Source organism: Protopterus annectens, chromosome 10.part0 (assembly GCF_019279795.1).
Source record: "Protopterus annectens isolate FY-2018-M chromosome 10.part0, PAN1.0, whole genome shotgun sequence".
NCBI lineage: Eukaryota > Metazoa > Chordata > Ceratodontiformes > Protopteridae > Protopterus > Protopterus annectens.
Window position 1 is genome coordinate 301,922,469 of NC_056744.1, and position 72,089 is coordinate 301,994,557.

A 72,089-nucleotide genomic window follows, 5' to 3' on the forward strand; every position below is an offset into this window, starting at 1 on the left:
TTTTTAGACAAGCCCAGTTTACTGCATTTAGTGAGTTTGAAAAGGTTATTGGGTTGAAGTTTTTTTGATTGCGGATAGTAATGATGTTGTGGGTCCGTTGAAGGAAAGTTGGAAGTCGGTGGGTAAAGGTGGGTAAATGATCACCTAATGGGTCGGGAAGGGTGCCACTTTTGGTAAAATAGTGAGGATGGGAGACTAGGATCCAGTCCAGTATACTCCCATTAGAGGGGTTTTTGGCTGGATGAGTAGGCAAGTTGATCAGTTGTGAGAAATGGTAGAGGTTGATATTAGTGTTGTTTGAAGGAGCTTGGATAAGGGTCCAGTTAATGTTTACGTCTCCTAGGATTATGGTTTCATTGCTAATGTTACTGGATAGCCAAGAAAGGATAAGTTCAAGTGTAGAGATATTGTCACCTGGAGGGATATAGAGAGAGGCTATACATATTTGTTTATGGTTATTGATTTGTAATATAGTAAGGAGAAGTTCAGCGTTGTTGAAGTGTGGGATAGGTTTGTTGTAGGGAGAAACTACTAGGGAGGAGGAATATATAAGGGCTACTCCTCCGCCTTTTTTGAGAGGTCTGTCTTTTCTTATGATGGAGTAGTTTGGGGGAACTACTTCAGAGTCCTTAATATGTGGTTTCAACCAGGTTTCAGAAATAGTCAAGATATCCGGTTTGTTGTGTGTAAGCCAAGCATGAAGGTTGGGGACTTTGTTAACGATACTTTGTGAGTTGAAGGAGGTGAATAGTAAGGATTTAGTTGTGTTGGTTATAGTGGCAGGGCCTGGGTTGGGATGGATGTCACCTAATAAGAGAGTACTGATCAGGTGTTGTATGTAATAGTTTAGGTTAATAGACAGCAGGGTTTTGAGATTGGGGTTTATTGTGAATTGTGGGGATTTGCTAGTGCCTATAGGAATTGAGATAGTGTGATGGGGGATAAGTTTGAATCGAAAAAGAAGTAGGTTGTCTGAGTGATAAAGATAGGAGGAAATGGGTGAGTATGATTGTAGTGGAGGTGAATTGTGGTGGTTGGTTATATGAAAGGAATGGGAGCTGAAGCAAATAGTAGGCTGGGAGAGATGGTGTAAGTAAGATAAGGAGAGGAGAAGTATTAGTGAAAGGAAGATGGAGGAGTATTTAGAGAGCATGTTGTGAAAAGTTACAGTAGCACAGTGATAGAATATGATGTTAGTGTGAGGGAGATAGTATTATATAGAGAGAGTGTATGATATATAAGAAGTGAAGGAGAGTAGTATTAGATATAGAGGGTGTGGTCTGGAAGAGGGAGTGGAGTAGGATTGGTTAATTAGATGTAAATGGGGAGGAGAAAGAAAGTTAGTTTTGGCGGGAAAGAGGGAAAGTGTGTTTAGGGACTGAGTACTGATTGGAGTAGAATGGAAGTGGGAGTGGATTGTTGGAGGGATAAATGTAGAGATGCAGGGGGCGGGTGAGATTTGGGGGCAGGGTAGGGGAGCGGAGTGAGCCCGCAGGGCGAACGGAGCGGGTTCAGCCCAAGAGCAGAAGAGGAGCGGGAGACTATCAGAGAAGCAATATGAGTGAAGTGTAAGTAGTAGAAGGTAAGGTGGAGTGTGTCTGAACAAAGTGTAAGGAGTGGGCTAGAGGTATGGAAGAGGGAGTAGTTGGGGTCAGATTCTGTTCTGGCACAAGGAGAGTTGTGAGTTAGGCCCTAAGCTCAGAAGAATGGAGAAGGGGTGTTCACTGGTGGACTATGCAGGAGTACAGAGGGTCACCAGTGTAATACTAGGGCTAATGGAATGGAAGGAGAAGGGAGCAATAGTAGCAAGAGCAGTGAGAGGTATGGAAGATAGAGGAGTATAGTAGAGTGGGTTTGGCTGCTGGCAATCCTGACAGGGAGTATACTGCTACTGCTAGGAGAGCAAGAGTACAATAGTACTAGCTTAGCAGATGTACGTACTTTATGTTCGTATAGAGTCTCTTGGGTATACTTTGACTTCGAAGGGAGCTGAAGCAGCAGAGAGTATTTCCTTGGCAATAGGGAGTAAGGCCCTAGTTAGGTCCAAATATCCACCCAGGCAAGAACACAGGGGGAAAAGATTCAGGGCAAAAAGCTAGAGGAGAGAAGAGATGGAGAACAAAACACAGTTAGTAACATTTAAAATGCACTTTATCTACTATAACTGTATCTACTACTATAGCTATGTAAGGAGGAGGCTACTAAGTATATGTTACACTAGTGTGTATATACAGTCTACATAGAGGGCTAGTGAGTTTGTACAATCCACATAGGAGGCAGTAGAAACATTTAAGTGAGGCTAGTGGCGCTAGATAAGGCATGAGCATATATTACATATTTTAGTAGAGCTAGTAATGTAAGTAGAGCAAGGTCTAAATAAACAATATCTCACAGCAGCGTTCTACAAAGCACATGTAGGGAAGCACATTGCTTTGTATAAATGCATTGCCAGTAGAATTAAAAGTGTCACATGCAGTATCACACAGTAAGAAAGCACTATCTGGATTCTCTGTATCCTAATGTAAAGAATTAGAGAATTATCTATATAGCTATTAACAACTTGGTAAATACATCCAATAGCTTAATCCATACAGCCTTCAAACAATTATGTAAAGCAGGCACAATGGTAGCGCTTAATCTGGGAAAGCAGTTGTTAGCGAAAAACATTTACAGACAGTCGCTAACATCTAAACAGCTAACATACAGCAAATGCATCAGAGTGGTGAAAACATCCCATAGTAATAAGTAGATAGCCTTCAGGCAACTAATAAGGCAGTCGCAAGTGTAAAACAACATGCACAAGTCTGTCGCTTATTCAACATTTAACATAACAGCCTTTGAATGAAGAAAAAACCACTAGTAAAGTTGCCTATAGAAAGCCTGTCGCTTATTCAATAATTAACATAACAGCCTTTGAATGAGGAAAAAATACTAGTAAAGCTGTCTATATAAAGCCTAAATCAGGTTAATAGTAACAAGTAAACAGCCTTCAGGCAACTAACAAGGCAATCGCAAGTGAAAATAACTTGCACAAGTCTGTCGCTTATTTAACATTTAACATTACAGCCTTTGAATAAAGGTAAAGCCACTAGTAAAGTCATCTATACAAAACCTAAATCAGGGAGCAGAGATAGCGTTTGACCTGGGAAGTCTGTCGCTTATTTAACATTTAACATAACAGCATTTGAATAAAGGTAAAACCACCAATAAAGTTATCTATACAAAATCAAATTCAGGAGCAGAGAAAGCGTTTGACCTGGGAAGGCAGTCGCTTATTTGAATAAAACATTTAAGACAAAAAGCAAGGCATCAGAGATTCAGCGAGGAAGGCAATCGCTAATTTAAACATTGGTAGCTACATCCAAGCAGTCAACATTGTGCAATACAGCAAACAAACAGCAGCATAATCGGGAGATATGCGTGAACCCAGCATATAAACCGATAAGAGAAAACAGGCTAAAAGCGAGTTTAACACAACAGAACAAGCAGGTTCTTACAGTTCAGAGCACCTTTACAAAAAGCAGGAGCCCTCTTAAAACAAGTTCCAACTTACAGAGCGACACGCTCACAGCCGAGGATGCACAGCAGCCAGGAACGGGCGAAATTAAAAATGGCCCACAGATGAGGAGGGACCTTTATCACCTTCTGGGAAACGGATGGGGGGGGGAGCAGGAATAGGATACAGGCGGGAACAGAGAGGACGACTTACATCACTACAATATGGGGGGGGGACAGACCAAAGAGTGGAGAAAGAGCAAAGGAGAGAGGTTAGGAAGTGCAGAGGAGAAGGAAAGGGCAGGAATGTACAGTGGATGAAAGATAGAGAGAGGGAGGGAGATAGAGAGAAGAGAGGTATGTATAAGGGGATCAAGTGGTGGAGGTGTAGTAGAAAAGCAGGATGTATAGGTGGGAATGAAATAGTAGGGAAAATGGAGAGTGAAAGGGGAAGAAAGGAAGTAGAGTGCAGAGTAGTACAAGGTAGCTGAGCCCAAGAGCAGAAGAGGAGCGGGAGACTATCAGAGAAGCAATATGAGTGAAGTGTAAGTAGTAGAAGGTAAGGTGGAGTGTGTCTGGACAAAGTGTAAGGAGTGGGCTAGAGGTATGGAAGAGGGAGTAGTTGGGGTCAGATTCTGTTCTGGCACAAGGAGAGTTGTGAGTTAGGCCCTAAGCTCAGAAGAATGGAGAAGGGGTGTTCACTGGTGGACTATGCAGGAGTACAGAGGGTCACCAGTGTAATACTAGGGCTAATGGAATGGAAGGAGAAGGGAGCAATAGTAGCAAAGAGCAGTGAGAGGTATGGAAGATAGAGGAGTATAGTAGAGTGGGTTTGGCTGCTGGCAATCCTGACAGGGAGTATACTGCTACTGCTAGGAGAGCAAGAGTACAATAGTACTAGCTTAGCAGATGTACGTACTTTATGTTCGTATAGAGTCTCTTGGGTATACTTTGACTTCGAAGGGAGCTGAAGCAGCAGAGAGTATTTCCTTGGCAATAGGGAGTAAGGCCCTAGTTAGGTCCAAATATCCACCCAGGCAAGAACACAGGGGGAAAAGATTCAGGGCAAAAAGCTAGAGGAGAGAAGAGATGGAGAACAAAACACAGTTAGTAACATTTAAAATGCACTTTATCTACTATAACTGTATCTACTACTATAGCTATGTAAGGAGGAGGCTACTAAGTATATGTTACACTAGTGTGTATATACAGTCTACATAGAGGGCTAGTGAGTTTGTACAATCCACATAGGAGGCAGTAGAAACATTTAAGTGAGGCTAGTGGCGCTAGATAAGGCATGAGCATATATTACATATTTTAGTAGAGCTAGTAATGTAAGTAGAGCAAGGTCTAAATAAACAATATCTCACAGCAGCGTTCTACAAAGCACATGTAGGGAAGCACATTGCTTTGTATAAATGCATTGCCAGTAGAATTAAAAGTGTCACATGCAGTATCACACAGTAAGAAAGCACTATCTGGATTCTCTGTATCCTAATGTAAAGAATTAGAGAATTATCTATATAGCTATCAACAACTTGGTAAATACATCCAATAGCTTAATCCATACAGCCTTCAAACAATTATGTAAAGCAGGCACAATGGTAGCGCTTAATCTGGGAAAGCAGTTGTTAGCGAAAAACATTTACAGACAGTCGCTAACATCTAAACAGCTAACATACAGCAAATGCATCAGAGTGGTGAAAACATCCCATAGTAATAAGTAGATAGCCTTCAGGCAACTAATAAGGCAGTCGCAATTGTAAAACAACATGCACAAGTCTGTCGCTTATTCAACATTTAACATAACAGCCTTTGAATGAAGAAAAAACACTAGTAAAGTTGCCTATAGAAAGCCTGTCGCTTATTCAATAATTAACATAACAGCCTTTGAATGAGGAAAAAATACTAGTAAAGCTGTCTATATAAAGCCTAAATCAGGTTAATAGTAACAAGTAAACAGCCTTCAGGCAACTAACAAGGCAATCGCAAGTGAAAATAACTTGCACAAGTCTGTCGCTTATTTAACATTTAACATTACAGCCTTTGAATAAAGGTAAAGCCACTAGTAAAGTCATCTATACAAAACCTAAATCAGGGAGCAGAGATAGCGTTTGATCTGGGAAGTCTGTCGCTTATTTAACATTTAACATAACAGCATTTGAATAAAGGTAAAACCACCAATAAAGTTATCTATACAAAATCAAATTCAGGGAGCAGAGAAAGCGTTTGACCTGGGAAGGCAGTCGCTTATTTGAATAAAACATTTAAGACAAAAAGCAAGGCATCAGAGATTCAGCGAGGAAGGCAATCGCTAATTTAAACATTGGTAGCTACATCCAAGCAGTCAACATTGTGCAATACAGCAAACAAACAGCAGCATAATCGGGAGATATGCGTGAACCCAGCATATAAACCGATAAGAGAAAACAGGCTAAAAGCGAGTTTAACACAACAGAACAAGCAGGTTCTTACAGTTCAGAGCACCTTTACAAAAAGCAGGAGCCCTCTTAAAACAAGTTCCAACTTACAGAGCGACACGCTCACAGCCGAGGATGCACAGCAGCCAGGAACGGGCGAAATTAAAAATGGCGCCCAGAGATGAGGAGGGACCTTTATCACCTTCTGGGAAACGGATGGGGGGGGGAGCAGGAATAGGATACAGGCGGGAACAGAGAGGACGACTTACATCACTACAATATGGGGGGGGGACAGACCAAAGAGTGGAGAAAGAGCAAAGGAGAGAGGTTAGGAAGTGCAGAGGAGAAGGAAAGGGCAGGAATGTACAGTGGATGAAAGATAGAGAGAGGGAGGGAGATAGAGAGAAGAGAGGTATGTATAAGGGGATCAAGTGGTGGAGGTGTAGTAGAAAAGCAGGATGTATAGGTGGGAATGAAATAGTAGGGAAAATGGAGAGTGAAAGGGGAAGAAAGGAAGTAGAGTGCAGAGTAGTACAAGGTAGCTGAGCCCAAGAGCAGAAGAGGAGCGGGAGACTATCAGAGAAGTAATATGAGTGAAGTGTAAGTAGTAGAAGGTAAGGTGGAGTGTGTCTGGACAAAGTGTAAGGAGTGGGCTAGAGGTATGGAAGAGGGAGTAGTTGGGGTCAGATTCTGTTCTGGCACAAGGTGAGTTGTGAGTTAGGCCCTAAGCTCAGAAGAATGGAGAAGGGGTGTTCACTGGTGGACTATGCAGGAGTACAGAGGGTCACCAGTGTAATACTAGGGCTAATGGAATGGAAGGAGAAGGGAGCAATAGTAGCAAAGAGCAGTGAGAGGTATGGAAGATAGAGGAGTATAGTAGAGTGGGTTTGGCTGCTGGCAATCCTGACAGGGAGTATACTGCTACTGCTAGGAGAGCAAGAGTACAATAGTACTAGCTTAGCAGATGTACGTACTTTATGTTCGTATAGAGTCTCTTGGGTATACTTTGACTTCGAAGGGAGCTGAAGCAGCAGAGAGTATTTCCTTGGCAATATGGAGTAAGGCCTTAGTTAGGTCCAAATATCCACCCAGGCAAGAACACAGGGGGAAAAGATTCAGGGCAAAAAGCTAGAGGAGAGAAGAGATGGAGAACAAAACACAGTTAGTAACATTTAAAATGCACTTTATCTACTATAACTGTATCTACTACTATAGCTATGTAAGGAGGAGGCTACTAAGTATATGTTACACTAGTGTGTATATACAGTCTACATAGAGGGCTAGTGAGTTTGTGCAATCCACATAGGAGGCAGTAGAAACATTTAAGTGAGGCTAGTGGCGCTAGATAAGGCATGAGCATATATTACATATTTTAGTAGAGCTAGTAATGTAAGTAGAGCAAGGTCTAAATAAACAATATCTCACAGCAGCGTTCTACAAAGCACATGTAGGGAAGCACATTGCTTTGTATAAATGCATTGCCAGTAGAATTAAAAGTGTCACATGCAGTATCACACAGTAAGAAAGCACTATCTGGATTCTCTGTATCCTAATGTAAAGAATTAGAGAATTATCTATATAGCTATCAACAACTTGGTAAATACATCCAATAGCTTAATCCATACAGCCTTCAAACAATTATGTAAAGCAGGCACAATGGCAGCGCTTAATCTGGGAAAGCAGTTGTTAGCGAAAAACATTTACAGACAGTCGCTAACATCTAAACAGCTAACATACAGCAAATGCATCAGAGTGGTGAAAACATCCCATAGTAATAAGTAGATAGCCTTCAGGCAACTAATAAGGCAGTCGCAAGTGTAAAACAACATGCACAAGTCTGTCGCTTATTCAACATTTAACATAACAGCCTTTGAATGAAGAAAAAACACTAGTAAAGTTGCCTATAGAAAGCCTGTCGCTTATTCAATAATTAACATAACAGCCTTTGAATGAAGAAAAAAACTCTAGTAAAGCTGTCTATATAAAGCCTAAATCAGGTTAATAGTAACAAGTAAACAGCCTTCAGGCAACTAACAAGGCAATCGCAAGTGAAAATAACTTGCACAAGTCTGTCGCTTATTTAACATTTAACATTACAGCCTTTGAATAAAGGTAAAGCCACTAGTAAAGTCATCTATACAAAACCTAAATCAGGGAGCAGAGATAGCGTTTGACCTGGGAAGTCTGTCGCTTATTTAACATTTAACATAACAGCATTTGAATAAAGGTAAAACCACCAATAAAGTTATCTATACAAAATCAAATTCAGGAGCAGAGAAAGCGTTTGACCTGGGAAGGCAGTCGCTTATTTGAATAAAACATTTAAGACAAAAGCAAGGCATCAGAGATTCAGCGAGGAAGGCAATCGCTAATTTAAACATTGGTAGCTACATCCAAGCAGTCAACATTGTGCAATACAGCAAACAAACAGCAGCATAATCGGAGATATGCGTGAACCCAGCATATAAACCGATAAGAGAAAACAGGCTAAAAGCGAGTTTAACACAACAGAACAAGCAGGTTCTTACAGTTCAGAGCACCTTTACAAAAGCAGGAGCCCTCTTAAAACAAGTTCCAACTTACAGAGCGACACGCCACAGCCGAGGATGCACAGCAGCCAGGAACGGCGAAATTAAAATGGCCCAGAGATGAGGAGGGACCTTTATCACCTTCTGGGAAACGGATGGGGGGGGGAGCAGGAATAGGATACAGGCGGGAACAGAGAGGACGACTTACATCACTACAATATGGGGGGGGGACAGACCAAAGAGTGGAGAAAGAGCAAAGGAGAGAGGTTAGGAAGTGCGGAGGAGAAGGAAAGGGCAGGAATGTACAGTGGATGAAAGATAGAGAGAGGAGGGAGATAGAGAGAAGAGAGGTATGTATAAGGGGATCAAGTGGTGGAGGTGTAGTAGAAAAGCAGGATGTATAGGTGGGAATGAAATAGTAGGGAAATGGAGAGTGAAAGGGGAAGAAAGGAAGTAGAGTGCAGAGTAGTACAAGGTAGCTGAGCCCAAGAGCAGAAGAGGAGCGGGAGACTATCAGAGAAGCAATATGAGTGAAGTGTAAGTAGTAGAAGGTAAGGTGGAGTGTGTCTGGACAAAGTGTAAGGAGTGGGCTAGAGGTATGGAGGAGGGAGTAGTTGGGGTCAGATTCTGTTCTGGCACAAGGAGAGTTGTGAGTTAGGCCCTAAGCTCAGAAGAATGGAGAAGGGGTGTTCACTGGTGGACTATGCAGGAGTACAGAGGGTCACCAGTGTAATACTAGGGCTAATGGAATGGAAGGAGAAGGGAGCAATAGTAGCAAAGAGCAGTGAGAGGTATGGAAGATAGAGGAGTATAGTAGAGTGGGTTTGGCTGCTGGCAATCCTGACAGGGAGTATACTGCTACTGCTAGGAGAGCAAGAGTACAATAGTACTAGCTTAGCAGATGTACGTACTTTATGTTCGTATAGAGTCTCTTGGGTATACTTTGACTTCGAAGGGAGCTGAAGCAGCAGAGAGTATTTCCTTGGCAATAGGGAGTAAGGCCCTAGTTAGGTCCAAATATCCACCCAGGCAAGAACACAGGGGGAAAAGATTCAGGGCAAAAAGTTTATGTTCGTATAGAGTCTCTTGGGTATACTTTGACTTCGAAGGGAGCTGAAGCAGCAGAGAGTATTTCCTTGGCAATAGGGAGTAAGGGCCTAGTTAGGTCCAAATATCCACCCAGGCAAGAACACAGGGGGAAAAGATTCAGGGCAAAAAGAGAGCGACACGCTCACAGCCGAGGATGCACAGCAGCATGTAGTGCTCAATGTAACTCAGATAAACTATGGACGGACAACGAGAGTTAGCAATTTAAACAGCAAAGCCACTTGTGATTGACTATTCAGCACATGTTAAAATTCCTTTACTACTATATATTGATTCCTTGCATACCCAATGTATTTGCTAACTGGTATACCTCTATGTGGGACTGGGGAAGAAGAATATAATATGGAATTATGTTTATTCACTTATTTTGTTTTTTTTTTATTTATTAAATGAGTAAGAAAACTGGTTCAAGAACCATTTTCAAGTGTGATCTGGGCCAATTGGCTGTACAAAACTAAATACAGAATAGTATAATTTATAACACATGAGAGGCAAATTAGTACAATTTCAGAGTAAGCTGAGAAAACATAGGTCTCATATAGTATAGAAATGGAAAGTATACACATGTAGCAGTATACCAAAAATGCTCTTTAAGAAACTAAGTATGAAATAAAACAAAATGAAGCATACATAGAAATAGAGACCAGTGCAGGATGAAATAAATGAGATGGAAAAGTGTCGTAGTAAAGGAATTGGTTTGCCCCTTAATACAAACAAGATGCGGAATCAGAGAACTAAGGGGTAGTAGGGTAGCAGTGAGGAGGGAAGGGGGTGATTGCACAACAGGAGGGATAATTACAAGACTGTGTATGAGGATACAGCAGTTATTATTAGAGAGGGAAAGCTGGTCTACAGGACCACCATCATCATCATCATCATCATCAATACCCCCTTTTCTTATTTTCTACAAGGGGCCAGGGTGTTCAACTGTCACCATGTCTCTCTGTTCTGTGCCACACTCCTGTTTTCTTTGACTGTCACAGATCTTCTGTCACATAATCCAACCACCTCTTTGCTGGACATCCTTGCTTCCTCTTGCCTTCTTCCTGTCTGTCCCAAATCTTCCTCACCAGATTGTCTTCTGCATTTCTGCACATGTGCTCTCACCACCGTAATCTGTTCTCTTTGACCTTTTCTGCAATTGGAACTACTTTGGCTTCTGCTCTTATATCCTCATTTCTTCATCTGTCCTACAGTGTGCATCCCACCACCCTTCTCAGGCACTTCATTTCCATCCCCTCTAGCTTCCTCTGCTGCTCTGCCTTTACTGTCCACGTTTTTGTGCCATACAGTAGCAATGGTCACACCAGTTTTGAACACCTTACTTTTCAGGTTCTTTGGCAATCTTCTGTCATATAGTACACCTGACACTCTGTGCCAGTTGACTGCAGCTCCTCTGATTCTAGCTTTGACCTCCTTATTTAGACTTCCTTTCATCTTAGCCACCCTCCCACATACTTGAAGCTGTTAACCTGCTCCACTATTTTCTCTTCTATCTCAATTCTGGGCTTCTTCTGAACTGCACCATTTACTGTCATTGCAACTGTCTTATCTATACTCAGTTTCTTCCCCTTGGGGCTACACATTTACCTTCCATTCCCCTATCCTTTGCTGAAGTTCTTGCTTAGAGCCTGCCTGTAATGCCACATCGTCTGCATACAGCGATCTTTGTTGATCTGTCTCCTCTGAGGCTCCGACCTGTTTGCTAATGTAGTCCATCACCAGTATAAATGTCAGTGGGCTCAGAGATGAACACTGGGAACCCATCAATAAGACCAAACACTATTCATAGTTGAGTCATTGGGTCCTTGTACATAACTTGCACTAATTCTACCAATGTTTCTGGGACTTTGAACCACCGCAGGATGGCCCAAAGCAGCTTCCTTAGTACATTCTCATATGCTTTCAACAAGCATAGGAATGCCCAGTTTGACTCTTTCCTCATCTCTAGCTTCTTCTCAACTATTTGTCTCATTGCAATCACTGGGTCGGTTGTGCTGCATCCTGATCTGAAGCTCAACTGCTCATCTCTCATCTTACTTTCCATTAATCTGTGTATTTCTTTATCAATCACCTGCTCTAGAACTTTCATGTAATGTGACAGGACTTTGATACGTCTGTACTGCCCACAGTTGAGAATGCCCCCTTTGTTCTTGAACACTGGCACTAGTATGCCTATTTCCAAGTCATGTGGGATGCACCATTCTCTCCACACTGCTATGAGTACCCTCAATAGCCATTTCTCTCCATCTACTGAGTCACTTTCCAGAAGCTGGTAGAGTGCCTCTAATGCCTTGTTTTTTGCTGTTGTAACTTCTTTCTTAGCTTCTTTGTTAGCCAACCAGTATTACTTTCTAGCCTGGCCTGACTTTTCTATCTCCCACTTTTTTCTGCACTCCTTCTTTCTTTTCATAACTTCCCGGAATTCTGCCTAGAGGAATCTGCAGCAAAACCCACACAGTATTGGGCCAACATTAAGTTTGGTGAAGACTGTTTTAGATATGATGATCGTAGGAGTGACTCTGTGAAATTTGTTTGGTGTCTTTTTGATGGGTTTATAAAATTCTTCAAGTGAGGTAATAGATCTAATCTGCTGAATACAAACTGTATGGAAGTTGATATAGTGCACCTCTAAAACAAACATTTGGAAGGCACACTAAGGCATTAAATCACTGCCTGTAGACAGCTCTGCAATTAGGCACAAATTGCCATAATACATGCTGTCATTATCCGTACCTGACAATAGGCTGGGTGTACAGTTGTCATTGTTCAGGGAATCTTGATCACGTTCCAAATTATTCAAACTTATTTCTGCCAACATATGTAGAGCAGAGCTCTACTATAGAGAAACGTACTGGGAACTAAGAAACACATTTTTTCAATTCCAGCAACTCCAAATGCATATCACAAGCACAGTGGTGCCACTCCGACTCCATAGTGCTGATTCAGAGCTGTATCCCTACACACTTACCTCATTTCTATACTCAGTTATCTGTCATATAATTTGGACGCAGCCCTTGAATTGAAGAATGTGCAGAAACTTCTCTTAGGTCTTGGAAGTAGGTTAATGTTACTCAGTGCATGGCAGAATTTTCTCAGCAGCTGATGTGCACATTGATGCTTTGCAGATCCATGCTGTAGATACAAAACAAGTTCACCTCGCTTATTAATGGTGACGTTCTGTGCCTTGTCAGTAAGTCTGGTCATTTTAATGAACACTTCAAGCCAAGTCAGTAGCTCATGTCACAGCTGTCTTTGTTTATGTGTTTTTTGTCCTCAGATTCTGTCTTCACGTTGAAGGAGTAGCTTTGCAACTGACAGCTTCTTCATAAAACAAAAAGCTTCTAAACCTCTTTCAAGTCACAAGTTTAAAAAAGAATACATTTCTGATAAATGAGAGAAGTTGAATGAGCATAATGCAGTCAGAAAGAACATTGTGTACTGCACAGAACAGCAGCTTGATTCTGTCATGTTAACTTGAAGTTACCCATGTGTCACCAGTAATATTCTAAAGGCAGCACATTCAGATGGAGAAGCCTTATTACAGAAGACAGCACTTATTATATCTCATTAGGAGGATATGAACTCATTACAATTCATTGCAATTCTACAGATTTTATTATTTTTCTATAATTTTATGCTAGAAATCAAGATTATCTTTTTGAAAAAAATCTGATGTGCTCCATCCTATAGTGTTCAAGTCCAGTTTTGTATAAAGTGTCTTTTGTATTTACCGCCACAGAATGGATGCAGTTGTTATAATGTCTATACAGACTTAAATCCTGTCAGCAATTTCAAAAAATTTTTTTGTTGCAAGTGAGTTCTTGGTAATAAGTGTCATATTATATTGCATTACTTTAAATTTGCTTAGTGGCAAAAGTCAATCTAGTCTGCATTTTAAGTGTCTAAATAGTCCATCTTCCCAGCATCCCTATCTTCCTCTTTTCTACTTGTCTCATGCCCTTTTGAATTCCTATGTGGATTCCCTCTTCATCACCCATTCAGACCATCTGCGCCATTGTTCCACAAGCCCATCTGTGAAAAAGTGCTTTCAGAGGCTCATGGAATCACCATAACCTGTAATCTGCTGCTTGTAGCCCCTCCATTTGCTTCTGATTTTTCCTGTTCAGAATGCCCCCTCACATTTCTCTCTGATATTGTCTATGTACCAATATCATGGTGTGTTGAAATAATTCATGTCTATAAACTGATGATTTTGCATAGTGTCAAGGATTTGATTCCAGATGTATGTCAAAATATTATTTCATGTCATTTTATATTCATATCGTGTTTAATTCTGAACTTTTGTATTTATCTCCAGTTAAAGCATTTCCTGACTCTAACAGGACTGGGAAAATATACCATTGCAGTTTAATAATGCTACAATAAAGCATTTGTAAACGCATTCCATCCACAACAGGGAAACTTCTTAAACCACCCTTATCCTTCTTATGCCAGTCTTGTTTCTAATCACTTGGCCCTCTTAGTCACTATAGTATTCTACAGAGCATGACAGATTAATAATGTCTAGATTCTCCCTTGCTTCAATAAATTGTCACTGTCCCTTCAATTGTGTGATTTCAACTTGGTAAAATAGGAGTTCCTTTGCAGTGTGCTGAGATTGTACAGCTTTATAGACTGATTTATTGGCATAGCTTCAAGGGTTCTAATCTAGAGCTATGTCAAATTGTTATCAACTGCTTTTATAATACTATTTTATGTGTAGCTGTTGTCTATATTTTGTAATGTGGCATCATTATCCTGCTTCTGTCATATTCTACTTGCCCCCTGCCTCCACCCCGCTCTATTTCTCTACCCCCCCTGCTCTGTTATCAGTCTGAACTCTCACCATTTGCGTTATGCCTGGCACCAAGCAGCAATACTGATGGTAAATGGCAAAACATGTCTAATGCAAATCTTGACAGTGTTTTTTTCCTTAGACCACATCAGCACAGTTAGCTTTGCACAAATATGCTTAAGACTGCTATAGTAAAACAGACTAAAAATAATAAAGGTTGATACGGTTACTCTTCCATATCTATTAGGCTGCTGGATGTCATGCCCAGTCTAAGGGATGTTACAGCTGGTATAATCGTAATGATGTCTGCTTGCCTGCATACTCCCTTTCTTCTACCTCTTGTCAGTGTCTTTTATAATGTGTAATTTACACTTACTAAAGTATGATTTCCAACATGGTGAGCTGAGCTAACCCTCCACTCTGTAAACTAGTATTTTATACTGTCAAAGGTTCGAATCCAAAAGTATGTCATACAATTATATAATGTTCATCTATATTAATAGTGTCTGTGTAACAAATATTATTAACGCATCACTATTGTCTTTATCTTCATCATGGTTCCACTCTCCTACCCCTTCTTTATCAAGGCTGGAAACACTTTATTCTACACAGCAATACCTGAAATGTTCACAAATTCTCAAAGGATGTCCACATTTCTCCATCTTATTTTTTGGCTTTGTATATACAAAGCCTGACAGAATCATCATAATGACAACCCAAAGAATAACACAACACAAAGATGTGCAGAGCTGTCCTGCAAAGAAATCTCTTTGTGTACCTCTGTCCCTATCCAAATCTTTCCCTTTTTCTGATCCTTGTGTGTCATCGTCTTTCTTGTCAGCATTTGCATGATGTGAGCAGCACCTGAAACTTATATGAAATGGCGCTGCACAGCTGATGGGAAAATCATTTGAGCTTTTGTCTTCAATCACATTACATTGATGCCCTTCGCCCTCCTGTGCTTAGACTCACTGCGCTATGTAAAGGCAAGCATATTTTGATTAGGCTATGAGATGTAACATAAACTTATGGAATTTTACAATTGTCATGACTACAATGAAGACTAAAGCATACATCCTCCTTTGCATCAGTCTGCTGTTAGATTTTGACGTTATGAAGCAGGAGTTCAGTTGTGTTTTGTTGAGATAATGCTCAAGTCTATCGATTGCTTTTTGTATAGTGTGAATGTTTGAACCCATAAGTATGTGAAAGTGTTATTGAATGTATTTTATATGACTCATTGGGGTGTAATTGCTGGCTACATATTGTATTAACACAACGTTATTTTGCTGTTCATTAATTTGCTTACTCCTTCTTGGAAACAGTTTTTTGCACAGATCTTGACAGAATAATTATGATGCTAAACCTAAGAGTAACACAACACAAACATGTAGAAATGGCCCATAAGCAAAACTATTCCTACGTCTCTATCCCTGTTTCCTAGTCTGTCTTCCCCATTAATTGTCCCTAGCTTTTACTCAGAGCTTGGGATCATACAGCAGTGCTGCCTGATGTTAATTAGCATTTCAAGCCTTATGGCAAAAGCCGAAGATTTTAATTTTGACTGCACTAACACTATCCATATTGCACTAATGTGCTTAACCCCACTGCGCTATAGAAATAAAGACTGATAATACCATTGTTAAACACTTACTATAACATATTTATTAGGTTGCTGGGTGTAATATACATCTTATGGGATGTCACAATTGGCATCACTGTGATGAAGCTTGATACCTACATTTTCCAGTGCTTCAATCAGCTGTCACCGTCCCTTCAAATGCATGATTTTAACTTAAGAAAGTATGACTTTCTATATGGTGAGCCGAGGTAATCCTTCTGTCTGTACACTTAATTCAAATCCTCAGGCATGTCATACAATTAGATAATGTTTTCACTTCTTTGTTTAAGTGTGTACTGCATACTTTGTTAACCTACCACTGTCCTCCTTATGTCCTCATCATGTTTCCACTGTCCTGCCCCTTCTTGATCAGTAATGGAAGCACTTTATTGTACACAGCAATACTGCTGAAATGCACAGATTTTCCAAGGATGTTCACATTTATGCATCTTAATGTCTGTTGTGTTCATCACTAAATTTGTGAATGTCTGACAAATCATTGAGCTTTGGAATCATTAAGTAATACCATACATTTTATTTCCAAATTCATAGAGATTAGAAAATGCATGCAAGCACGAATCCTATTATCCTATCCAAACTTCCAGTTATATAAGGGTAGTATTTACAATTTGTCGCTAATTTCTGGCTTTTGTCATCGAGTGTGCTGGATTTTGTCACCGGATAGATATTTTTTTACTTTGTATGTACAGAGCCTTACATAAGAATTATGTCATACAAACATATTCAATTGCATTACAACAATTGCAACATGCCTCAAATAAATGGACATTCACCACATAAGAGGACTGTGTCATTATACACCTGTATCATACATCTAATGCGTAAAGTACTGCGACTTTCATGACAAATGTGTCAGTATAACACATGAAACATTAATGTAACACACATCTATTCTGAATTTCATAAGAGTCTTAATTGTTTGCATGTCTGCACTCCTTATTTGCACAGAGGTTACCACAGGGGAACATAGACTACTGCTAATTTTAGTTCTACGTTCAACACTTCATGATGTGATTGTGGATGTGGTAATACTTTGACATCAGCTGTGCAGATTAACTTGCCAGCGTTACTCTTCAGAGAGAGACGAAAAAAGTTATGTGAGTGGATTGTACATTTTCTGTATGTGCTGACAGAGTGTTGTAACCAACAAATATGGATTTCATTGTGATGTAGCCTGAGCACATCATTGAGCAAAATTATGTCTGCACTCCAACACCTACTCTTGGCAATGATGTACGGTGTTGTGAGACCTTTTCTTCAATACTTTATCAGTGGCATTCAGCAGTGCACTGTCATATTTTTGACCTGTGTGGTTGTATTTACACTGTACATCATTGTGAGACAATAAAAGGGAAAATCACATAGCAAATGATTACTGTTTGCATACAGTCAATCCAAGATGAACACTCACAAATGCTTGGTTGTCAGTCTGCTGTTTCACAAGCACAATTGTCATCAAAACAGCACACTCTGAAACAGGTACATTCCACTCATAATAACGGAATGTACATGAATGATAGGATAGCCAAATTATCTGAGCAGTATGTAATTACTAGGGATCAGCACATTGTTGTTGCTTCTGCATGCCAACAGAGGCCTTTTCACCAAAATCTGTGAAGCACGCTAGCTTCTCTGCAAAACACTGATGATGTAATGCTTACAAAAAATCCTTTTTCATGGATCTAAATTCAGCTTCTCATGTGGCTCTTTCAAGTGGTACTGAGTTTTCTAGGTTTTGTAAATAAGTAGATAGGTGGTTCAAATCCAACAGTGGTGAACTTGTGAGTATGTATGACTCTAGTGTCAGGTATGTATAGCTTCAGCAACTGATGTATTGTATCCACTTCCACTCAAGATGCAAATTTAAAGTGGAGGAGGACTCCCCTTCCATCTTATCCCACTTTTAACACAGACATCTTTTCTAGAACACACTGATGAGGTCATCCTGACAAACGTGCACTGTTTTGCTGTAGAAGTTATACTTCTTCTGTGGCACATGCAGTTGATACAGTGTTCTTTAGATTGTGTAACCAGATAAATAGGTAGTTTTTAATCAAATGGTGGCAAACTTTTGTTTGTGGCTGTAGTGTTAAGTAAATATAGGTTCAACAACTGATATCATTTTGTCCACCTACCACTCAAAAGAAGCATCCACATTGGGAGAGGGCTACACCCCCACTTTTAACACAAACATCTTCTCTGGAACACACTGATGAGGTCATCCTGACAAAAGTGAAGTCTCTCACTGTAGAAGTCAGACTTCCTCTGCTGCATGTGCTGTTGACGCTTTACTACAAAATGTTAAAATTCACAATTTCTTGAATCACTTAAGCGACTCATTAGGTTAATTTTGCAATGTTGTATTGACAAAAAGCCAAAAAATGCTTAAGCAATATTCAACATTTGAACATGTTCAAAACCTCTGACATAAATCAAAACTGTAGTCCACGATGTACTGTACTGCTGAACTAAAACAATATGGTAATTACATTTTTCTTAAATGACAGTTTAAAACTACTTTACATGCTTGTGTTTACATTTTTGCAGGGGGGCAAGCCCCCTGAATCTCCCATGTGTGGGAGCAGTGCCCCCACACCCATGCATATTAAATATACCAACTCCAGATCACATTACAGTAAAGACAAGGGCAAACTTCCTGATATGCACTGTACCACATTTTCCAACCAAAATGTTGACCTCTAAAATACGATTACAGAACACCAAATCCAAACTTTCAGTTTACTTTATTCAGAGTATCTTGGATTGCAATTTGTTCCACTCAATCACATGCTTCTGCATATGTAGAATCTGAGTGTCATTCCAGATTTTGACAGTAAATTGCTGTTCACACTGTGATCTCTCAATTGTGTAACTAGATAGGTAGCTGGTTCAAATCTAACAGCTATGAACTTGTGAGTGTGGCTGTAGTGTCAGGTAAGTTTAGCTTCATTAATATCTAGGCTTATCCAGTTCCACTCGAGAAATATTTGAGGACTCGCTCTCCTCTCCTCTTTATTCCACTTTTAACACAAACATCTTCTCTGGATCACTCTAATGAGTCCATTATGAGAAAAGTGCACTCCTTAGACTTCTGTGGAATATGTAGTTGATACTGTGCTCTTTAGATTTTGTAACTAGGTAGATAGGTGGTTTGAATCCAACATTGCTTAAATATTGTGACTGTGTACTATTATGTACAATTGGCTCTGTTGCAACACCTATCTACCCTTTCATTTTCACTGGCATTTGGGCTACCCTTTAAATTTGTGCCATACCCAAGCAAAACCCAGTTTTGGAAACACACTGATAAGATAATGCTTTCAAAAATGCATTATCTCACATTTCTTATGCTAGGCCTCCTGTGGTGCTGGCTGTTGATACTGTATTCTCTAAACTATATCACTTGATCGGTAGGTGGTTTGAATCTAGCACTGACTGACTACTGTGAGTATATGTTTTTCTGTTGTGTTGTGTAAAAAAGATTTCAAGGACACATAGGATGTGTTGTTGTGCTCTTCCACCACTTTCTTTCATTTTTAGCAGAACTAACATGCTTTTAAATAATGGTGATGTCAACCATTCAACTGTACACATTCCCAGTTGTAAAACAACATCTGTTGTGGCACTTGCAACTCATGCAATGTTTTCTAGCTTGTGATCTCAGTTAGGTAGTCAGTTCTAATTTAGCCATTACTCCATAGACTCAGTTGTGTCAATATGACTGTGACTGCTTATGTAGGTAACAATGCTGTCACTCACCTCTCTGCTGTGTGCATGTATAGCTGTTGCTTCTTCTTACAAGAATTTCTGTCTATTTTTACAGACAGATGCTTTGATTAACAGCGATGATGCCCTTTGATAAAATTTCCCATTTCTCATATTAGTATTAAGCCTTCTCCTCTGACATGAGGAATTGAGACAATGCTCAGTATGTTGTTACTTTAGTAAGCCCTGGGTTCAAATCTGTGATTACCAATTCATCATGCATTATTGGTATTCTACTGTCACAGTGACAACTGCATTATGCATCCCACATGTTTGTATAAGTGTAGCATCATTTAATATTGTGTGACAAGACAGATGGCAAGACTCTTTTAAACCAAAATATAGGCACACATACGTTTTGCAGAAATAATATGATGTAATGCCTTCAAATCCCCATATATCTAACAGTTGTAGTAAGACTTCTCCCATGGAGCTTTCAGTCTTCACAATATCATGTAGCTTCTGTAGTGGCATGGGTAGGTGTTCCAAACCTGCAGCGAGTGACTATAATTATTGTGTGTCAGTATACTGCTATGCAGGAATGACATCCACCATACTTGTAATGTGTACAGTTACAGTGGGAGAAGCCTTCTCATTCCTTTTACTACAAACAATTGGTTTGCAACACAATCAGATGATACATTGGTGGAGTCTCACAGCTGTATTAAGACTTCCACTGTGGCATGTGTGATTAATACACACTTTGTCAGCCTGTAGAGTTCCATGGGTGGCTGTTGAATTCTAACAAAGGAAAACATTGTGTGAGTGCATGGACGTGAGACAACCACCATTGCTTCAAGTTATTTGTATCCAATTTTTATGCTGGACAAACAACTTTCAGCAAATTTTGAGGATTTCATGGCAGTGAAAAAGGTGCTCTTGGATTCTTGTGTTACGAGTGCTCCTGTGGCACATGCAGTTAGCACTGACTTGCATATCTACACAGATAAGCTATGGTTTGAACCTGAGACTGTGTGTGTAAAAAATGATGTGGACAGAAAACAATGGCTTGTCAAAGCAACACTGATATTGGACTGTTAACAGCTGTGGGAACATCAACATAATTATTTCCTTTTCATCACTCTGACAAATTATTATTGGATAAATTAACATCAAAAGCCCTTTCTTACTTCACGCATTGATTGCTGTTATTTGTGACAAGCTCCAGTACTATTCCCTGTGTGAGATATAGAAAATAAATATCCCTGTAGAGTGTGTAGTATGATTGGCAGGAGTTAAATCTGTTAACATCTGTCAGGTAACTGTGTGAGACAGGTGTGGCTTAGGCAAAGAATGTAGTTATGGCATAGTCAGAGGGGCATATTTTTAAGGTCTCACACTCCAAGTTAAGGGATCCATAACCATTACAGTAGGAGGCTGATGTAATTCCCTTCTAGGATGCTCTTCATGACATAACCAGTATGCCTGCCTCTCTGGTATCAATGATTGACATACATCTCTCTGTGATTTGCCCGTGTTCGAGTCTGACAAGATGCAAAAGTCAGTGATTGCTCACAGGCATTACTTATTTAACAGAAATAATGTTTTGTATTACAAGTTTTCGTACAGACATGTATGCATCACTGTAATTATTTTGTTCACACTCTAGAGCTTTATAGGACATAAGAGTTTCTATGACAGTTTTTAATGTGTGGCATGCTGCAAAATCATCAGAAAGTGTCACTGAGCCTATGTTATGATATTCTTGTATGTTTGTTTTGTTTAGTTGAAGTTATGGCACTCTTTGTTGAAATTCCTTGTGAGCATGCCCAGTATAAATGATGTAGTAGATGGGAGCCTAATAGTGAAGAGAACTTCAATTACGGAATGTCATGAGATCTTTCTTTCCATCTCTTGTTCTTGGTTAGGGCTTAATTAAATTATTCTCTCTAATGTTGGCTGTGCCAATGTCTGCACAATGGAGTTATTGACCTATGGGAGAGGAATAGCAGCATTTGTCACAGACCAGTGTACATTTGGTGTATACCACAATGTAAATGTACTAAGGGTCAATTAGTAATACGTTTTAATGCCTCATATGGGTGTGTTGTATGTTACTCTACTATCATACAGTTTTTAATATTGTTGTTCACAAGGATTATTTAATGGCTATATATATATATATATATATATATATATCAATTACAGTACATTAGATTCGAATCTCTACTTTAATATGCTCATTGTGGTGTTGTACGTACATCACAAAGGACACACGTCATATCATTGCTTATATTAACACAAGTGCATCATAGTCACAAATAACTGTAGCCTGGCAGTTGCTAATTTTGCCCCAAATGGCTTTGCAATATTTATGTGATAAGCACCCTTTCCAAGTGGCAGTACCTTCTGGATGATTTCTCAATATGGATGCAACAATAAAGCATCCTGAATGTCTATTGGAGTACATCCCACCCCCTTCTTGAAGTTATGGAGAAATGGGACAGTATTCTGTGATCTGGAATGTGATCTTTTTCTTATGAAGGTGTAATCCACTTAACCGAGAGTAAGCCTGAGGTTCTTTGATTTCTCTGGTAATAAAAAATAATCTGTAATGGATGTTAGACCCTCTCTGGGCAGGTTGGACGTCTTGGATGGCATTTTTTGAAAGAGCTTGGCGATCTCCTTGGCCACCACTCTTAACAGGGTGGCACATCTGGGAGAGGTAGAAAGGATTAATTGGGAATTCTTATAAAAGGAATAGTTTAGCTACCAGATATTATGCTCTTCACCAGGTGTCCAACATGATGGGCAGGCATTAGTCCAAGATAACTGCCTCCAGAGTGCAGCAATTGGGTAAGCCTTTAGGAGTGCTGGTGAGTCTTGCAAGAAAAGGTTCCCAATGAAACCCTTGCCTCTGTGGACCCCTTTGCCCCCAAGGCTGGTGGTCATTGAAGGCCACTCTGCCTCCCAAGTCATGTTTTAAAAGGATTTGAATGGGAGTTGATATTTTCTAAACCAGAGCACTATGTTCCTTGAAAAGGGCTTTGGGATCTCAAAGTGACCTCAAATGACAAAAGACTTCCTTTTCTGCTCACTTTTCAGCAACTTTAACCTTAGGAAGAAACACAAAAGGTACCATTAAGGATGTTTTGAACTGGTCTGCAAAGTTACAAAAGATGTAAGTAGATTTGACAATGTATCGCTGTTTGCACCTGCTGCTATAATCACTGCATCTGCTATGTTGTGAAACAATCTCATGGTCAGGTTGGTAGTGGACTTGGTTGACACTTGAATTACAAGTTGCTTCCGGAGTAGGTTGTCTCAGAGTATTAAGTGTCTGTTCTGACAGTTCTCTTTGGAACCTTTGTCATGTGTATCATGTAATTTAACACTCAGAGGGAAGATATTCCCATGGTGTATGCATGCTTCCACATGCAGTTCATAGCCTGCAAGTCTGTCTTTGTAAGGATTTTATGTGACTTTCCTTGAGAAGTTCTCAATAGGTTGCAGACACCACAATAATAGAAACAAGTGGACCCTTGCTGCAGTGAGGTCTGTCCTTTGGCAGATGTAAATTCTTGTCTGATTTACAGGAGTTTGGCTCCATAACATTGAAATCCCATCATATCCTCTCTACCACCAGATTATCCAGGTGGCACAAGGGCTACCAAGGATACAGAGGAAGCAGACCTGAAGGCCTCAAAACATAACTTCATCCATGGGTCTGAGGGGGCAGCCTGGCAAGTACCCCTTTGCTGCAGCTGTTTTAGCATCTCCCCAAACCTCAGGTCTTCAAGAGGAGACTGGGTTAATCTTTCCTCTTCATTGAAGTCTGTGCCAGGGTGACAGATTTCCCTATGGAAATCACACTTTTCACCTCTGAGTACCGTGGGGAGAGAATAAAGAATGAGAAGTGTCATGATTCCTGCTGAAGATCAGACCTGAAGTGTTTGATGCTGTTCTGCTCCTGGGGCCAATGATGTGGACTGACATATAGCCCAGTGTCCAAGGGGAGCAGCTGAGAGAGGTTGCATCCCCCTTCCTGAGATGGATGGGAAATGATCCTCTGAGCTTCTGTAGTGCAGAGATACTGGCTCAGATCACCCATAAATCAAGGTGGAGAGAATACAGGATCAAAGACAGAATTTTTAATTGTTTGCATACAAATATTTACACACTACAATACTTGAAAATAATGTTACAGTAGACAAGAAGCATATGGAGATGTGATGGCTCAGAAAGAAGTTGCTCTTTAGAGTGTATATTTTGGGAATCTGTGAAGTTGCTTCATTGCAAAAAAATGAACTGAATGATGCTATGATTAAAGCATTTAATGTTGGCACAGTGATATTTTTATTGAGCTGGTGTAAAAACATGCACTAGAGGTGAAAGTATTGCTATCTTTAGTGCTGGTAGTGGCTAACAAAGTTACAATTAAACTTGAGAAGAGAAAAAAATCAATAACTGGTGAAAAGATACGAATAAGATATGGAACAGAACTATTGAGACCAGAAAAAAACTCCATAGCCAAAAAAACTGGGTTGTTAAGAATTCTGTAATGGGAACAGAGCTTAAAAAGGACAGTGACGTGGAAAGAAGCACCTAAGATATGTGTCAATTAAATAAAGCAGACTGCAATACAAGGACTTGAATTCCTTGGTACAAAAGCTATGATCTGCAACAGTGAAAATAATACTCTGCTCACCATTGATTTGAAATTATATCCAGAATAATTAACTTGTAGGCTTAATGAGCAATGTTAAAATCAAACTTGAGGTAAGACTAGATAATGTAGATTTACATGCTTAATTTTAAATTATGAAAGCATAAACACTGACAAGTCTGATATGAGGCTAGTTAAAAAGCAGATCATTATAAAATGGTTGTATGGGCAATCATTATTGTAAGTGCACCATGCATAGTGTTACTCTACGTAAAATGAAAAGTTAAAAGATTTATGCTACAAAAGGAGAAACAAGTGACCAGACATCAAGTTACTCAAGACAATAAGCAGCACAGTGGTGCCAAGAAATTAAATAGGCCAAACAAAACCCATGACAGCAGTTTAACTTTATTTTAACTTTTAAGTTAACATCTTTCTGATATATAAATAATTTGCCATAAAACAGTCCAGGAGAAAATTAAGATTGCTACAAAAATTAAAAGTGGATGTACAAATGTGCTTAGGAGAGGAGGTAATATACAGTTCAACAGTAATTCACAATCCTGCATTCTTAAATGGACTTGGATATGTTGAAATGCAGGCACTACTTTTGTTGAAAAGTGAAGTGTAAAATCAGATGATCAGTTTTCATTGTCCCATTAATTACATGCAGCCATGACACGAAACACGGCACTGATGTTTTTGAAGTATCAGGCTTGATATATTACAAGAAAGTGGCACACCATTCCTTAAGACAACAGCTGCAGTCTTTTGCTTGTTTGGAATTGGCAGGACAGATGTATTTGGAACACTTGATGAAAGTCTCTTGATCTTTCTTCAGCACCAGGAAGTGCCCTAACACCACATATGCCTAAATATTAAAAGAATCAATTATAACAATTTAGGTAAACATACACACAAATCTACTATTATCTTGGCAAATGTGCAATTTTAAAGCCTACATGAGAATACCAGACTCCAGAAATTCTCTATAACCTAAACTCATAATCAGATTAACCATTGGTTTGTTTTCATGTATTTAAAATCTGTGTTTTTTAATCAAATAATTGAGGCACCTTTTAGATCCTAGTACAGCTATCGACCAGCAGCTACAAAACACTTCATAGAATATTTTTTGCTATAAATTGCATTAATTAAGAACTAATTTGTTCTGTCTCTAATCCCACCTAACAGTATCAGGCAGCACAATGGAATAACAGTTGTTTCTGCTCTGAAGTGTTTGGTTCTCATTTGGTCCTTTGTTTGAAGTGGCTTCAGAAAGTCTGCATGCTCCTCTGTCTGTTCGGAGGCTTTCCTTGAGTGTTAGTTTCCTCCCACATAACAAACAAATGTACTGTATGTGAACTGACAAACCTCCAAAGTGTTCAAAGGTGTGCATGCCATTCCTGCATTCCTACACAGCACTGTTTTCTCTGCCTTGTATTTAAATGACACGGGAGGTCCCAACCCCCCCCCCCCCCCATGAACCTTAACTGGACAGAGGGCAAGCATGCAGGAATGAGTGAGTAAAGTGAAATTTCAAATCATGTGAGGAGCAAAGTCTCTCCCTACAAGGGCACAAGCCACTTAAAAAGAACTTTGATGTAACCACATCCCAGGCAAAAAACAGAATTCCCCTACAGTGACCCCATTCAAAAATTATATACATTTGCATTCAAAATCACAAAAAATCAGCGAAACTTAATACCACTGGCTTGCCTACAGTAGCAAAGCTGTGTAATTTAAACCCTTTGTGGCTTTCTGGGCTTTAAACAGACAAAGCCATCAGCAAATGCTGCTATAAACCCAATTATTCTATAAAGTGCATGCAGCAAAACTATTAGGGCACTATAATATAATGGAGACATGCAATTAGTTATCTGCTTATAAATACTAAAAACCTATGAAGAACATTCAAAAACAAGTAAAGAGTAAATTTCAATGCCCACATTCAAAAAAAAAAAAAAAAAAAACCTTCTACTTCATAAGATGATATTTCCAGTGCCTGCATACAACATTTTACTTTCAAGAGTCACAGATGTTGTAAAAATCAACCATTTATGCATTATACATTTTTAAAAGCAGTAAATTTTAACATAAGGCAGGAATGTAGCAATTTATTGTTGAAGTGAATAAAAATGTAAGAATACATGCATACTAGACAACAATGGAAACTGCTAGTATGGTTTTCTGTCAAACACAGTTTAGATATTTAAAACAAATAATGCATCTAAATCAAAGACAGGGTGGGTACCTTTTGCTGTAGGTGACCTTTCCCTTGTTAATGGTGAACTTTTGTACCAGTAAATCATAGCATTTATTCAGAACCCCACCCAGTAAAATCCATGATGATGAGCAGTTACAGGATCCCCAGTAGCATTCAGGGTAAAATAATATCTCTCCTATTTCTACATTGTGCCTCCAACTTGTAAAGTGTTGGGACAGAACAAACTGTAGGACTTGGCGCAGTAGTATAGTTGTTTAAGTAAGAGGGCACCTTAGTTTAATCACTAAACAAAAATGGGCATAAATCTGTAAGAACTTCATTTTTGAATTTTTTTGTAGTAAATCCTCAGGATAACTGCTCTTTAAATAAATCTATTAGCTAGTGAAATTGTTTTGTAAATAAGCAGTTCTTGCACCAACTTTGACTACCTGTCCCTTAACTTTTTTAACAGAGTGGCAGCTGTTGTAGTGCAAGTAGGAATTAGTGAGAGTCATTTTTTGGAAAAAAAAAACAGATGCCAAACAACCAATTGTTTTCTAAAGACCATACTCCAGGCACTCCATTTTACCTGTGTTTCAATTTTATGCAAATTCAGTATGTTCAGATCTATATTACCCAAATGTCACCTAAAAAATCTGAAATACTACATAGAATTGCTTGAATTTGGACTTTAAACAATTTCTTGATGCCAAGTTTGCATAAGCTAGGGAGAACATAGCCCCCATGGCAATACAGTTTTCTGGTGATAATATGTACACAAATCCATGATTTATTGCAATGCCCCTGGATGACAAATCACTGTACTTCAACAAAGCTTTTTTAAACCAAAGACCTGTATGGTGGGGTGTTACTGAAAATAAATTCTTACAATGTACAATATTGCCATTGGCAGTAACATTTTTGTAAAATGCTTTAACTTATTAAGGAAATGCCAAGAATCCTTAAGGATGTGTGGATGTCTGTTAAACCCTGCTTCAGTTTCCAAACTTGTGCTTGGTTTACCTTTTTAACATCGTGCCAGTACAAATGATCATAGCAGTGGAATAGTCAATGTTCTTGTGCATTTTGGGCATATTAAAAAAAGTATGGGATTATAGGCCAATCCACTTAAAGAATGGAGTAGAAATAGTCATTGTAGTTAACAGCATTTCCTCCAGCCAGAGAGGAATTTCCCTATATGCAACTTTTACTAATGTGCCCCCATATGTGCAGTTATTGTTTAATAAAATTAACATCCTTCCTGTGTATTCAACTAACATCGCAATCACTCCTCTATCCTTATTGGATTTCATAATCCTGAAGGAGCAGTCAGCTGAAAGTTCCTTTAATGCTGTCCAGTCCTCAGATGTTAAAAAAGATGAAAACTTATTGATATCCACTTTACATCTTTTTCTTTCATAGGTTCATAGGTAGGTACTAGGCTATCTGCCCAAAGGCATTTATAAGCCTAGCCAGAATGTGTTGGCTTTCATGGCCCCCTTAGATTAGTTCCCTGTGCCTCTGTCCAGCAGAGCCATTGAAGTGATCCCAAAAAATTACAGGACCAGATTGAACATACTTTCATTTTAGAAAGCCCCAATGTCCTTTTTTAGAAAACTGTAATGTTAGTTGTTATGCACAAATGAAAGGGTCAACCAAGATGATATTAGCAGCAGGAATAAATGTGAAATCCATTTTAAAAAGAAGTCTAAGTTGTGTAATTAAAGATTATAAAATTATTCTTTACTGTGATATTTACAGAAAATATTTGTAGATAAATTGCTTCTATCTTCCTCAATTTGCTTTCACTCAGCCATGACCTCTTCCAATTAGTGCACCAGGTTGACAAATGGCATTGTTCCCTATTCCAAAGGGGATAAACTGTCATTAAGTGGTGTCACTTTTTACTGTCTTTGTTCCTGTTGGTGGAAATCTAGTGTACCCGGAGGACTATAGGTTACAAAGTTGTCATCCTATACAGTAACAGTAGAAATGAAACCTTCAGTATTTGCAACAAAAGGAAGATGTACATGTTGATGTCATTGTTTAGATGACTGACAAGATGTTCCACAATTTCAAAAGTGGATACAGGATATCATGAGTTATAGATCAAATCTCCTTGCTCAAATAAATTAATTGGCTCTAGTCTTTTTAGTAGATGTACAAGATCAATGTCTACTATGGCTAGGCTTAAAAAGGCCCTTGTGGTTGTTAGCCTAGTATGCACCTATGAACTTATGAACCTATGAAAAATGAATTTGTCGAACACATTTAAGAGCTCATTGTACAAGGTCAAATCTTAAAGACTACAGGATATTTCCATACATGAAGTCTCTTTAGTATGAGTCTATTTGTAATATATTTATGGAAAAAGCAGTTTCCAGTTGTAGGGAGTGATATTTTAGAAACTTTTTTTACCTCCACCAAGTAACTCATGCTCCAGTCCAGTACCCTCTGCAAATAGTCCATGTCAAACCAAGCTTCTAAATGGGGCAATACCTTGTCAGAAGGCAAAACTCTGGATGATTGGGTAGCAATAGCAATTCTGTTAATTTTACTGGCTTACCCTGTTTTACATTACATATAGCTATGTTTGAGCTATTGTATTGGAACTAGTATTGACAGAGTTAGCTGCCATCAGATCTGGTAGCCATTGCATAAATGGTAGAATTAAAGTAGTCAAATTACCAGTCATACTGGAAATGTCCATATAGATGGCCATACCACTGTGAGTCTCCAAACAGCTCATGTATAGCCACACCAGAAAACATAAAAAAGGTCCAAAGACTCTGTTAGCACCAAAGAAATCTTACACTTGCTCTTCTAAGCCTAGAACTTAATTTATGGCTTTTGTCTCACATTTAAAGAGCCCCTCAGAATCTGAACCAAATCAAGTTTGCCTTTTTAAATAATCCATACTGTGTCACATGATAACTCAGCTATTTCAATGTAAAGTAACAATGAAAAAAATCATGGTTATCCTGTTAACTACAACAACATCTCATATATGCAATTTTAAAGCAGTGTCAAAAATGTCATAAAACATCAAGTAGTTTAACAAATTAATTTGATAACTATATGAAAAACTGGACCCATTGTGCATGCATTAAAAGTCCAGTATCTTCTCTAAAAAGCCAATGTCAAACTAGGGGAACACAGGCATTTAATTTTAACTGCTAAAATAATTCCCAGTGTTCTAATTTTGTTTCCCAGCTGCCAGTTAGGTGCTCCATACTAATTTTATCAAAACAGAAAATACTAAAGATCTGTACAATTTTATTGCACGATTCACTGTATAACTGCCATTTCCCTTTCAGATACAATGTCTGCTTACATATTCTCTAAGTCAGTTCTGTATTGCCACTATAGAGGCAATCACAGGACAAAGACTGCAATACAAACCACACTAACCTGCTGTCACACACATTGCCAAAAATGGTGAAACATTAGAGATACAGTTCTGATGGGAGTTAAAAAATGCTGGTGAAGGAAGTGTTCGTTTTATGGTTTACAAACTACTAAACATTGAATATATGCATATGATCCTAATACTTGCTGTGTAGCTGAGGCAAAAGTTAACTAATTGCACAAGTAATTTTTTAAAAGGGTAGTGAATGCACCTAAATCACACTTCTGTCTTATCATCTTTCCTGTCTGCAGCAGACCTAACAGGACAAAGTAAAAGTCCTAATTCTGTGAAAGGGTATAAATGGCAGTCAATTGTGCTTCAGAAAGCTTTGTACATATACACCCCAGTTTTTTGCTGAAACTCAAAATCTTGCATTATCAAAATATGCACAAATTTTATTTATTTATTTAAATTTGTTGACCGGGAGTGTCCGACTGGACGTAGGTCCATTTTCAGCGGAGGCCCAGGGAGAAAAGCTCCACAGTTAAAATAAACAGACAGTAGATACATTGGATTACATAGTGAATAACAATTTACATAGCAATTACTTACAACATATTTACAGATGAAGAACATAGTACATCAGTAGACAACTAGAATCTTTATCTGAGAAGTGCATACCAGACATTAACAAATGTTACAAGAAGAAGTTTGTGCTGTATAATAAGTACTGGCTTATGAGCATCTGAGCTTGCTATAATCAAGGTAGTTAGTGGAGTGGAAAGAAAGGTAGTGGTTGGATGGGGTGGGTGATATTAGAGTGGGAGATGCAAGGGCATAGCCAGCATGTTTTTAGTTGCACTTTTAGTAAAGTTTTGAAGCTGGTGCATGATGGTACAGAGGTAATTGTGGGTGGGAGTGAGTTCCATAATTTGGCTATGGTGCAAGAGAATAGTGCTTCACCAGCACAGTTATTGGCTTTAGTGATCTGCAAGTGATTTTTGCTGCTGGATCTTAGTGGTCTGGTGGTGCGATAAGGTTGGAGTAGATTCTGGAGGGATGAGACATTTAGTGGATGGTTTAATAGTTTGTGGGCGAGTGAGAGTTGATACCATTGAAGGAAGTGAGGGAGTTCAAGCCAGCCCAGTTCAGCAAGTGAGAGACAGTGGTGACTACAGTAAGATGCCCCTGTGGCGAATTTGGCGATTTTGTTGTAGCAGGTCTCTAGCTTGTTTAGATCACATTGCCTTAGATTGGTATATATTGGAGAGGCATAAAGTAGGGTGGAGATAAGGTGGGAATTTGCTATTGAAATATTTGCTGCTTTGGTGAAAAATTGCTTATTTCTGTATAACGCTCCTAGTTTTTTGTGGACTTTTTTTATAGTCATGGATATGTGAATGTCAAATTTTAGTTTATTGTCTATTTCCACTCCTAGCAATTTGGTGTGTTCAGTTGGGTATATAGTGGTGTTGTCTTTTGCCGTGATGTTAAAATGAGAGTTGTTTTGAGTATGTTTGGTGGGTTGGAAGATGAGTAGCTTAGTTTTGTTTGGGTTGAGTATTAATCGGGCATCGGATAACCATGTTTCAACAGAGGAAAAGGCTTCCTGTGTGACTTTTTGCAGTTTTGGTAGGGACTGGGCTGAGCAGATGATGGTCGAGTCATCTGCGTATTGTATGAGTGTGCCATGTTTGGTGGCAGAGGCTAGATTATTGGTGTAAACAGAGAAGAGTAGGGATCCAAGGATGGATCCCTGGGAACCCCTATGGAGACAGGTAGTTGGGGAGATATGTCATTCTGCCATATAACGGATTGTTGGCGGTCAGACAGGTAACTCTGAAACCAGTTGGTGACCGATTGTGAGAAGGATAGGTTATTGAGGACAGAGATAAGTTGTCTGTGTGGGACCATGTCAAATGCTTTAGATAGGTCTAGAAAAGTAGCAGAGGAGAGATAGCCATTGTTTTTATGCTGAAGGATAGTGTTAGTAAAGGAGAGTAAGGCAGTGGTGGTGCTATGGTTTGGTCGGAAACCATGCTGAGTACTGGAAAGGAGGTTGTTAGTAAGGAGGTAGTCTGAGACCTGAGAGTGTATGCATCTCTCTAGTATTTTGGAGAGTGGAGAGAGAATAGCTATGGGGCGGTAATTGGTTAGTTCTGTGGAGGGTCCACCTTTGTGGAGGGGAATTATATGTGATACTTTCCACAGTGTGGGAACGTAACTTTCAGACAGAGATCGGTTAATCAATATGGATACTGGGTAGGCCAGAGCATCAGCTGCGATTTGTAGGTATTCACTTGGGAGGCTGTCTGCTGCTAATTTGGTGGGTTTAAGTTTAGTTAAGAGTTTTTTTATGTTGGAGGTAGGTACAGGAGAAAAAGAGAAGGCAGTGGGGAGATTACTAGTTGAAGGTGTGGGTTGGAGGGAGGGGTTGTGTTGTTTAGCTAGTGATAGTATGGTTTGGGTGAAGTGTGTGTTGAATGAGGTAGCAATATTTTCTGAGGAGTGAGGGATGTTAGGAGGAGGGGTACTGACTTTACCTGGGTGGAGAATGGAGTTTATGGAGGACCAGAATTGTTTGGGGCTGTGTTGTGAGGAGACTAGGGCAGACTGGTAGTATTGGGATTTGTCCTGTTTTATTAGCTTTTTGACTCTATTGCGTAGTTCTAGGAATTTCTGTCTAGCTAAGGGGGTTTTGGTTTTGCGCCAGTGCTCCCAAGCTTTATCCCTGTTTTTAATTTCTGACTTAGTGGTTTTCTGTAGCCATGGGGAGGGTTGTGCTTTGGTTCTGGAGAATCTTATGGGGGCATGGTAATTAAGGATGTTCAGGAAGGTAGTATTAAAAAATTCAACTGCATCATCTAGACTGAGGTACTTTAGAGGATGCCAGTTACATTCTTTGAGGGATGAGATGAATGTGAGTGGGTTAAAGTTTATTTTTTTACGTATTTGACAGTAGATGACAGGTTTAGCTTGATATAGGTATTTTTGAGTAGGAATGTTGGGGAGTGATCACTGAGGCTATCTGATAAGCAGCCTGTTATATATGACTGGGGGCTCTTACTGACTAGTATCCAGTCCAGGGTAGTGTGCTTGGTGGAGTTTTTATTTATCCTGGTTGGTGATTGGACTAGTTGAGTGAAGCCATGAAGGTGTACATGATGGGTTGGATTGTTGCCAGAACAGGATTGCCAGTCAATATTGAAATCACCTAAGATGATAGTTTCTTGGGGGAGATGGTGGGTAGACCAGCAGAGGAGGTTTTCTAGGGGAGGGATGTTTTGTTCAGGTGGGAAGTAGCATCCAATTATGTTGATGGTTTTGTTTTGGTTAATTTTTAGGTTGGTATATATAATTTCTTCATTGCCTATTTGTGTAGCTGATGATTTTAAGATCTGGATGTTTAGATGCTGTGTAAATATTATAGCTACACCACCTCCTTTTTTGTTTAGCCAGTCTACTCTTAGTATGCCGTAGCCTGTAGGGAGTATTTGCTCACTGGTAATGTGAGGTTTTAGCCAGGTTTCTGTCAGGATGCTATATCTGGGGAGTACAAGTCTATGGTGGCATGGAGTTCATGGACTTTGTTGGATATACTTCTAATATTTAGGCATAGTAGAAGGAAGTCACTTGGGTTTCTATTGGCTGTAATATGGGAGAAGTTGTGGTTTCTAGTCTGATTATGAAGATTGGGGTTGGAGATGGTAGGTCCAGGGTTGGGGTGGATGTCCCCACTTAGGGCTAGTTTTGATAAGCACGAGATTATTAGTTTTCTCAGTTTTTGAATGTGTTTGTTTATAAGGGAAACTTTATGATTGTGCTCTGTGGGTAATAGGTATGGTGGGTGAGTAACTATGTTAAGTTGTAGGGATGCTTTATGTTTGAGTAATATAGTTGGTAGAACATGTGGGGGGTGCATAGGGATGGTTCTTGAGCTGGTGGGAGGGGAGCTGAGTGTGGGTGAGACATGAGTGGTGGTGTGAGTAGTAGTACAGTGGTAGTGGTTGAGTGGGGGAATGATGGAGCTTTGGTAGGATGTAAGATATGCAAAGAGAGTGCATGCAGTGACATAGGAAAGGTATGCTTGTACATGTTAGTTGAGGAGGTGTAATAGTAGTGGGAAGATGGAGGAGGTAGTGTTGGGTTAGTGCTGTGGTTGGCTATTAGATTAATGCAGCAGTTCTGCAAAACCATTTATCTTAATTTTAATAGGCTTTACAGAATATGGTAAATTTGGGGTCCTACTGGTTTTGATTCCTTGCCTATCTGTATACTGTAGTAGCTGTCAAGTGCTGTTGGGAATGTTGGCAAAGTACCATAATTGCAGCTATGCACATAGGGCAGTGAGAAATTCCATTTATAGCATTTTGTATCTGTAACCCTGGTGATGTGGTCAAGTGACTATAGATGAAGCTAATGTGACATCACTAAGTGTTTCAATGTTCTCTACCACATTTTGGACAAATGTTGTCTCTATGCTATTAAAACACAGTTAAAAATTGCATTTATACTCTTGCAGCTTCAAAGCTGAAAGACAGCAGTCTAAAGAGAAGCAGCTTTTGAATATTAAAATTTGGTGTGAGGCAGTTTTGTAACTGCATATACAAAGTGAAATCATTCCTCAGTAACACAGCTGATGAACTGAAAGGTATCCAGACCTCTAGCAACCCTGTTTCATTGATTAACCTAGCTCTGCCTATACAGATTCCTCATTTACACTTCTGATTGGTAGACTCTTGCCTGAGCAATAACTTCTAGACAGAAGAGGGAAAAGATGGTTGAAGATTTTTCATTTCAGCACCACTTTTTGTAGATTAACTGCAGCTCATTATGAGGAAAAGTTCACATTTTGAGTATAAGGCCTTCCATATTCCACACAGCTCTACATTGAAGGTTTATCACGTACTGCATCATATTAAGTCATCAGCAGAACATTTTGCCAAGTATGAAGTAACAGATTAACCCATAATGTGTCTTAGCTAGTTGAAGTTAAGTGTTCCTCATTTTGCCTATTAGTACAACACAACAAGACTCAGAGTTGTACTTTTTCTGGGTGGGAGGTTGAGTGGTATTCTTTTGGCCCACTGTAAATAAATTGCATTAAAACCCTCTTCCTCGAACAAAAGTCCAAAGTAATGTTACAATGCAGTGCTAGTTTGTTGCAGTAGGATTCTCCAATTCAAAACCCATTAAAAAACAAGAGTGATTTAACAGGTCAGTGCACAGGGCCTACATTGTTTAAAAGAAAACAAAATGAAGTGCATGCTTAACATGGGAAGTGGTGAACTGGAGAGAGGAGTGAAGTACAGAAATTTAGAATGATTAAAAAATATGTAAAATATGTAACAGGTAAAGCATTGTTTGATGGCAGGAGGTGCTAAACTAGCTGAAATCTTTCAGTAAAAGGATGGCCTTCTGTAATGTACAATTGGACTCCAGAAGGGTGTGTGGGGGGGGGGGTGTTCAGCCATGTCAAAGGAAGGTCCACAGAATTACGCTTGCTGTGTGTGATGTCCTTTGCACCTGAATTTAGTTTACCTCAACCTGGTTCTCAACTCTCCTTTAGTTCCTCCAGACAAAGATGGGAAAAGACGATGACAAAGACTAGCCATGATGATGGACAATGAAAAAGGCAGACAATGATATCAAAGACAGAAGATGGATAATGATGGACAATAATTATGACAAGAAGATGATGATAACAAAGACAATGGACAATGATGATGACAACAGAGATGCACAACAATAGACAATGACAAAGATGGATTATATAGGTGAACTGCAGTAAAAAATATGGACAACTTATAATGATGACAAAGACATAAAACAAGAAAGATAGATGATGACGACAAACATGACAAAGATGGAAGGCAAAAATGAGGAGGGCAAAGAAGATGGATGACAACGACAAAAACAGATGATAACGACCAAGATGGATGACAACAAACATGACAAACAGATGACAATGACAAAGACTGATGACAGTAAAGATGATAGATGATGATGACAAATGACAAAGATGATGGATGACAATGGACAATGATGATGACAACAAAGACAGAGGACAACAAAGATGGATGGTGGCAAAGATGGACAATGACAATGGGCAAAGATGGATGATGATCATGACAAAGACAGATCATGACAAAGCTGAGAAAGTTGGATGACAACAAAGATGGACAATAAAGACAAAGATGGATGATGACAAGGATGAAGACAAGGATGACAGAGAACAAGCATGGACAATGACAAAATGGGTGACAATGACAATCATGGATGATGACAAAGATCAATAGCGACAATGTATGACAATGATGACAGAGACAATGATGACAAAAACAGTTGATGACAAAGGCAACAAAGATAGTCAATGATGACAAAGACAGATAATGACAGACAACAAAGATGGACAATAAAGATGAACAACTGCAACAAAGTTGGACAATGATGATGACAAACATGGACAACACAACGGAAGATGATGACAAAGGCAGATGACATGATGATTGATGATGACAAAGACAGATAAAGACAAACAACAAAGATGTGCAATAACAAAGATGAACAACTGCAACAAAGATGGACAATGATGATGACAAATACGGACAACATGAAGAAACATGCTGACAAAGGCAGACAACATAACTGACATGAGTCTAAAAGAGAAAAATGCTTAGGATTTGGTCAGCAATGCCACAAATGTAAAAAAATGGAATAATTTTCAAAAGTGTTGAAAATCCAGTAAACCTCACACAGTTATAAAGAAAGGTCACTTAAGAAAGCATATATGATCATATAGAGAGCTGCAGCTTTACTTTCTACATACATAGTGTGTCAGTAATTGGTGAAAAGGTTGATACAGTAAATTTGTTGGCAAAGAACGAAGAGTTTTATACTGTCCAGATCAATGGTAAATACACCAAACTCAAAGTAGACACTGGTTCAAAGTGTAATGTTATGTCAGCTAAGGTTTGAGCTGGTGAGCAACTTAATGTGGCCATTTGTGCAAAACTTGTTACTTATGGAGGTGAGAAGCTTCAAACTGAAGGGTCAGTAGTGCTTTCATGTTATTTTGCTAGGGACTGCTACAACTCACTATTTTAGGTAGTCCGAAAACCTGTGCAGTCATTATTGGGTCTCAGAGACAGTTTGAGAATGAATCTTTTTTCCTTTACCAAAGAAGTTCATCATATAACTACATATCCTAGTTTCAATTTTACTGAAGCTATTTTTTCACAGTATGCTGATGTTTTTGAAAACAACTTAAGCAAACTTCCAGTTGTGTATTCTATGAAGTTGGACCGAGAGGTCAACCCAGTGATCAGACCAGCAAGAAAAGTTCTGATAGCTATGCAGAATAAAGTCAAAGCTCAGCTGGATAAAATGTTACATCAAGGCGTAATTTGTCCAGTACAGAACCAATTGAATGGGTGTCATCCATGGTAGGAGCCCACAAAAAGGGCTCCGATGAAATCAGAATATGCATTGATCCAAGAGATTTGAACAAAGCATTAAAGAGACTGCATCATCCCATGTGTACACTCGAGGAAGTTGCAGCTCTAATACCAAATGCCACTTTTTTCTGTCTTGGATGCAAAAAGTTCATTTTGGCAAGCAATATTTGATCGCAAATCTTCACTACTGAGTAATTTCAGTACCCCATTTGGAAGATATAGTGTCCTCAGCATGCCATTTGGAATAAATTCTGAAAGCAAAGTCTTTCAGCGTGCAATAGAGCAACTTTTTTTCAGATTATTCTTGTGCCGTAATAGTGGATGATTTATTGCTTGGAGACAATGGTGAAGCAGAGAATGACAGGAACCTTAGGAAAGTTCTAGACAGAGCACGTGAAATTAACTTAAATCTCAATCCTCTGAAGTGCAAATTCAGACTACCAGATTTTACATATGTAAGTCATTTATTTACCAGCACTGGCTTGCAAACAGACCCATCCAAGAAAGCAGTCATTCTTCAGATGCCAGCACCAGATAATGTTCAAGCTCTACAATGTTTTCTTGGTATGGTCAACTATTTAGGCAAGTTTATGCCAGACTTCAGTGAGTTGTCAGCACCTTTGAGAGAGCTGACATGCAAAAATGTTACATGGTTTTGTTTGCAAGAGCACCAGAGAGCACTTGAAGACCTTAAGCAGAATATTGCCACCCCACCTACATTAAGGTACTATGATGTCAATAAACCAGTAACTCTTTCATATGATGCTTCAAAATGTGGTCTTGGTGCAATTATACTTCATGAATGCACATCAGTAGCCTCTGCATCTAGGTCTCTTAACCAAACTAAAATGCAATATGCTCAAATTGAGAAAGAACTTTTGGCAATAGTATTTACATGTTCAAAATTTCATGCTTATATTTATGGTTGAGCTATTTAGATTGAAACTGATCACAGACCTCTAGTCACTATTTTAAAGAAGCCTATGCATTCAGCTCCAGTGAGATTACAAAGAATGATGCTCAAATTAAAAAGTACAACTTCAAAATGGCCTATACAAAAGGCAAATTCTTTATCTGGCTGATACCTTATCCCGAGTGCCCAGAAATACAATGGAACAGCTTAATGCAGAGAATTTTGTCTTTGGTGTCATGCAAGTATGTAATTTTTCTACCATGAGACTTGATGAGCTGAGAGATCACACAAAGACTGATCCCATTTTGCAAAAGCTCAACCTCAAGCTCATTAATGTTGGATGTCCGTCAAAGCAATCTAGTGTATCACCTGAAATGCAAACTTATTTTCCTTATAGAGATGAAATGTTATGGAAGATGGGATTATTTTCAAAGGTCCTAAAATTGTTGTTCTTACTTCCTTACAATGTGAATATATCCAGATTTTGCATCGTGGTCACCCAGGTTCTGAATCTACAAAAAGATGAATGAGAGGACTAGTATTTTGGTCTTCTCTAGTAAAAGACATTGATAAAGTACTTTCTTCTTGTTCAGTATGCAATACTACTAAACCACATTTGCAAGAAGAACCACTTCAGCTAAGTCAAGTTCCTGAACTACCTTTGTCAGAGGTAGCCACTGATATATTCAAGTGGAACAGTCAAAATTACTTAGTGTTGATAGACTCTTATTCATATTGATTTGCGATTGATTTATTACCTAACTTATTGTCCACTGCTTTTATCAAGTTGAAACATCATTTCTCAATCGACGGTAGTCCATACAAAGTTATTTCTGACAATGGTACCCAATTTACCAGTCAGTTATTTCAGAAATTTGCAAAAGAATGTGACTTTGTACATGTTACTAGTAGTCCAGAATATCCACAGTCAAATGGGCTAGCTGAACGTGCAGTACAGAGTGCAAAGCAATTATTAGAGAAGTCAAAATGTGTTAATACTGATGTCTTTTTGAATTTACTCAATCTTAGAAACATACCCTTTGATGATGTACTTGGCTCGTCTACTCAGAGACTTCTGTCTAGGCAAACCAGAACCACATTGCCTATTATTTCCAGTTTGTTGAAGCCTAAAGCCAAGAAAAACAGAACAATCAGAGCACAACTGTTCAGAAAGTGTTCTTTCCAGAAATCCAGCTATGATAAATCAAGCAGATTTATTCATCCATTGAAAGGAGAGACAGTGAGGATACAAACAGAGAAAGGTTTTGACTGGATTGGTCAAGTAATATGTATATGTGCAGAGCCAAGATCCTATTTTATGGAATTTGAGGGTGTGGAGTACAGGAGAAATCACAGACATCTTCTTTCTGTATCAGAATCAATATCACAGCATTGCTCCTGTGATGCAGACTCTAGATCTCAGAACAATACAGACGACGTTCCTGTTGCAGAATGTGTTTTAACTTCTACTTCCATTCCTGATGATATTACTGATGTCCCCAAAGTTGAACATTCAGCAGAGACAGTCCCAGTTGCTACACCTAATTCTAATGTCTATGTCACATGATTTGGTCATATTTCAAGACCTAGTGTGAAATACACAGCAACCTGAACATAATTGTCTGTATGCATTTAGTTCTGTATAACTGCATGTCAAAGAATTATTTTATCAATTGCATGCCAGTCAATGTTGTCAATATTGCAGGAGTCATTTCTCAAAAGGGAGGATGTACAGTAGTGTATGTGTGTTGTACCTTTAAGAAGCATTTCAAGGACAGCACGTGCATATAAATAGTTAGCATGTACTAGCTTCCGTGCCATTTTGAGAAGGCAACCAGAGACTGAGCATGTATGAGGGTAATAGCTAGTTTGTTTACAAGTTTATCTAAGCTAAAGTTATTAAGCCTCAGTCCTGATGTGTTTGTACATAATAAAGCTGATTGAACATAACCAATGAATGCTTGTCTGTTTTATCCTGACTGGCTGAATGACAAGATGGATGACGATGAGAAAGATGGATGATGATTACAGAGACAAAGCCATATAATGATAAAAAAGATGGACAGAGGCAAAGACAGACAATGATGACAAAGACAGAGGATGACAAAGATGGATAATGACAAAAATGATGATAAATACAACAAAGAAAGATGACAAAGATGATGAGGGCAATGACGATGGATGATTATGACAAAGATGGACAGTGAATAGGATGGATGATGACAAACATGAACACAGATGACAATGACAAAGATGGATGATGCCCAAGATGATGGATGATGGCAATGATGGATGATAAGCAATATGGACAATGATGACAATGGACAAAGATGGATGATGATAAGAAAGACAGACAGTGACAAAGACAGAGGACAAAGAAGATGGACAATGACAAAGATGGATGACAAAGATGGGTGATGACAAAGATGGATGAAAACAAACATTGATGACAAAGATAGACAATGGCAAATATGCTAACAATATGACAGACATGAAGACAAAGATGACAGTGAACAAAGATGGGCAACAATGATGACAGCGACTGATGGTGATAAAGTTCGATGATGAGAAAGACAGCAATGACAGACACGGGCAATGACAAAAACAAATGATGAGAAAGGTAACAAAGATGTTAATGACAAAAATGGATGATGAGAAAGACAGGTGACAAAGACAAATGACAATGACAGACTACGATAAAGACAGACAATGATGATGGCTAACACAGATGACATGACAGAAGATTCTGACAAAGAGAGACAACAAAGATGGATGATGGCAACAAACATGGACCACTATGATGACAAAGACAGATGACAATGATGACAAGAACAAAGATGGACAATGATAAAGATGGACAGCGGTGGATGACAATGACAAAGATGGATGATGACAACAAAGATGGTTGACAATAACGATGATGACAGATGACAAAGATTGATGACAAAGACAGATGATAAAGACAAACTACAATGACATAGATGGATGATGACAGTGATGGATGATAAAATCAAAGGTAATAAAGATGGTTAATGATGACAAAGATGATGACAAAGACAGACACAAAAATGGATGATGATGACAACAAAGATGGACAATAACAGATGACAATGACAAAGACTAATGATAATGACAAAGACAGATAATGATGAAAGATGACAAAGATGAAGGACAAAGATGGATGATGATAGCAAAGATGGACAATGATGACAGAGTTGGACTATGACAGAGATGGATGATAATGACACAGGTGGGAAAGATGGTTGATGACAAAGATGGATGAGTACAACAAAGATCGATGATGACAAATATAGATGACATGACAGAAGATGACAACAAAGACAAAGATGGATGATGACAAACACATGCAATGACAAAGATGTATGACAAGGATGTATGACAAAAACAAAGATGGATCACTACAATGACAAAGACGTATGACAATGAGGATGACAACAAGGATGGATAACGATGATGACAAAAATGGACAGCGATGGCTGAGAATGACAAAGATATATGATGACAAACATGATGATAATGACAGATGACAAAGATGGATGATTAAGATGGATGATGATAACAATGGTGGTGAAAACATAGGTGAACAATAAAGAAGAGAAAGATGGATGGGAACAAAGATGGACAACAATGACAATGATGATAAACCTGGATGATGACAAAGATGGATGATGGTGACAAAGACAGATGATGACAACAAAGATGGATAGCCATGACAAAGATGGACAGCTACAAACATGGATGATGATGAGAAATCCAGAGAATGATGACAAAGGGGGATGGCAATGATGACAAAGACAGATAATGACAGAAATGGATAATGACAAAGATGGAAAATGACAACAAGGATGGATGAAGATGATGAGATTAGATGGTAACAAAGATGGATAATGACAAAAACAAAAAAGACAGATATGACAAATATGGACAATGACTATGACAAGGGAGGATGATGATGATGATGACAAGGAGGATAGACAGTGATGACAAAAGTGGATGATGACAAAGATGGGCCACAATGAAAATGACAAAGATGGACGATGACCAAGATGGATGACAATGAAAATGATAAAGACAGATGACGAGGATGGGTGATGATAATGACAAAGGCAGACAATGACAAAGATGGACAATGATGAAAATAAAGATGGACAATGACAAAAATGGTCATTGATGATAAAAGATGATGACAGGCAAAGACAGCAACAATGATGGCCAATGACAAAAATAGATGAAAACAACAAAGATAGAGGACAATGACAAAGATAGGTGACAATGTCAACAAGATAGGCAATGACAATGATTGATAATGACATAGACAGATAACAATGGAAAACAATGACAAACATGGATGATGATAAAATTACAAAGACAGATAGCATCTAACAAGGACAATAATGAACAACACCAGATGACAATGATGGATGATGGACAGTGATAAAGATGGATGATAATGACACAGATGGAGATGACAACAAGGATGGGCGATAATGAGGAAGGATGACAACAAAGATGGATGGTGACAAAGATGAACGATCATGGACAATGATGGACAATGGCAAAGATGAGCAATGACAAATGATGATGGAGAACAAAGATGGACAATGACAAAGACAATTGAGGACAACAATGATGGATGATGACAAAGAAATATGACAACAAAAATGGACAACAATGACAATCAGCGATGACAAAAATGGACAACAAAGACAGATGACAAAGGTAGATGAACAATAACAGACAATGACGATGACAGACACTGACAACAAAGATTGATGAAAAATGATGGCAAACAACAAAGATGGATAAAGAAAGATAAAGACAGACAGTGAAAAAAAAGGATGATGGTGATGACAAAGATGGATAACAATGACAAAGACAGACAATAATGGCAATCATGTATGATGACAATGATGGGAACACATGAAAAGTAGACAGATTATGACAACAAAGTTGGGGACAACAAAGACAAGACAGAGATGGATGACAGCAAAGATTGAAAATGACAGCAAACATGGATGATGACAAATGACAAATATGGATGACATTCAAGAAGGACAATGATGGACAACACCAGACAACAATGACAGACAATGGACAATGATAAATATCGATGATGATGATGACACAGATGGAGATGACAACAGGGATGGAGGTTAACAAAGATGGATGATGATGACAAAGATGAACTATCATGAACAATGACAAAAATAGTTGATGACAAATGGCAATGGAAAACAAAGATGGATAAATGACAATGAATGATAAAGATTGACAATGACAAAACAACAAAGACAGATGATAACAAAGGCAGATGATGGACAACAACAGAAATGACAACGATGGACACTGACAGCAAAGATGGATAATGACAAATGATGGCAAAGATGGATAATGACAAAGACAGATACAGCAAAGATGGATGAAATTGACAGATGCTAATACAAAGACAGAAGATGACAACAACAAAGATGGGTGATGACAGATGATGACAAAGATGGATAATGATGACAAAGATTGATGATTACAATGGATGATGATGACAAAGTCAAATTATTACAACAAAGACAGAGGACAACAAAACATACAAAGCCAGACAACAATGACAATGACAGTCAATGATGACAATGGCAATGGACAATGATGACAATGGACAACAATGACAATGGATGACAACAAAGATGGATGATGCCGTTGACAAAGCCGACCATTGAGAAAGACAGATGACAAAGCCAGACAACAAGGACAAAGATGGATGATGGACAAAGACAGATGATGAGAACAACGATGGACGATGACAAGGCTGGAGAATGACTACAAGGATGAATGATGAGGGCAGATGATGACAAAGATTGATGACAACAAAGACAGATGATAAAAATGACAAAAGATAGATGATGACAAAGAAGGACAATAACAAAAATGACAAAGATGGATGATGACAAAGATGGACAATGACTACAAGATGGATGGTAGTGATCAGGAGGGACAACAATGACAAAGATGAATGATGACAAAGACAATGACAAAAATGGCAAAGATGAATGATGATAAAGATAGGCAATGACGAAGATGGACAATGATGAGAAGGACAGATGATGATGATGACAAAGATGGACAAGGACAAAGATGGATGATGAAAGCAACAAAGACAAATGATGATGATGGACAACAATGACAATGGACAATAAAATAAAAATAAAAAGTCCCAACACAAACGTGGTTTCACCGATTTTAATAGCACAAAACACAGAGATCCCAAAGACTGAGCGCTTTCACCATAAAATGGCTTCATCAGAGTAACATTGGTTGATACAAACATTTAAATACTCCATCCCCTACCTGCTGACGAATCCACATTGACATCATCACATAAATTAAAAAAAACAGTTGATTATACATGAAATATAAAAATATGCTTGAACCAAAATACAAGATAAAAATGCACTTGTACAATATGCTTAAAGATAAAAAGTGTTATGATGTTGATATATGTTGTTGAATATATAAAAAGAAAATTTTATTTAACCACATTTTCTTTAGCCTTAAGTGTAGGAAGAATAGCAATACTGTCACTGAGGCCAGGTGGATGCATGGCATTTAGCCTAAGTTGCCACATAGTCTCCAAATTTTCCACCTTTCATATCAAGTCACTTCCTCTTTTACTACTTTTCACCTTATCAATGACAAAGAAGATAAACTTTTTGAAATGTACTATGCCTATAGAGTGCATTGTGGGCATCTTTGTTTCCGATGGCCCTAACATGTTCAATATTCCTTTCCTTAAGTCTTCGTACAGTTTTGCCCATATAAAAACTGGTGCAGCTGATACAGGTGGCAACATACACTAACATGTTAGTGTTACAGCTGCACCTTCCTGGGCAGCTCAAAGAACAGCTGTAACCAGGTATGGACACATATGGGCCATCATTGATGTACTTACATACGATACAGGTCCCACATTTGTACATTCTAGATATAAAAGACTTGCAGCTAGAATCCTCCACAATGTCCTTAACATTTCTTCCTTGACTGTAAACTATCCTAGGTCTCGGGCCAACAATTTCCTTGCTTGCATCCTTAAGACCAAAGTGCCATGCATAGTTGATGGCTGAAACAATATCTTGGGAGAGGTGATTATATCTAAGGACCATTGTAGATGAACCATCAGACTGTTGTTGGGGTGGTTTTACTGGTAACCCAGCATGAAGAATGGGTTGGTAAAGAGTATCTCTCTTCTTTAAAACCTCATGTTTGACCATCAGAATTAATTTTAAGGGGTATCCCATATCCAAACACATCCATACAAGTTGAAACAACTCACATTTAAAAGTATCAGAGTTGCTCACCAATCTCGACAGTCTGACCATCTGACCCTTAATAATTCCCTTCTTCTGGTGATAAGGGTGACAACTGCTAAAATGGATCATGGAATTTGAAAAAAGTTTCCTTCCTGTGGATACCACTTTCAAGAATCCCCCCATCAAAATTCAAATGGATATCTAAATAATTTATCTCGCACACATGCCAAAAATTGGTGAACCTGAAAAAAAGTAGTGGTGTTATTTAAAAAGTCAAGGAACTCATTGGCCTCCTGTTCAGTCCCTTTCCATAGAATCAGAATGTCATCCAAGAATCTGTTATATAACAGGATCTTGGACATAAATCAAGATGTGAAGATATAATTTATTTCCCAGTATAGAAGTACCAAGTTGGCAAACACGGGAGCACACTTGGCTCCCATGGCCACCCCTGCAATTTGTTGGTAAATTTCCCCTTCAAAGAGCAAAAAGTTATTCTTAAGGACCAATTCCATTAGATCAACCAGCAAGTTAATCCTGTTCTTATTGCAAGTTTTGTTATTGACTACATTTCTCTAAAGAAATCAAGGCCCTCCTCATGGGGTATTATGGTAAATACATTTATCACGTCTATAGTAAGAAACGTAAAGGGCTCAGATAAATAAACACCCCTAGGTCTTTCTAAGCAATGCCATGAGTCCCTTAAAATATGTTCAGTTTCCCCCAAAACTATTTTGGTAAAAAAGTCCACAAAAGCTGCTAATGGCTCAGTTTTAGACTCCTTGGCAGCCAGAATGGGTCTAAAAGGGGGGGGGGGGGTAGAAATAGACTTGTGTGTCTTTGGTATGCCAAAAATTACCGGAATAACAGGAGGTGGAACCGACAGGTACTTGTGTTCTTCCTCATCTAACATACTCTGAAATAGTGCATCTAACAAAAATAAATCAATTTTCGAATAGGCCATATTAACCTCATTGATACTGGCCCACATATAAGTAGACTGGTCGTTTAAAATTTCGGACATCCTGAAGGCATAGTCATACTGTGACATATTGACCATGCCCCCACCTTTGTCAGGTTTCATCAAACGTAACTCATGATTGTTAGCTAAACTAAATAGTATCTTTCTCGCATCAGAGGCCAAGTTATCTTGAACTTTTTTTTTTGATAGAATTCAAAATCCTTCTCATTTTGGCTTCACAGAGCCTCTCAAAAACTAATAGGTCTACATTTGGAGGTGCTATGAATAAGCTACTTCTGTGCAATAAAACTTTGTCCTTGGTTAAAGAATTACCATTAAAAATAATTTTAAATTAAGCTGTCTAGTGTACAATTTCAAATTGATCAACACATCAGCAATATCCAAGGAAAACTCTGGAACAAAAGTTGTACCGTTGCTCAATAAACTATGATGAACATTGTTAATAGTTACTGCAGTATAATTGTAGATAGTGACATCATCTTTCTTAAATATATCACAATGTGAGGGTTCAACAGGTACATCACAATCAACAAAGTACTCACAGTCACCCAGTACTTCATCCAAGTATAAACCCCCACTGTCCAATGATGCAATTAATTGGGCCCTCTGCCTCTGTTGTTCTTGTAGTGGTAACTCTTGTAATAGTTCCCATTGTTGTGTAACCTGCTGTTGTTGTATTGACCCCCCCTTCCCCCTGTTCCTCAACCTCTCGGACCTTCTCAGCCCTTCGTTCTCCTCCAAAAAATGCTCATTGTTTAATTCAGACACCTCAATATTGTCAATAGACCCAGTCTGAATTGGACCCACAGAGAAACACACACCCCACTTAGGGTCCTTTACACCAATAGGGTATGCACAGTCATTTTGATAGTCATTCATGTCCCTAATCAATTTTTTTCTGTTTAGTGTTCATACTGTTTTTCACAAAGTTATAAGCATCCTTTAAAATCTGGTTTATTTACTTCCATACCCCATGAGGAGGGCCTTGATTTCTTTAGAGAAAGCTTAGTTAATAACAAAACTTGCAATAAGAACAGTATTAACTTTCTAGTTGATCTAATGGAACTGATCCTTAAGAATAACTTTTTTCTCTTCGAAGGGGAAATTTACCAACAAATTGCAGGAGTAGCCATGGGAGCCAAGTGTGCTCCCGTGTTTGCCAACTTGGTACTTCTATACTGGGAAGTAAATTATATCTTCACATCTCGATTTATGTCCAAGATCCTGTTATATAACAAATTCTTGGATGACATTCTGATTCTATGGGAAGGGACTGAGCAGGAGTTCCTTGAATTTTTAAATAACACCACTACTTTTTTCAGGTTCACCAACTTTTGGCATGTGTGTGAGATAAATTATTTAGATATAAATTTGAATTTTGGTGGGAGTATTCTTGAAAGTGATATCTACAGGAAGGAAACTTTTTTGAATTACATGATCCATTTTAGCAGTTGTCACCCTTATCACCAGAAGAAGGGAATTATTAAGGTGCAGATGGTCAGCCTGTTGAGATTGGTGAGCAACTCTGATACTTTTAAATGTGAGTTGTTTCAACTTGCAGGGATGTTTTTGGATATGGGATACCCCTTAAAATTAATTCTGCTGGTCAAAAATGAGGTTTTAAAGAAGAGAGATACCCTTTACCAACCCATTCTTCATGCTGGGTTACCAGTAAAACCACCCCAACAACAGTCTGATGGTTCATCTACAATGGTCCTTAGATACAATCACCTCTCCCAATATATTGTTTCAGCCATCAACTATCCATGGCACTTTGGTCTTAAGGATGCAAGCAAGGAAATTCTTGGCCCAAAACCTAGGATAGTTTACAGTCGAGGAAGAAATGTTAAGGACACTGTGGAGAATTCTAGTTGCAAGTCTTTTATATCTAGACTGTACAAATGTGGGACCTGTATGGTATATAAGTACATCAATGATGGCCCATATGTGTCCATACCTGGTTACAGCCATTTTCTGAGCTGCCTGTGAAGGTGCAGCTGTAACACTAACATGTTATGTTGCCACCTGTATCAGCTGCACCAGTTTTTATATGGGCAAAACTTTATGAAGACTTAAGGAAAGGATTATTGAACATGTTAGGGCCATCAGAAACAAAGATGCCCACAATGCACTCTATAGGCATAGTACATGTTGTACTAATTTCAAAAAGTTTATCTTCTTTGTCATTGATATAGTGAAAAGTAGTGAAAGAGGAGGTGACTTGAAACTAAAGGTGGAACATTTGGAGACTATGTCACAACTTAGGCTAAATGCCATGTATCCACCTGGCCTCAATGACAGTATTGCTATTCTTCTTACCATTAAGGCTAAAGCAAATGTGATTAAATATTTTTTTTATATATTTAACAACGTATATCAGCATCATAACACTTTTTATCTTTAAGCATATTGTACAAGTGCATTTTTATCTTGTATTTTGGTTCAAGCATGTTTTTATATTTCATGTATAATCAACAGTTTTTTTTTAATTTATGCGATGATGTCATTCAATGTGGATTGGTCAGCAGCTAGGGGATGGGGTATTTAAATGTTGTTTGTATCAACCAATGTTACTCTGATAAAGCCATTTTATGGTGAAAGTGCTCAGTCGATGGGATCTCTGTGTTTTGTGCTATTAAATCGGTGACACCATGTTTGTGTTGGGACTTTTTTATTTTTATTTCATTGTTTTTTGCTTTGTTGGAAGACTTGTTTTTTTAATGACAATGGACAACAATGGCAAAGATAGATGACAAAATATGTATGATGACATCAACAAGATGGAAGTTGACAGATTATAACAATAAAGATGAATGACAGCAACAAAGCCAGATGATAATGATAAATACAGACAACAAATATGGTTGATGACAACAAAGACTGAACACTACAATGACAAAAATGGTTGATGATGATGATAGCAGCAAAGATGGATGACAATGATGACAAAGACAGAGAAAGACAGGCAACAATGTCAAAGATGGATGACTATGACAGAGAAAGACAGACAACAATGTCAAAGATGGATAACTACAATAATACAAAAGACAAAGATGGATGACGATGACACATATGAATAATAAACATGACAAAGATAGACAGTGATGACAAAGATGGCTGACAACAGATGGACGATAACAAAGATGAATGATGACAACAATGACAGACAATGAAGACAAAGGTGGACAAAGACAAAGAGAGACAATGATGAGATGGATGACAGTGACAAAAATGAATGGTGACAAAAGAATGATGAAAAAGATGGGCAATGACAAAGATGGGCAATTATGACAAAGACGGATGACCACAATGACAAAAATGAATAAAAACACAAAAATGGAAGATGACAAAGATGGACATCAACAGATTGATGATGATGACAAACATGGAAGATGATAACAAAGTCAGACAGCAAAGGCAGACGATGATGACAAAGATGAACAAAGATGAACAATGGTAAAAACAGATGATGATGACAAAGATGGATGATGACAAAAATCGATGTTAGCAAAGATAGAAGACAATAAAATAAAATAGATAATGACAATAAAAACAGATGACAAAGATGGATGCCAACAAAGATGGATGATGTCAAAAACAGATGATAAATCCAGACAATGATGACAAAGACAGATGACAATGATGACCAAGACAGAAGATGATGGCAAAGACAGATGAGGAAAACAGATGCAAGGACTGATGACAAAGACAAATGACAAAATACATGGATGACAGAAATTACAAAGACAGATGATGACAAAGATGGACAGTGGTGGACAATTCCAAATAACAAAGATGGGCGATGACATCAACGACAAATAATGACAAATGGATGACAAAGATGAATGACAGACACTGACAAAGATAGATGATAACAAACATGGAGATGATGAGAAGGATGGACTAAGTCAAGGAATAGACAAAAATGACAAAGGCAAGCAATGGACAATGGTGGATGAAAAAGACAACAAACAGGGATGATTATAAATACATGATAATGACAGTTGAAGATGGATGATGACAACTAAGATGGATGATAAAGATGGATGAGGATAGATGAAGATGACAAAGACAGATGACACATTGACACACAAAAATGATGATGACAGAGACAGACAGTGATGAAAAAGCCAGAGGATGACAAAGATGGACAACAAAGCCTGACAATGATAAAGACGGAATACAGCAAAAACAAATGATGAGAAAATGACAAAGGCAATGACAAACATGGACGATGACAAAGACAGACAATGATGGTGACAGGGATGAATGATGAAGATGAGCAGTGATGACAAAGATGGATGAGGATGAGGACTAAAATCAATGAGAAGGACAGACAATTACAAAGACAGATTATGATGACAAGGAGGGAGGCTAGACAAGGATGTCAAAGGTGGGTGATAATAAATTCAGATTAGAAAACAACAAAAATGAACAATGATAAAGCGAATGACAAAATTGACAAAGACGGATGACGACAGAGATGGATGATGACAATGATGGACAATGACAATGATGGTTGACAACAAAGATGGATGATGACGGACAACAACAGATAACGATAAAGACAGAGGATGACAAAGAAGGACAATGACAACTATGACAGATGACAAAGTTGGATGACAAAGACTGATAAAAATGACAAAGACTTGACAAGAACAGACAATGAAGAAGAGGACAGATAATGACAAAAGATGGACAATAATGACAAAGATGGATGACAACAAAGATGGACAATGATAAAGATGTACAAAGACAATTATAATAGGATGGCAAAGAAGGAGGACAGTGATAGATGATGATAAATATGGATGACAGCAAAGATAGACAATAAAAAATGGCAAAGAGGGACAATGATGATGAGGACAATGAAGACAAAGATGGACGACAAGGAGAAGGACAGATATTGACAAAGAGAGAGATGATGATGAGGATGGATGAAGAAAAAAGATGGACTATGACAAAGATGGACAATGACAAAGGCAGACAACAGTACCAAGAATAGATGACAATGACAAGGGGGGCAATGATGGAAAAGATGGAAGATGACAAAGATGGAGGAAGATAAAGACAGATCATGATGAAAATAACAAAGACGGATGATGACAAAGACAGATGATGCCAAAGACAGACAATGAAGAAGAGGAAAGACAGTAATGACAAAGACAGACAAAGATGATGAGGACAGACAATAAAGATTGATGATGAGGGTGAACGACAACAAAGACGGTTAATAACAACAGAGATGAACTATGATAAAAATGACAAAGATGGACAAAGACAGATGATGTGGACTGACAATGAAAAGGACAGATGACAATGATGACAAAGACAGACAATGACAAATTACAGATGACAAGGCTAGACAATGACAAAGATGGATGACAAAAAATATGAACAATGACAAAAATGGATGATTATGATATGGATGGATGAAAATGACAAAAAACTGACAATGTCAAAGATGAATGATGACAAAGATGACAAATATGGGCAAGGATGACAAAGGCAGATGTCGACAATGATAGATGACAACAAAGACTAATGACAAAAAAAGATGAGTGACAACAAAAACAGATAAAGATGACAAAGAAGGATGTTGACAAAGACAGATGATGACAATGATAAAGATGGATGATGATGGCATAGATGGAAGATTATAAACATGACAAATATGGTGGGTGACAGTGAGAAAGACAGATGAGAAAAATGGGCAACAACAAAGATTGATGACACTGATGAGAGCAGATGGTGACAAGGACAGATGACAATGACAAGGATGGATGATGACTACAAGAATGAATGACAACAAAGACATGTGATGACAAATATGGATGATGACAAACATGGATGATGACAAAAATGACAAAGATGGATGACGATAAAGATGGATGATGATGGACAACACCAGATGACAATGACTAAGATGAAGAATGGTGATAAAGATGGAGAATGATGACAAAGATGGATAATGACAAATGACAGTGGATGACAAAGATGGATGACAGTGAGAAAAATGAATGATGATGACAAAGATGGATGATGAAATTGGGTGATGACAAAGAAAGATGATGACATAATGGAGGACTACAATGGAAGACAACAAAGTCACATGATGAAGACAGATGATGACAACAATGATAGACAGTGACTACATGGATGACAACAAAGATGAACAATCACAAAGATTGACAAAAAAATAGACTGACAAGGGTGGACAACAATGACAAAGATGAACATGATGAAAATGACAAAGATGGATGATGATAAAGATGAATGATGATGACAAAGACAGACAATGATGAGAAGGATGGATTACAATGATGACAAATTCAGACAATGACAAAGATGGACGATGAACACCTACAATTCGACACTCACATCCAGTAAAACATTAAGAAAGCCCACATAAAACTAGGTATGCTATACAGGAACATCCACTTTCTCTCTCTGTCCACTAGACAAACTCTTGCCACTACCTATCTACTCCCCTCACTTATGTATTGTGCTCCTCTATTAACAGACATATCTACTGCTCTAATCTCAAAATTGGAAGCCTGTTATAATAAGATTTCTAAATTTGCTACCAAAGCCAAATTCTCCTCCCATCATTGCATTGCCCTTCATTTGTTAAGTTGGCTTGAACTCTCCAACCATCTTGACTATCTTCAAATAACTGCAGACCACAAACTAATTTATCAACAAAGTAAGTGCCCTGCTGTCTCCAATATCCTTCTACCTTACTCCCATCAGAGAACTCTTAGATCTACTCACCAAAACCTAATCACTGTCTGAAAACCCAATCGTCCCACTAGTCAACTTCTGCTATCCTTTTCCTTAGCTAAAAAAATTAATTATCTTCCTTCCTCTCTAAGGGCTTGTGAAAACTTTGAAAATTTAAAAACTTAGCTACATGCTTTCCTTTCCTCTAACAAGAAATGCAACTGCATTCTCTCCACCTAGTTTAATATTTTACTCCTCTCCTCAACTCCTAACTCTGAGTACTAGCTAACCACAAAAATGTACATATTGTAAATATCTTAATTGTACTATGTAACAAAAGAACTTATGCCTGCTCTCTAATATGATATGAAATTATAAATTGTGCCTTCTAGACTATGGTTGTATCTGTATCTAAACTTTGTAATTGCAGAGCTTTTCTTCCTGGGCCTCCATTGAAAATGAGCTCCTTGAGCCCAGTGGACCACCCCTGTCATCAAACTGGAAATAAATAATAAATAAATAAATGAAATGACAAAGACAGACAACAACAAAGATGGGCAACAAAGAGGATGGCAATGAGAAGGACAGCAACAAGGATGGACAATGATGAGGATTGATGATAATAACAAAGATAGATGTCAAAGCCAGACAATAAGAAAGACAGGCAGACAACAATGCCACACAATGATGACAAAAATGGATGGTGACAGAGAAGGACAACAATGACAAAAACGGACAGTGATGACAGGGATGAACAAAAGTGAAGGTTGTTGAATACAAAAATGAATGGTGAAAAAGATGTATGACAACAAAGATGTATGAAAACAAGAAAGGACAGGAATGAGAAGACAATGATGGATGACCACAAAGACAGACAACAACAAAGACAGATGATAACAAAGATTGATGATGATGACAGGGATGGATAATGATGAGATGGATGGATGATGAGCATGATGAGGATGGGCAATGACTACAAAGGTGAGCAACGACAAAGACAGACAATGAAAATGACAAAGACAGATGATAAAGGCAGATAAAGACAGACAATGACAAAAAGAACAAAGACAATGAAAGATGGAGGATGATGACAAAGACTGACAGTGATGACAAAGATGGATGATGAGGAGGATGGATGAAGACAAGGATGGATGTCAGTAGCAACAAAAGCAGATGATGCTTAAGATGCACAATGACAACAAAGATGGATGGCGATGAGGATGGACAATGGTGAGGAGAATGGATGACGATGGTGACGTCTGGCAAAGACAAAGACAGATGACAACAAAGATGGACAATGACAAAGATAGATAACACTACAGATGATGATGACAGACAAGAAGGACAGAGAATGGGAACAATGAGGAATGATGACGGCAAAGATCAATACCGAAGGAAAAGACAGACAATGATGAAGACGGACAACAATGATAAAGACAGGTGATGATAAATTATGACAGACAACAAAGACAGATGACAGACAATGACAAAGATGGATGACAAAAAAGGTAAATGATGACAAAAATCAGAAAGACAGATGACGACAAAAATGGATGACAATGAACAATGGTAACAAAATAAAGTAACCAGAGCCATGAATAGCTATTTAACTTTTAATAATGTTGTAGTTTAGACCCTAATGTTGAAAGAATAAAATCGCAGTAGAATTAAAAACACAAGTTAAAAACAACTTTCACTAGTCAGTTTCTTCAGGCAAACATAAAATAGAAAGTAGGAAGTCAACTTATATATTACATAAAACAATCACATGATTTAATGAATCTGATTTTGTAATTGTCTCAAATGAGGCTTTGAAGTAAGCATGCTCTTAGGTCCTGCAGGAATATGAGCTTTGAATCTAAAGATACACTTTACACTCTTCTTGTTCAGTTAATAGCATGACATCATCTCCTCTTAAAAGTTCATAAATTATTTTTTAAATCATAAATTTAAAATTATGTTTGCTATCAGTCTCTAAGATGTTAGTATAAGGCATTGGTTATAACTTTCCTTTTTATGTCTGTTAAATGATGCCCTATTCTACCTTTTAACCTCTGATTGGTTTTCCCAATGTAGTATGCCTCACATACACAGCAATAGACAATGACAGACAATAATGACAAAGGTGGACAATCAAAACAAAGATAGACAACAAGCAATAACAGACTAAAAAGATTGATGATGAGAAAGATGGAAAATGACAACAAGGGCCCGTATCTATACAGGAGGAATGCAGAGTCCCTGTAATCACATCTATGCAGGTAAAAGCTGCACTCTCTAAAACCAAAAACACAGTATCCATGGGACCGGACAACATCCCAGGCTGAGTTTTACATGAACTTCAGAACGAACTGGCTCCCCACCTAAGCACCATGTTAATCATAGTCTCACTTCAGGCTTTTTTCCACTGAATGGTGCATAGCAACAGTTATCACACTCCACAAAGGGGGAGCCACCACTGATCCTGGGAACTATTGCCCTATTAGCCTGATGAGCCTGGTCTGCAAGGCCATGGAACGTATCATCATGTAACTCATAAATAAAGCCATTGGTAACCTCCAAACTCTGGACCCCACCCAATTCGGGTTTGTGAAAGGCAGATCATGTCTTCTGAACCTGATCGACTTCTTTGAGGCTGTCACCAAAGCCATAGATGAGGGTAAGGTGGTTCACACAGCCTATCTTGACCTTGCCAAGGCTTTTGACACCATCCCCCATTCTGGAATTATAGCTAAACTCACTAAACTAGGTATAAATCCCTATGTCACAATATGGGTTGCCAACTGGCTCACTAACAGAACCCACACTGTAAAAGTTGCAGACTCCAAATCTGACTTCAAACCAGTGACAAGTAGAGTACCACAGGGTTCATTCCTGGGACCTCTCCTGTTTGGTATCTACTTCTCTGAAGTACAGGCTAACACAGAAGGCCTCTCTCTAATGAAGTTTGCAGATGACTGGAAACTAGGAGCTAAGTCTCCAAATGATGTGGACATCCAACAGAAGGGCCTCACTGAGACAGATGCCTGGTGTCAGAGGCATAGCCTCAATCTCAGTGCCAAAAAGTGCATTGTCATTCCCCTTTGGTAAAAACTCTGTACCCATGAATTACCACATAAATGCCAGTCTACTTAATGCCGAATGTGTGATAAGAGACTTTTGGACCCAGGTGGACAGTAGTCTCTTTTTGATAATCATATCCCCACAGTAGTCAGGAAATCCATCTATGTAGTACACCTCATCACAAAAGAGTTCTCATCCAGGAAAAAAGAGGTCATTGTTCCCCTCTACTCGGCACTCTTAGATCCATTATAGAGTACAATGCCCCTTTTGGAATGTACCTCACAAGACATCTGCAGAAGCTGGAAAGGCCACAGAAGTAACCCACAAAGAGGATTACTGGCTTCAATCAGATGCCCTACACTAATCATCTCTAAAAAAACTCCAGCTTTACTCTGTAGCATATTGCCTACTCTGAGGAGATCTGCGCCTAACATATAAAGTTATGTTAAACACAGAGGTGTTAGACATGCTACACCTAAAGAAATCCCAATCCCTCTGAACTACATGCTCTAGGGACCTAAACCTTGTCACCACAATAAACAGGACATGCTGGAGGGATAGATTCCTGTCCCAGAGACTTCCTATATTCTGGAACAAGCTATCCATCTATGTCAAGCAAAGTTCCTCATTAGTACTCTTCAAGAAAAATCTTGATGAGTGGATGGGAAATAGGAAATACACCCCGGGGATAACGTCTGTGGCTCTGCTCGACAGGGGCATAGGAAAGTAACTATCTTGGATGGCATAAGAGAGGGAACCTTGTTGGGTAGGCTTACTTAGGCCCTTGGGCCAATAGCCTAGTACCTAACTATGAACCTATGAACCTATGATAAAGAAGGATGACAACAACAACAGAGCTGGATGACAATGACAAAGATGGAAAATGATGACAATGGAAAACAATGACAATGATGGATGACACAGCAAAGGCAGAGGACAACAAAGACAAATGACAAAGCCAGTTGACAGAGGACAACAAAGGCAAATGACAAAGCCAGATGACAATGACAAAGACAGACAATGATGAAGACGATGTACAATGACAATCGACGATGATGACAAAGATAAACAATGCTGAAAAGTCGGATGATGACATCAACAGAGATGGATAATGACAAAGATGGACAAGGATGTCAAAGATTCACAACAAAGATGGATGATACTGATAACAGATAATGATGACAAAGACGGATGATGATGACAAAATGGATGATGATGTGCATGGACAATGATAAGAAGGACAACAATCAGGACAACAAGGACAGATGGCAATGATAAAGATGGGAGAAGATAAAGATGGATAATGATGAAAATGACAAACATGGATGACAACAAAGATGGATGACAGCAAAGGTGGACAACAACAAAACAACAAAGATGGACAATGATGACAAAAAGGATGGATGATGATAATAATGAGAACTGACAATCATGACAGTGGTGGATGACAACAAAGGCAGACAATGAAGAAAATGACAAAGATGGATAATGACAAAGACAGACAGCGACAAATGACTAAGACAGATGACATTGACTGAAAATTATGACTGACAACCTATGGGAAGGAAGGACAATGGCAAAAGATGAAATATGATAACAAGGACAGATGATGACAATGGGAATGGACAAGGATGACAAAGATGGACAATGATAAAAACAACAAAGATGGACAATGATAAAAATGGATGATGACAAAATTGACAAATATGACGACAAAGACAGACAGCAACTAAACAACAAAGACAGTCAATGATGACAACAAAGATGGATGATGATGATGGACAATGATGACAAAAGTGGATGACAGCAAAGACAGACAATGACAAAAATAACAAAGGATGATGACAAAGACAGATGGCAATAAAAGTGACAAAGACAGATAACATAGACTGATGATAATGAACACTCACAATGATGAAAAAGATGGAAAGTGACAAAGATAAACTATGATGACAAGGATGGATGATGATGACAATGAACATGGACAAGGATGTCAAAGATGGACAATAACAAAGACAGTAAAGTTGAACAATGATGAAGACAGGCAATGACAAAGACAGATGACAACAAAGACAGATGATGACACAGATGGATGATGACAAAAGTTGATGACAAAGGACAATGATGGATGACAATGACAAAGATGGATAATGACAACGATGGACAATGACTATGGATGACAAAGACATATGACAAAGATGAGAACAAGAAATATGGACTATGACAAAAACAGATGACAACAAAGGCAGATAATGACAAAGACAGACAACGAAGATGAGAACAGAAAGTGACAAAGATGGACATTGATGGCAAAGATGGATGACTACAGAGCTGGATAATTTTAAAATTAGCAAAGATGGATGGCAATGAAGACAGATGATGACAACAAAGATGCGTTATGACAAAAACACATGATGACAAAGATGGACAACAAAGATGAGGACAATGAAAACAAATATGGATGACAAGGAGGAGGACAAATGACAAAGATGTATGATAAGGTTAGAGGGCAAAGAAGGATGAGGATGGGCAATGACTAAGAAGTTGGATGATGACAGAAAAAACAAAGATAGACAATGGCAAAAATGGACAATGACAAACACAGACAAAAATGCTAAGGATAGATGATGACATGGATGGGGAATGATGGAAAAGACAGAGGATGTCAAAGATGGATGATGACAAAGAGAGACAATGAAGAAGAGGACAGCCAGTGATGACAAAGATGGACAAGGATGATGAGGACAGATGAAGCAGATGGACAATGACAAGAAGAATAGATAATACAGATGACAAAGCTGGATGATAATGACAGAGATGGGAGAAGACAAAAAAGGGCAATAATGAAAATGACAAACATGGATGACAAAGATGGATGGCAATGAAGATGCATAAGAACAAAAGAAAAATGATGGACAATGATGACAACAAGGATGGATGATGATAAGGAGGATGGACAATGATGAAAAAGTGCTGACAACAAAGACAATGATGAAAATGACAAATAATGATGATAACAAAGACAGACAATGAAAAAGAGGATGTTGATGACAAAGATTGAGAATGATGACATAGATGGGCAACAGCAAAGAATGATGACAAAATTAACAAAGAAGGATGATGACAAAGACAGATGATAAAGATGGACAATGAAGATGAGGACAATGACAACAAATATGGATGACAAGAAGGACAAATAAAGATGGATAATGATGAAGTTAGATGACAAAGAAGGAGGATGATGAGGATGTATGATAACAAAAAGTTGGATGATGACAGAAATGAGAAAGATGGACAACAGCAAGAAAAATGAATGATAATGATGACAACTGATGATCACAAAAAAGACAGACCACAAAGATGAATGACAAATTCAGATGATGATAAAGATAGATGATGATGATGGTGGATGATGACAATGGTGGACAATGCTGACAAAGATGGATGACAAAAAATATCAAAGCTAGATGATGACAAAGACAGACAATGATGGACAATGACAATGATGTTCAGAGATGGGCAATGACATATTACAAAGATGGATGATAAAGACAGATGACAACAAAGATGAATGATGACAATTGATGACAACAACAAAGATGGATGACAACAGCAACAATGACAGATGACAAAGATGGACAATGGCAGCAATGGAAGAAGACAAAGACTGATGATGACAATAAAGACACAGGACAACAAAGATGGGAAACAAAGCCAAACAATGATGTTAAAAACAGATGACTGACAACAGACAACAACAAAGACTGATGACAAAGCCAGATGATGATGACAATCACCATGTATGATGACAAAGAACTGCATTGTCCAACGTTTCTTGGAATTCATAAATTCCAATGCCCTAGATCAACTAATTCATAGTCCCACCAGGGGCTCCAATATCCTGGACCTGGTCATTACCAACATGGGAAATCAATGCTCCACACCAGTCTTCACCCCCTCGTTGGTTAGGTCTGACCATATGCTAATCACCTTTGACATCCACATCCCACCCCTACCCCCCAGTAAGGAAATATCCATAAAAAACTTCTCCAAGGCCAACTTCATGCTACTCAAGTCAGAAGTGACAAACATCATGAAACCCATGCAGATGGGAACTGAAAGTTTGACTGCTGAATCCTACAATAAAGAATGGTACGAGCACATCCACTCATTCATGAATCGTGCCATCCCAAATAGAACCAAGACACTCTCCTCCAAAAAAAGAAGCCAATCTGGTGGTCCCCTGTCATAAACACACTATACAACAGAAGGAAGAAACCATTGCAGAAAAGAGGAAAATCCCAGGATTCAAAAAACTCCCTTACCAGCCTCAGTAAGAAGTTGAGATCCCTCATAAAAATCTTCAAAGCTAGTTATGAAAATAAAATTGCCAAAGATTCCAAAGACAACCATAAGGCATTCTATAGCTATGTCAAGAATCTAAATGGCAATGCTCAGATCTGCTCTGAGCTACAATAAAATGGCATTAAATATACTGATCCCAAGGACATTGCCAGTATCCTGGCAGAGCGATTCAGTGTCAACTTTACCCCCTTGCACCACCTAATGGGCCCATTTCAATGCAGAAAGATTGCTAAATTCCAGAAATCATGGCCACACAGGTAAAAACTGCACTCTCCAAAGCTAAGAATACAGCATCCATGGGACCAGACAGCATCCCAGGCTGTGTACTACATGAACTACAAAATGAACTGGCACCTCACCTAAGTGTCATGTTTAATCATAGCCTCACCTCAGGCTTCATGCACACTGAGTGGTGCACAGCTACAGTTATCCCACTCCACAAGGGGGGGCTCCACCATGGATACTGGAAACTACCGTCCCATCAGTCTGACAAGCCTGATCTACAAGGCCATGGAACGTATTATCATGGAACTTATAAACAAAGACATTGGCAACCTTCAAACACTGGACCCCACCCAGCTTGTGTTCGTGAAGGGTCAATTGTGTCTCCTGATCCTGATTGACTACCAAGGCCTTTGGCACCACCCCCTACTCTGGAATCATAGATAAACTTACTAAGCTGGGCATAAATCCCTATGTCACTTGATGTGTTGCCAACTGACTTACTGACAGATTCCACACTGTAAATGTAGCCGACTCCAAATCCAGCTCCAGACAATTGCCACGTGGAGTACCTCAGGGTTCAGTCCTGGGGCCACTTTTGTTTGGCATCTACTTCTCAGAAGTACAGGCCAACACTAACAATAAAAGAAAATGATGTTTGATAATGACAAAGATGAATAATGACAAAGATGTACAAGGAAAATGATATAGCACAACAAAGACAGCAACAGCAAAGACAGATGATGGACAACAATGGATGACAATGACAAAAAATAGAAGATGACAATGATGGTTGACAACAATATAACAAAAATGGATAACAAAGAGGCATGATTATGGTGGACAATGGCAAAGGCAGACAACAACAAAGATGGATGACATTAAAGAGAGGTGATGGACAATGATGTATGACAATGACAAAGATGGAAAATATAAAAGATAGAAGACAACGATGATAGACAAACAATACGGATGACAAAGATGGAGGATGACAAAGATGGATGACAAAGACAGATGATCAGAAAGATGGATGATGTACTGCTGTGGATTGACAAAGAAGATGGCGCTGATGATGGATGATGACTAAGTCAGATGAAAATGTCAAACACAGATTGCAAAGACAATGACAACAACAAATATGGATGAAGGCAAAGACATGCAATGACAAAGATGGACGATGAAGATGAAGGCAGACAATGGTAAAGATGGACAACAACAAAAATGGAAAATGACAAAGATATATGACAGCAAAGACAGGTGATGAGGGACATAAACAGATGACAATGACAAAGATGGATGATGACAAGATAGACAATGATGATGGATGGCAAAGATTGAAGACAATGATGGACAATGACAAATACAGATGATTATAACAAAGATGGATGGCAACAAAGATGGATGACAAAAAAAAACAACAAAGACAGATGATAACAAAGATGGACAACAAAGATGAAAACAGCCAATGATGGCAAAGATGGATGATGATGAGAACAGATGACAAGAGCAGATGGTGAGAAGAATGGACAAAGAAAAAGTTGGGTGATGATGAAAATGAATGATGACAAAGACAGAAGATAGCAAAGATGGACAGTGATGAAGACATACAACAACGGTGACAAGGATGAAAGACAATGATGAGGATGGGCAATGATAGTAACTACAGAGGATGACAAAGACAGCTGACAATGAAAATGACAAAGATGGATGATGTCAAAGATGGACAACAAAGATGGATGACAATGATGGATGATGATGATAAAGACCGTTGAAGGACTGATGGAAGACAATGATAAAGATGGATGATGACAAGGATGTATGATGGCAATGATGATAGATAACAATGACAAAGATGGATGATGGACAATAACAGGTGACAGATGACAAAGTTAGATGAAGACAAAGATGGATGATGGTGACAAACATGGATGACAAAAAAAATGACAAAGACAGATGACAACGACAGGCAATGACAAACACCAGACAACAGTGGCAATGACAGATGACACAGAAGGATGATGACAACAAAGATGGACAACAAAGAAAGACAATGACAAAAATGATAAAGATAGATGACAACATTGACAAAGACAGATGATGAAGATGGATGGTGGACAATGAATGACAATGACAAAGATGGACAATGACAACAAAGGCAGTGATAAATGACAATACAGAACTAAGAATAATGATAAAGATAGAGGACAACAACAAAGTTGGATGATGATGGATGACAAGAACAAGGAAAATGGCAGATGATGACAAAGGTGGACAATACTGACAAAGATGGACAACAGCAAAATGTCAAAGACAGATGATGGCAAAGATGGACAACAATGACAAAGATGATCAAGGATGTACAATGACATATGACAAAGACAGATATAAAGACAGATGACAACAAAGATGGATGATTACTGATGATAATGACAAAGATGGACGACAACACCAATAAAGACAAATGATGACAGCTGACAACAAAGATAGACAATCACAGTAATGGACAAAGATGAATGATGAAAATAAAGACACCAGACAACAAAGACAGACAACAATGTCAAAATAGACAATGATGCAACAGACAATGACAAAGATGGATGACAAAACCAGATGATGATGACAAAGATGGGTGAGACTATGTATGATAACAAAGGCAGATGACAAAGATGGACAATGAAGGACAATGATGAATGACAATGATAATGATGGAAGATGATGGACAACAAAGATGAGCAATGAAAAAGATGGATGATGACAAACACCAACAATGAATTAAAACAATGGATGAAAATGGCAAAAATGGATGATGACAAAAATGACAGACATCAAAGATGGATTACAAAGCTGGACAACAAAAATAAAGAGGAATGATGATGAAAGTAGATGATGACAAAGACAGACAATAACAAAGATGGAAGACATTAAAGATGGATGATGAAAGGCAATGATGGATGACAATGACAAAGATGGATGATGGACAACGATGGATGACAATGAATAAATGTGGATGATGACAAAAGTGTATGATGACAATGATGACAGAAGAGAAAGATGAATGACAATGACAACGATGAATAAATGACAATGACAGATAGCAAAGATTGATGATGATAACAAACACAGTTAATTACTAAAATGACAAAGGCAGCTAAAGACAGAAGATAATGCCAAAGATGGATGTTGACAAAGATGGATAATGACAAAAATGATAAAATGACAACAAAGATTGACAATGGAGAACAACAATGACAAAGATGGACAATTACAAATGACAATAGACAACAAAGACAGATAATAACCAAGATGGATGATGCCAACAATGGCAGATTATGATGGATGACAATGGTAAAGACAGATGACAACAACAGAGATGGATGATAACAATGGATGATGACAAAGATGGACAGAGCCAGATGATGATGACAGCGGATGATGATGAGAAAAGCAGAAAACTCTGAGAAAGATGATCAACAATGACAGATGATGGATGACAAAGATGCACGACTACAAAAACAGATGAAGGACAAAGATGGATGACAATGATGGACAATGACATAGATGGAAGACAATGATGGATGACAAAGATGGCTAACAAAGATGGCAGTAAAGACGGATGTAGATAATGACCAACAATGAAGGACAATGATGAATGACAATGACAAAGATGGACAATGACAAAGATGTACAAAGGCAATGACAGTGGACAACACAGAAGAGAAAGATGGCTATAACAAAGACAGACAAGAAATGCAGATGATGACACAAATGACAAAGACAGATTACAACAAAGATGGACACAATAGACACCAGGTGACAATATCAAAGATGGGTAGCAATGAGAAAGATGGATGATGGTAAAAGTAGCCAAAGAGAAAAATGAGAAAGATAGACAATGCCAAAGACAGATGAAGACAGACAATGACAGATGGCAATGACAAAGACTGACACAAAGACAGGTGATGACAAACATCAATTAACAACAAAGATGGACAGTGGACAATGATGGATGGTGGATGTCAAAGACTGATGATGACAAACACAGATGACAAACACAGATGATGACAAAAATGACAAAGACCAATGATGACAAAGAGGGGTGATGGTAGACAACACTGGACAATGATGACAAAGATGGACGATGACAATAAGGATAATAAAAATTACAAAGACAAACAATGGCCAACAGGTGACATTGACAAAGATGGCCAATAACAACAAATATGAATAATTACAAAAATGATGAATGATGACAACAGATGACAACAACAAAGACAGATGACGAAAACAAAGATGGATGATTATAGATGATGACAAAGGCAAATAATGATAGAAAAACAATGATGACAGCAGATGATGACAAAGATGGATGATGAGAACAAAGACAAGAAAGCTAGATAGCAATGGATGACAAAAAAGTTGAGAAAAGTTGGGAACAATGACAAAGAAGGATGGCAAAACCAAATGATGATAACAATGGGCAATGATAAAGGTGGACAACAATGACAAAGATGGATGATGATAAAGACGGGCAATGAAGGATAATGGATGACAATGACAAAGATGGACAATAACAATGATGAGGTATGACAAAGATGGATAATAAAAAAGATGGATGTTGATGCAAAAAATGGGCAATGACAGCAATGGGTGACAACAAAGATGGACAACAGCAACAAAGATAGATGACAACAAAGCCAGACAAAACCAGATGACAATGACAAAGACAGACAATGATGATGATGGATGGCAATGATCAGTGGATGACAATAATAAAGATGGATGATGGTGGACAATGACAAAGCTGGACAACAGACAAGGATGATGACAACATGGATCATGATGGACAGTGATGGATGACAATGACAAAGTTAGACAATAACAAAGATGGAAGATGACAATGATGATGGATGACAAAACTGGACAATGACAATGATGGATGACAAAGACCAGCAATGAAGACAACAATGGATGACAATGACAAAGATGGACTATGATGATGGACAAAGACAGATGAAGACAAAGGTGTATAACAAATAATTGATAATGACAAAGATGGACAATGACAAAGATGGATGACAACAATGATGATGGATGTCAAAGATGGATAACGGCAAAGACAGATGACAACAAACATGGACAACCACAAAAGTGACAAAGACAGATGATGCAAAATACAGAGAACAGCAGACATCAGACAATGTCAAAGATGGAAGACACGAAAGATGGATGATTGGATGATAACAAAGATGGGCGACGACAAAAATAAAGACAGATGACAACAAAGATGATGATGGATAATGACAGATAATAGCAAAGAGAGTCAACAAAGACAAAGACAGATGATAAACAATGAGCAAAGATGGACAACAGATAATGACAGATGACAAAGATGTATGCCAACAAAAATGGATGATGACAAAAAACATAGAAGAGAACAAAAATGACAAAGACAGATGACAACAAACATGGATGATAGCACTGGACAACAATTACAATAATGGATGATAAAGATGGATGACAAAAAAGATGGATAATGACAAAATGACAGATAATGACAAAGACTGAAGATGGACCAAAACAGATGACAATGGCAAAGATGGACAATGACATCAATGACATGATGCCAAATGACAATCCACAATAAAGACAGAAGATGACAACAAAGACAGGCGATGATGATGGAGGACAATGACAAAGACAGATGACAAGAACAAAGACAGATGATGACAGATGACAAAGATGGATGATGACAAGGATGGGAAACTATAATAATGGACAATGACAAAGATGTACAAAGGCAACAAATAAAGCCAGACGATGATGACAGATGTCAATAGGCAGCAGATAGTGATGACAAAGACTGACAAAGCTGCATGATGATGACAAAGGCGAATAATGACAAAGATGGATGACAAAGAGAGAAGATGAAGGGCAATGATGGATAACCATGACAATGACAGAGAATGACAAAGATGTATAATGACAATGCCAACAGACAACAAAGATGTGGCAATGACAACAATGGATGACAATGATAAAGATGGACGATGACAAAGGTGGATGACAACAATGGTGACTGATGTCAAAGATTGATATTGACAAAGACAGACAATGACTACAAACATGGACAATGATAAAATGACAATGAAAATGATAACAAAGATGTATGACAACAGAAAACCTCAGACAACAATAGACAACACCCGATGACAATGAAAAAGATAGATGATAATAACAAAGACAGATGATGAGAAAATTAGACAATGACAAAAATGACAATGACAGAAGACAACAAAGATGGATGATGGACGGCAAAGACAAAGATGGGCAATAACAACAAAGACAGATGACAAATGACAGCAGAAAACAAAGACAGGCAATGACAAAGACTGATGACAGCAACGATAAATGATGACAGATGACAAAGATGCATGATGACAACAATAAAGATGGATGATGGATGATGACAAAGATAGATGATGACAAATATGAACAGTGACAAAGACAAATATGGAGAAAGACAACAAAGGCAGACAACAAAGCCAAATGACAATGACAAAAACATAGGATGATAACGATGATGGATGATAACAGTGGACCATGACAACAAAGAAGGATGATGACAAAGATGGATGATGATGTTGACAAAGATGGACAATGAAGACAAAGACAGACAATGACAACAAAGATGGATGACAAAGCTGGAAGGTGAAAAAGATGTCAGACAAAGCCAGACAACAACAAAGATGGATGATGAAGGATGACAACAAAAACAGACATTGATGACAAGGACAGATAATGAGAAGTCTAGACAATGAGGATGAATGATGATGATGACAAAGAAGGACACCAACAAAAACATTAAAAACAGATGACAAAGATGGATGGCAACAAAATGGCAAAGACAGAAAAAAAAAGATGGATGAAGACAACAAAGATGGATGATGGTAAGAACAACAAATTTGGAAAATGAAAAAGATGGACAATAACAAAGACAGACAAAAACAATGACAAGGATGGATGATGCTGACAACAAGGATAAGCAACGATGACAAAGATAGACACCAACAAAGATGGATGATGACAAAAACAACAGACATAAGACAAATGTGGACAAAGACTAAAATGACAAAGACAGACAACAATGACAGATGACATTGATAGACTGACAACAATGACCATGATGAATGATGATAAAGATGGATGATGACAAAGATGGATGACAATGCAAGGAGAGATGATGATGATGAGGATGAATGACAGCATAACTAACTGACAAAGATGTGCGATGACAAAAATGACAAAGATGAAAAAAATGACAAATATGAATGACAAAAATGGATGATGAAAAGACGATAAAGACAGATGATGATGATAAAGAGGAATGAAAGATGGACGATGAGAAATTTGGCAATGACAAAGATAGAAGATGACAATGAGGATGAACAAGAAAGACAGATGATGAGGGCAGAAGCTAAGGATGGATGATGACAAAGGTGGACTATGGTGACAAAGGTGGATGATAATGGCAAAGATGGATGAGGAGGATGAGGACAAAAGATGACTAAGATGGATGACACCAAAGACAATTGATGATGACAAAGATGGATGATGACATAGAGGAATGAAGACAACAAAGCTGGATGATGACAACAAAGATACACGATGACAAAGACAGACAACAACAAAGATAGACGATGACAAAGACAGACAACAAATGTGGATGACAACAAAGATGGATGATGATGACAAAAATGACAAATATAGGCAATGACAACAAAGATAGATGACAAAGCCAGACGCTGACAAAGATGGATGATGACAAAGACAAATAATGACAAAGATGGAAAATGACAAAAATGGATAGACAGATGACAAGGACAGATGACAACAATGAGGATGGATGACAATGACAAGGACAGGTGACAACAGGCAAACATAGATGATAAAAATGACAAAGACTGGATGAAAAACAGGACATTGATAGACAATACTGGATAACAATGGCAAAGATGGACAATGATAATAACAAAGATTGAATATGATGACAAAGATGGATGATGACAAATTATGATGGATGACAAAGACTGATGACAGAAAACAACAAAGACAGGTGATGATGAGAAAGACAGAGATGACAATGGCAAAATCTATCTCTTGTTTTCCCGCCTTGCTGAACTAGAATAGTCCAGTATCAGAGTTTGCTGATCCCTGGGCTTTGTCTTGGTTCCTGAAACTGTTCCATATCCATATTTGGAAAAGGGAAGCTTCTTTGCTTACCAGTGGGAGTGGGAAGCACTGAGCAGCCTATTCGTCCATTTCAGAGTGGTACAAGCCAGTAACTAGTAGTCCATTGGCCATTTTGGGTCAATTCCTAGCTCTTTTCAACCCCCTGCTATAAAGCACGCTAAAGCGTGCCTTTTTAGCTTGATATCAACTCAGCACAGCTCCTCGTGGTGTCCTGCAGAGTGATTCAAGCAGCAGAGAGCAAAAGAGTGACTTTTTCCTGATATAAGTACAATTTTTGTGGCTTTTTTACTGTTTATTGTCTAGCGACTGCATTTTCACCTGTTTCTACTGCATTTTAAGTGATTTTTCTGTGTCTAAACTGTTTAACTGTTTTTGCACTTTAAAGTTTCTATTTGTTGTAAATTGTATCTGTAGGCTACACACTCAAGTGCGCTAGTTGATTCATAGCATTTAAAGCATTTATTTACTGTTTTTCTTCTCTATCTGAAAAAAAAAAACAAAAACAAAAACAAAATATCTCTTGTTTTCCCGCCTTGCTGAACTAGAATAGTCCAGTATCAGAGTTTGCTGATCCCTGAGCTTTGTCTTGGTTCCTGAAACTGTTCCATATCCGTATTTGGAAAAGGGAAGCTTCTTTGCTTACCAGTGGGAGTGGGACGCACTGAGCAGCCTATTCGTCCATTTCGGAGTGGTACAAGCCAGTAACTAGTAGTCCATTGGCCATTTTGGGTCAATTCCTAGCTCTTTTCAACCCCCTGCTATAAAGCACGCTAAAGCGTGCGTTAGCTCGATTTAGCGCAATTTAGGGCGATTTAGCATGGAGTTGCTACAAGAGCACACAAGAGCAGCGGCGGTTAATCAAGGTTAAACTATTCGGGCTACCTAAAGTCCACTCTTCAAATTTTCCCTTAAAACAGCCTTCCTTGAACTGTACTACTGATCAAACCAGCGTATCCTATAACTAAAAAGTTCAGCTCTACTTGATTCCTAAGTAGACTATTCTCTATCTGTAAAGCCTAGCATTTGCTCCTACAGTACTTTTTCACCTTGATATAGCACTTTTATTATAGATAGTACCCCACCAGCCTAAAACCCCTTTCTCGATCACCCACATCCCCCAGAGTCTTTTTTTTAAGTTTTTGTCTATTCCTTCTAGCATGTCGAGGGATCAGTTGCTAGTGTCCTCTCCTGCTCAGCTGGTGAACCTGGGAATATTGAGGCAATGTTACAATTGCCTCATGTACACAGACAACCCTCTCCTTCTCCCACAAAACACAAATACATGCGAGAGATGCAACTATACAGCCAAACTGGAGGCTGAGCTCTCTCAACATAGGACTGGCAAGACCAGACAGGAGGAGAAGGTAACCACACACACCACATACCCAGTCTCACATAGTACTATCACAACTTCAAATCATACACATAAACACACAAAGACATACTCGGAGGCTCTGATCAAAAATCTACCAAAACAGCAGAGGCCACCAAAGCAGACACCCAAACAACTACCACATCAGGATACAACACATGCAACACATAGACCACACAGTCAGTGTGCCAAACAGTCATAGCCCTTAAGGCCAAACACAATGCCAGACGCACTCGTCATTGGTGACTCCATAGTCAGACACACTGACATCCCGCTCACCAGATTGAGTAAGGAGAAGGTCACAGTAAGCTGCCTGTCGGGCGCTAGAATCCGCCACATAATGCAAGCACTCAGGTCTCTCAACAGCAGGTACAAGTACGACTCAGTCATTGTCCACGCTGGTGTAAATGACCTGAGACGTACCTCCTTGGACTACATGAAAAGAGACATTGAGGAGCTCTCTGATTATGTAGCCCAGGCAGGTATGACCCTGACCTTGAGCAGTATCCTACCTTCACCAAGAATGATGCCACAATACAGAGATAAGATGATCAGCTTTAATAATTGGCTTAAACTCTGGTGTCATTCAAAGGGGATCCAATGTCTGTCTGCCTGGGATGACATGCTGGACAAGCCACGCTGCTTTGCAAGGGACGGCTTGCACCTGTCGCCCCTGGGCTTCCGGATATTGGCAAAGGCTCTTGCCACCCCCATAGTGCCTTTTTTAGGCAAGGCTCAAATTCTAAACCTACCACCCTAGAACACAAAAAGGAAAAATACTAAGGGTAATGCTGCTCAATGCCAGAAGTCTCAACCTCAAGATGCACGCACTCGAGGCCCTTCTCAGTATGGAGAACATCGATGTCTGTGCTGTGACTGAAACCTGGTTCAAGGCTCCTGAGAGCACCCCAGCACTATCAGGTTTTACCTCATATCATGCGTTCCGGCCCCAAAACCCGGACAACACCAAGAAAGGAGGGGGGTGTCCATATTCATCAAGGACACCCACACCTCAAGGTTGGTGGCAACGCACGATGCATCAGAGACCATCCAGGTGCAATTAACCATAGGCAAGACTGCTCTGCAATTTGTAGCATGTTACAGGCCACCCTCTCAAACTCAGGAACCTCACATAGCTTTCCTGAAGACACTGGAGGGGATAAATGTATCTCCAAACACCATCATACTAGGTGACTTCAACTACCCTAATATAAACTGGGATCACTACTCAAGCCCAAACACTCTTGCCCAAAGGTTCCTAGAGTTCATAAACTCAAATGCCATGGAACAACTAGTCACCATCCCCACAAGAGGTGAAAACATACTTGATCTCATCATCATGAACATGGGATCACAATGTTCAACACCGAAAGTATACCCCTCACTGGTGAGATCAGATCATAAACTAATCTCACTGAAGGTCCTCATCCCGCCCCCACCTGAGATAAAAAAGACCACAGTGAAGAACTTCTCAAAAGCCGACTTCACACTTCTAAAGACTAGTGTG